This window comes from Pseudophryne corroboree, chromosome 6, assembly GCF_028390025.1.
Source record: "Pseudophryne corroboree isolate aPseCor3 chromosome 6, aPseCor3.hap2, whole genome shotgun sequence".
NCBI classification, from domain to species: domain Eukaryota; kingdom Metazoa; phylum Chordata; class Amphibia; order Anura; family Myobatrachidae; genus Pseudophryne; species Pseudophryne corroboree.
Window position 1 is genome coordinate 71,740,020 of NC_086449.1, and position 72,089 is coordinate 71,812,108.

Consider the following 72,089-nt stretch of genomic DNA (forward strand, 5'->3'; position numbering starts at 1 on the left):
CCTGGAAATTTCTTCCCTGTGTGACTGCTCCCCAACCTCGGAGGCTTGCGTCCGTGGTCACCAGGATCCAATCCTGAATGCCGAATCTGCGGCCCTCGAGAAGGTGAGCACTCTGCAGCCACCATAGGAGCGACACCCTGGCCCTGGGGGACAGGGTGATCAACCGATGCATCTGTAGATGTGATCCGGACCACTTGTCCAACAGATCCCATTGGAAAGTCCTCGCATGGAACCTGCCAAAGGGAATGGCCTCGTATGAGGCCACCATCTTTCCCAGGACTCGAGTGCAATGATGCACGGACACCTGTCTTGCTTTCAAAAGGTTCCTGACCAGAGTCATAAGTTCCTGGGCTTTTTCTATCGGAAGATAAACCCTTTTCTGGGTCGTGTCCAGAATCATGCCCAAGAAAGGCAGACGAGTCGTAGGAACCAACTGCGACTTTGGGATATTGAGAATCCAGCCGTGTTGTTGTAACACTTTCAGTGAAAGAGATATGCTGTTCAGCAACTGCTCTCTTGATCTCGCTTTTATGAGGAGATCGTCCAAGTACGGGATAATTGTGACACCCTGCTTGCGCAGGAGCACCATAATTTCTGCCATTACCTTGGTGAAAATCCTCTGAGCCGTTGAGAGACCAAACGGCAACGTCTGAAATTGGTAATGACAGTCCTGTACCGCAAGTCTTAGGTACGCCTGATGAGGTGGATAAATGGGGACATGAAGGTACGCATCCTTATGTCCAGTGACACCATAAAATCCCCCCCTTCCAGGCTGGCGATGACCGCTCTTAGCGATTCCATCTTGAACTTGAACCTCTTCAAGTATAGGTTCAGAGATTTTAAATTCAATATGGGTCTGACCGAACCGTCCGGTATCGGAACCACAAACATGGTCGAATAATAACCCCTTCCCTGTTGAAGGAGGGGAACCTCGACCACCACCTGCTGAAGATACAATTTTTGTATTGCATTTAACACTATCTCCCTCTCTAGGGGGGAAAACGGTAGGGCCGATTTGAAAAACCGTCGAGGAGGCACCTCTTCGAATTCCAGCTTGTAACCCTGAGACACAATTTCTATTACCCAGGGATCCACCTGGGAGTGAACCCACATGTGGCTGAAATTCCGAAGACGCGCCCCCACTGGCCCCGACTCCGCCAGTGGAGCCCCAGCGTCATGCGGTGGATTTTGCAGAGGCCGGGGAGGACTTCTGTTCCTGGGAACTAGCTGTATTGTGCAGCTTCTTTCCTCTGCCCCTCCCTCTGGCAAGAAAGGACGCACCTCGGACTTTCTTGATTCTTTGTGAACGAAAGGACTGCATTTGATAATGCGGTGCTCTCTTAGGCTGTGAGGGAACATAAGGCAAAAAATTTGACTTTCCAGCCGTAGCTGTGGAGACCAGGTCCGAGAGACCTTCACCGAACAATTCCTCCCCCCTGTAAGGTAAAACCTCCATATGTCGTTTAGAGTCGGCATCACCTGTCCATTGCCGAGTCCACAGGACCCTTCTGGCAGAAATCGACATAGCGTTTATTCTAGAACCCAGCAGACTAATGTCTCTTTGAGCATCTCTCATATAAAGGACAGCGTCTTTAATATGCCCCAGGGTCAATAAAACAGTATCACTATCTAGGGTATCAAACTCCTCTGATAAGGTATCAGTCCATGCCGCTACTGCACTACACATCCAGGCCGACACGATTGCCGGTCTGAGCAAGGTACCTGAATGTGTATAAATGGACTTCAGGGTACCCTCCTGTTTGCGATCAGCAGCATCCTTGAGGGTAGCCGTATCCTGGGACGGCAGGGCTACCTTTTTAGATAAGCGTGTTAAAGCTTTGTCCACCCTAGGGGAGGATTCCCATTGTAACCTGTCCGTTGGCGGGAAAGGATACGCCATAAGAATCCGTTTGGAAATCTGCAGTTTTTTATCTGGAGATTCCCAAGCTTTTTCACATAACTCATTCAGGTCGTGTGAGGGGGGAAAAGTTACCTCAGGTTTCTTTCCCTTATACATATAAACCCTTGTGTCAGGGACAGGGGTTTCCTCTGTGATGTGCAAAACTTCCTTAATTGCTATAATCATATATCGGAGTGATTTAGCCAACTTTGGCTGTAACTGTGCATCATCGTAATCGACACTGGAGTCAGAATCCATGTCGGTATCTGTGTCAATAATTTGGGATAGTGGGCGCTTATGAGACCCCGACGGTCCCTGCGACATAGGATCAGGCAAGGGTTGAGACCGTTCCTGTCCCAATGCATCAGCCTTGTCTAATCTTTTATGCAAGGAATTTACATTATCATTTAAAACCTTCCACATATCCATCCAATCAGGTGTCGGCGCCGTCGGCGGAGACACCACATTCATTTGCTCCCGCTCCTCTCCCACATAGCTTTCCACATCAGACATGTCGACACAAGCGTACCGACACACCACACACACAGGGAATGTCCTTTCTGAAGACAGTTCCCCCACGAGGCCCTTTGGAGAGACAGAGAGTATGCCAGCACACACCCCAGCGCTATATAACCCAGGAATAACACAGTAACTTAATGTTAACCCAGTAGCTGCTGTTTATATTAGAGATGAGCGGGTTCGGTTTCTCTGAAACCGAACCCGCACGAACTTCATGTTTTTTTTACGGGTCCGAGCAGACTCGGATCCTCCCGCCTTGCTCGGTTAACCCGAGCGCGCCCGAACGTCATCATGACGCTGTCGGATTCTCGCGAGACTCGGATTCTATATAAGGAGCCGCGCGTCGCCGCCATTTTCACACGTGCATTGAGATTGATAGGGAGAGGACGTGGCTGGCGTCCTCTCCATTAGAAATTAGATTAGAAGAGAGAGAGAGATTGTGCAGTGAGTCAGACAGAGTTTACCACAGTGACCAGTGCAGTTGTTGTTAGTTAACTTTTATTTATTTTAATATAATATATCCGTTCTCTGCTATATCCGTTCTCTGCCTGAAAAAAAACGATACACAGCAGCAGCCAGTCACACAGTGTGACTCAGTCTGTGTGCACTCAGCTCAGCCCAGTGTGCTGCACATCAATGTATAAAAGGCAAAGCTTATAATAATTGTGGGGGAGACTGGGGAGCACTGCAGGTTGTTATAGCAGGAGCCCCCAGGAGTACATAATATTATATTAATTTAAAATTAAACAGTGCACACTTTTGCTGCAGGAGTGCCACTGCCAGTGTGACTAGTGGTGACCAGTGCCTGACCACCAGTATAGTAGTATATTGTTGTATGTATTGTATACTATCTCTTTATCAACCAGTCTATATTAGCAGCAGACACAGTACAGTGCGGTAGTTCACGGCTGTGGCTACCTCTGTGTCGGCAGTCGGAACTCGGCAGGCAGTCCGTCCATCCATAATTGTATTACAATATATACCACCTAACCGTGGTATTTTTTTTTCTTTCTTTATACCGTCGTCATAGTGTCATACTAGTTGTTACGAGTATACTACTATCTCTTTATCAACCAGTGTACAGTGCGGTAGTTCACGGCTGTGGCTACCTCTGTGTCGGCAGTCGGCAGGCAGTCCGTCCATCCATAATTGTATTATTATTATAATATATACCACCTAACCGTGGTTTTTTTTTCATTCTTTATACCGTCATAGTGTCATACTAGTTGTTACGAGTATACTACTATCTCTTTATCAACCAGTGTACAGTGCGGTAGTTCACGGCTGTGGCTACCTCTGTGTCGGCAGTCGGCAGGCAGTCCGTCCATCCATAATTGTATTATTATTATAATATATACCACCTAACCGTGGTTTTTTTTTCATTCTTTATACCGTCGTCATAGTGTCATACTAGTTGTTACGAGTATACTACTATCTCTTTATCAACCAGTGTACAGTGCGGTAGTTCACGGCTGTGGCTACCTCTGTGTCGGCAGTCGGCAGGCAGTCCGTCCATCCATAATTGTATTATTATTATAATATATACCACCTAACCGTGGTTTTTTTTTCATTCTTTATACCGTCGTCATAGTGTCATACTAGTTGTTACGAGTATACTACTATCTCTTTATCAACCAGTGTACAGTGCGGTAGTTCACGGCTGTGGCTACCTCTGTGTCGGCACTCGGCAGGCAGTCCGTCCATCCATAATTGTATTATTATTATAATATATACCACCTAACTGTGGTATTTTTTTTTCTTTCTTTATACCGTCGTCATAGTGTCATACTAGTTGTTACGAGTATACTACTATCTCTTTATCAACCAGTGTACAGTGCGGTAGTTCACGGCTGTGGCTACCTCTGTGTCGGCAGTCGGCAGGCAGTCCGTCCATCCATAATTGTATTATTATTATAATATATACCACCTAACTGTGGTATTTTTTTTTCTTTCTTTATACCGTCGTCATAGTGTCATACTAGTTGTTACGAGTATACTACTATCTCTTTATCAACCAGTGTACAGTGCGGTAGTTCACGGCTGTGGCTACCTCTGTGTCGGCAGTCGGCAGGCAGTCCGTCCATCCATAATTGTATTATTATTATAATATATACCACCTAACTGTGGTATTTTTTTTTCTTTCTTTATACCGTCGTCATAGTGTCATACTAGTTGTTACGAGTATACTACTATCTCTTTATCAACCAGTGTACAGTGCGGTAGTTCACGGCTGTGGCTACCTCTGTGTCGGCAGTCGGCAGGCAGTCCGTCCATCCATAATTGTATTATTATTATAATATATACCACCTAACCGTGGTTTTTTTATACCACCTAACCGTGGCAGTCCGTCCATAATTGTATACTAGTATCCAATCCATCCATCTCCATTGTTTACCTGAGGTGCCTTTTAGTTCTGCCTATAAAATATGGAGAACAAAAAAGTTGAGGTTCCAAAATTAGGGAAAGATCAAGATCCACTTCCACCTCGTGCTGAAGCTGCTGCCACTAGTCATGGCCGAGACGATGAAATGCCAGCAACGTCGTCTGCCAAGGCCGATGCCCAATGTCATAGTACAGAGCATGTCAAATCCAAAACACCAAATATCAGAAAAAAAAGGACTCCAAAACCTAAAATAAAATTGTCGGAGGAGAAGCGTAAACTTGCCAATATGCCATTTACCACACGGAGTGGCAAGGAACGGCTGAGGCCCTGGCCTATGTTCATGGCTAGTGGTTCAGCTTCACATGAGGATGGAAGCACTCAGCCTCTCGCTAGAAAACTGAAAAGACTCAAGCTGGCAAAAGCACCGCAAAGAACTGTGCGTTCTTTGAAATCCCAAATCCACAAGGAGAGTCCAATTGTGTCGTTTGCGATGCCTGACCTTCCCAACACTGGACGTGAAGAGCATGCGCCTTCCACTATTTGCATGCCCCCTGCAAGTGCTGGAAGGAGCACCCGCAGTCCAGTTCCTGATAGTCAGATTGAAGATGTCAGTGTTGAAGTACACCAGGATGAGGAGGATATGGGTGTTGCTGGCGCTGGGGAGGAAATTGACCAGGAGGATTCTGATGGTGAGGTGGTTTGTTTAAGTCAGGCACCCGGGGAGACACCTGTTGTCCGTGGGAGGAATATGGCCGTTGACATGCCAGGTGAAAATACCAAAAAAATCAGCTCTTCGGTGTGGAGGTATTTCACCAGAAATGCGGACAACAGGTGTCAAGCCGTGTGTTCCCTTTGTCAAGCTGTAATAAGTAGGGGTAAGGACGTTAACCACCTCGGAACATCCTCCCTTATACGTCACCTGCAGCGCATTCATAATAAGTCAGTGACAAGTTCAAAAACTTTGGGTGACAGCGGAAGCAGTCCACTGACCAGTAAATCCCTTCCTCTTGTAACCAAGCTCACGCAAACCACCCCACCAACTCCCTCAGTGTCAATTTCCTCCTTCCCCAGGAATGCCAATAGTCCTGCAGGCCATGTCACTGGCAAGTCTGACGAGTCCTCTCCTGCCTGTGATTCCTCCGATGCATCCTTGCGTGTAACGCCTACTGCTGCTGGCGCTGCTGTTGTTGCCGCTGGGAGTCGATGGTCATCCCAGAGGGGAAGTCGTAAGCCCACTTGTACTACTTCCAGTAAGCAATTGACTGTTCAACAGTCCTTTGCGAGGAAGATGAAATATCACAGCAGTCATCCTACTGCAAAGCGGATAACTGAGTCCTTGACAACTATGTTGGTGTTAGACGTGCGTCCGGTATCCGCCGTTAGTTCACAGGGAACTAGACAATTTATTGAGGCAGTGTGCCCCCGTTACCAAATACCATCTAGGTTCCACTTCTCTAGGCAGGCGATACCGAGAATGTACACGGACGTCAGAAAAAGACTCACCAGTGTCCTAAAAAATGCAGTTGTACCCAATGTCCACTTAACCACGGACATGTGGACAAGTGGAGCAGGGCAGGGTCAGGACTATATGACTGTGACAGCCCACTGGGTAGATGTATGGACTCCCGCCGCAAGAACAGCAGCGGCGGCACCAGTAGCAGCATCTCGCAAACGCCAACTCTTTCCTAGGCAGGCTACGCTTTGTATCACCGCTTTCCAGAATACGCACACAGCTGAAAACCTCTTACGGCAACTGAGGAAGATCATCGCGGAATGGCTTACCCCAATTGGACTCTCCTGTGGATTTGTGGCATCGGACAACGCCAGCAATATTGTGTGTGCATTAAATATGGGCAAATTCCAGCACGTCCCATGTTTTGCACATACCTTGAATTTGGTGGTGCAGAATTTTTTAAAAAACGACAGGGGCGTGCAAGAGATGCTGTCGGTGGCCAGAAAAATTGCGGGACACTTTCGGCGTACAGGCACCACGTACAGAAGACTGGAGCACCACCAAAAACTACTGAACCTGCCCTGCCATCATCTGAAGCAAGAAGTGGTAACGAGGTGGAATTCAACCCTCTATATGCTTCAGAGGTTGGAGGAGCAGCAAAAGGCCATTCAAGCCTATACAATTGAGCACGATATAGGAGATGGAATGCACCTGTCTCAAGTGCAGTGGAGAATGATTTCAACGTTGTGCAAGGTTCTGATGCCCTTTGAACTTGCCACACGTGAAGTCAGTTCAGACACTGCCAGCCTGAGTCAGGTCATTCCCCTCATCAGGCTTTTGCAGAAGAAGCTGGAGGCATTGAAGAAGGAGCTAACACGGAGCGATTCCGCTAGGCATGTGGGACTTGTGGATGCAGCCCTTAATTCGCTTAACAAGGATTCACGGGTGGTCAATCTGTTGAAATCAGAGCACTACATTTTGGCCACCGTGCTCGATCCTAGATTTAAAGCCTACCTTGGATCTCTCTTTCCGGCAGACACAGGTCTGCTGGGGTTGAAAGACCTGCTGGTGACAAAATTGTCAAGTCAAGCGGAACGCGACCTGTCAACATCTCCTCCTTCACATTCTCCCGCAACTGGGGGTGCGAGGAAAAGGCTCAGAATTCCGAGCCCACCCGCTGGCGGTGATGCAGGGCAGTCTGGAGCGACTGCTGATGCTGACATCTGGTCCGGACTGAAGGACCTGACAACGATTACGGACATGTCGTCTACTGTCACTGCATATGATTCTCTCAACATTGATAGAATGGTGGAGGATTATATGAGTGACCGCATCCAAGTAGGCACGTCACACAGTCCGTACTTATACTGGCAGGAAAAAGAGGCAATTTGGAGGCCCTTGCACAAACTGGCTTTATTCTACCTAAGTTGCCCTCCCACAAGTGTGTACTCCGAAAGAGTGTTTAGTGCCGCCGCTCACCTTGTCAGCAATCGGCGTACGAGGTTACATCCAGAAAATGTGGAGAAGATGATGTTCATTAAAATGAATTATAATCAATTCCTCCGCGGAGACATTGACCAGCAGCAATTGCCTCCACAAAGTACACAGGGAGCTGAGATGGTGGATTCCAGTGGGGACGAATTGATAATCTGTGAGGAGGGGGATGTACACGGTGATATATCGGAGGGTGAAGATGAGGTGGACATCTTGCCTCTGTAGAGCCAGTTTGTGCAAGGAGAGATTAATTGCTTCTTTTTTGGGGGGGGTCCAAACCAACCCGTCATATCAGTCACAGTCGTGTGGCAGACCCTGTCACTGAAATGATGGGTTGGTTAAAGTGTGCATGTCCTGTTTTGTTTATACAACATAAGGGTGGGTGGGAGGGCCCAAGGATAATTCCATCTTGCACCTCTTTTTTCTTTTCTTTTTCTTTGCATCATGTGCTGATTGGGGAGGGTTTTTTGGAAGGGACATCCTGCGTGACACTGCAGTGCCACTCCTAGATGGGCCCGGTGTTTGTGTCGGCCACTAGGGTCGCTTATCTTTCTCACACAGTCAGCTACCTCATTGCGCCTCTTTTTTTCTTTGCGTCATGTGCTGTTTGGGGAGGGTTTTTTGGAAGGGACATCCTGCGTGACACTGCAGTGCCACTCCTAGATGGGCCCGGTGTTTGTGTCGGCCACTAGGGTCGCTTATCTTACTCACACAGCGACCTCGGTGCAAATTTTAGGACTAAAAATTATATTGTGAGGTGTGATGTGTTCAGAATAGGCTGAAAATGAGTGTAAATTATGTTTTTTGAGGTTAATAATACTTTGGGATCAAAATTACCCCCAAATTCTATGATTTAAGCTGTTTTTTAGGGTTTTTTGAAAAAAACACCCGAATCCAAAACACACCCGAATCTGACAAAAAAAATTCGGTGAGGTTTTGCCAAAACGCGTTCGAACCCAAAACACGGCCGCGGAACCGAACCCAAAACCAAAACACAAAACCCGAAAAATTTCAGGCGCTCATCTCTAGTTTATATACTTTTTTGCGCCTTATTATGTGCCCCCCCCTCTCTTTTCAACCCTCTTCTACCGTGTATCAGCAGGGGAGAGCCTGGGGAGCTTCCTCTCAGCGTGCTGTGGAGAAAAAATGGCGCTGGTGAGTGATGAGGGAGAAGCCCCGCCCCCTCGGCGGCGGGCTTCTATCCCGTTTAAATTTTATTTCTTTGGCGGGGGCTCCTACATATATATAGTGCCCAGCTGTATATATGTGTTCATTTGCCAGAATGAGGTACCAAATGCTGCCCAGGGCACCCCCCCCTGCGCCCTGCACTCTAACAGTGACCGGAGTATGTGTAGGTGTGTGGAGCAATGGCGCACAGCTGCAGTGCTGTGCGTTACCTCCAGTGAAGATCACGAAGTCTTCTGCCGCCTGTGAAGTCTTCTTGCTTCTCATACTCACCCGGCTTCAGTCTTCCGGCTCTGCGAGGGGGGCGGCGGCACGGACGGCGAGGGTGAGATCCTGCGTACCGATCCCTCTGGAGCTAATGGTGTCCAGTAGCCTAAGAAGCAGGACCTAGCTTCAGAGAGTAAGGCAGCTTCTCTCCCCTCAGTCCCACGATGCAGGGAGTCTGTTGCCAGCAGAGCTCCCTGAAAATAAAAAACCTAACAAAAAAAAAACTTCTATCAGCAAACTCAGGAGAGCTCACTGAAAACCACACAGCTCCTCTGGGCACAGAATCAAACTGAGGTCTGGAGGAGGGGCAGAGAGGGCGGAGCCAGTGCACACCAGGAACTAAATGCTTTCTTAAAGTGCCCATGTCTCCTGCGGAGCCAGTCTCTCCCCATGGTCCTTACGGAGTCCCCAGCATCCTCTAGGACGTTAGAGAAATAAACATTTCCTAAGAGAACTCTGTAGAGCTCCCCTAGCTGTGACCGGCTCCTCTGGGCACATTTTCTAAACCGAGTCTGGTAGGAGGGGCATAGAGGGAGGAGCCAGCCCACACTATTAAACTCTTAAAGTGCCAATGGCTCCTGGTGGACCCGTCTGTATCCAAACAGAGGCAGAGGTCACAGTGTTACTGGCCATGTGAGTGCTGTGTGTGGGTGGGCTGGTTGTGCAATAGTGTTTGGCATATGTGTAAAGGGCATTTTGTGTGTCATGTGTATAAATAATTTAATAATGTGCAGCATATGTGTAAGGGACATTGGCCCTCATTCCGAGTTGTTCGCTCGGAGTTTTTCATCGCATCGCAGTGAGAATTCTCTTAGTGCGCATGCGCAATGTTCGCACTGCGACTGCGCCAAGTAACTTTACTATGAAGAAAGTAAGTTTACTCACGGCATTTTCATCGCTCCGACGTTCGCATTGTGATTGACAGGAAATGGGTGTTACTGGGCGGATGCACGGCGTTTTAGGGGCGTGTGGCTGGAAACGCTACCGTTTCCGGAAAAAACGCAGGAGTGGCCGGAGAAACGGTGGGAGTGCCTGGGCGAACGCTGGGTGTGTTTATGACGTCAGCCAGGAACGAAAAGCACTGAACTGATCGCACAGGCAGAGTAAGTCTGAAGCTACTCAGAAACTGCTAACTCGTTTGTAATCGCAATATTGCGCGTACGTCGGTCGCAATTTTAAGAAGCTAAGATTCACTCCCAGTAGGCGGCGGCTTAGCGTGTGTAACTCTGCTACATTCGCCTTGCGAGCGAACAACTCGGAATGAGGGCCATTATGCGTGTAATTATGTGTATAAGAGCATTAATAATGTGCGACATGTGTAAGGGACATTGGGGGTAATTCTGAGATGATCGCAGCAGCAAGTTTGTTAGCAATTGGGCAAAACCATGTGCACTGCAGGGGAGGCAGATATAACATTTGCAGAGAGCGTTAGATTTGGGTGGGTTATTTTGTTTCTGTGCAGGGTAAATACTGGCTGCTTTATCTTTACACTGCAATTTAGATTTCAGTTTGAACACACCCCACCCAAATCTAACTCTCTCTGCACATGTTATATCTGCCCCCCCCTGCAGTGCACATGGTTTTGCCCAACTGCTAACAAAATTCCTGCTGCGATCAACTCAGAATTAGGCCCATTATGTGTATAAGGGCATTACTAAAGGTTGGCATAATGTGTAAGGCGCATTGTTTATAAGGACATTAATAATGTGTGTCATATGTGTAAGGAGCATTACTGTGTGGTATTATGTGTAGAAACGCATTACTTATATGTGGCATTATGTGTATAAGATTCTCTACTGTGTGCGTAACGTATAGAAAGGGCACTACTGTGTGGTCTTGTGTGAATAAAGAGCAATATGGTGTGATGTAATGTGAATAATGGACACTACCGTGCGGAATAACGATTGTAAGGTAAAGTGGTACTACTGTGTGATGTAACATGAATTAGGGACACTATTGCATGATATAATGTGAATAAAATTGCACTACTGTGTGGCCTAATTTGAATTGGGGGAACTATTGTGTGGCCATGCCCCTTCCTAACAAGAACACGCCCCTTTTTGGGCTGCACACCGAATATGCTCACTGTTCCTATTTAAAATAATAAGAATTTACTTACCGATAATTCTATTTCTCGTAGTCCGTAGTGGATGCTGGGGACTCCGTAAGGACCATGGGGAATAGCGGCTCCGCAGGAGACTGGGCATAGCGGCTCCGCAGGAGACTGGGCACATCTAAAGAAAGCTTTAGGACTATCTGGTGTGCACTGGCTCCTCCCCCTATGACCCTCCTCCAAGCCTCAGTTAGGATACTGTGCCCGGACGAGCGTACACAATAAGGAAGGATTTTGAATCCCGGGTAAGACTCATACCAGCCACACCAATCACACTGTACAACTTGTGATCTGAACCCAGTTAACAGCATGATAACAGAGGAGCCTCTAGAAAAGATGGCTCACTACAGCAATAACCCGATTTTTTTGGTAACAATAACTATGTACCAGTATTGCAGACAATCCGCACTTGGGATGGGCGCCCAGCATCCACTACGGACTACGAGAAATAGAATTATCGGTAAGTAAATTCTTATTTTCTCTAACGTCCTAAGTGGATGCTGGGGACTCCGTAAGGACCATGGGGATTATACCAAAGCTCCCAAACGGGCGGGAGAGTGCGGATGACTCTGCAGCACCAATTGAGAGAACTCCAGGTCCTCCTCAGCCAGGGTATCAATTTTGTAGAATTTTACAAACGTATTTGCTCCTGACCAAGTAGCTGCTCGGCAAAGTTGTAAAGCCGAGACCCCTCGGGCAGCCGCCCAAGATGAGCCCACCTTCCTTGTGGAGTGGGCATTTACAGATTTTTGGCTGTGGCAGGCCTGCCACAGAATGTGCAAGCTGAATTGTACTACAAATCCAACGAGCAATAGTCTGCTTAGAAGCAGGAGCACCCAGCTTGTTGGGTGCATACAGGATAAACAGCGAGTCAGATTTTCTGACTCCAGCCGTCCTGGAAACATATATTTTCAGGGCCCTGACAACGTCTAGCAACTTGGAGTCCTCCAAGTCCCTAGTAGCCGCAGGCACCACAATAGGTTGGTTCAGGTGAAACGCTGAAACCACCTTAGGGAGAAACTGAGGACGAGTCCTCAATTCCGCCCTGTCCGAATGGAAAATCAGATAAGGGCTTTTACAGGATAAAGCCGCCAATTCTGACACGCGCCTGGCCCAGGCCAGGGCCAACAGCATGACCACTTTCCATGTGAGATATTTTAACTCCACAGATTTAAGTGGTTCAAACCAATGTGACTTTTGGAACCCAAAAAACTACATTGAGATCCCAAAGTGCCACTGGAGGCACAAAAGGAGGCTGTATATGCAGTACCCCTTTTACAAACGTCTGAACTTCAGGGACTGAAGCTAGTTCTTTTTGGAAGAAAATTGACAGGGCCGAAATTTGAACCTTAATGGACCCCAATTTCAGGCCCATAGACACTCCTGTTTGCAGGAAATGTAGGAATCGACCCAGTTGAATTTCCTCCGTCGGGCCTTACTGGCCTCGCACCACGCAACATATTTTCGCCAAATGCGGTGATAATGTTTTGCGGTTACATCCTTCCTGGCTTTGATCAGGATAGGGATGACTTCATCCGGAATGCCTTTTTTCCTTCAGGATCCGGCGTTCAACCGCCATGCCGTCAAACGCAGCCGCGGTAAGTCTTGGAACAGACAGGGTCCTTGTTGGAGCAGGTCCCTTCTTAGAGGTAGAGGCCAAGGATCCTCCGTGAGCATCTCTTGAAGTTCCGGTTACCAAGTCCTTCTTGGCCAATCCGGAGCCACGAATATAGTGCTTACTCCTCTCCATCTTATCAATCTCAGTACCTTGGGTATGAGAGGCAGAGGAGGGAACACATACACTGACTGGTACACCCACGGTGTTACCAGAGCGTCTACAGCTATTGCCTGAGGGTCCCTTGACCTGGCGCAATACCTGTCGAGTTTTTCCCAACGGTTTATAATCATGTGGAAGACTTCTGGGTGAAGTCCCCACTCTCCCGGGTGGAGGTCGTGCTGAGGAAGTCTGCTTCCCAGTTGTCCACTCCCGGAATGAATACTGCTGACAGTGCTATCACATGATTTTCCGCCCAGCGAAGAATCCTTGCAGCTTCTGCCATTGCCCTCCTGCTTCTTGTGCCACCCTGTCTGTTTACGTGGGTGACTGCCGTGATGTTGTCCGACTGGATCAACACCGGCTGACCTTGAAGCAGAGGTCTTGCTAAGCTTAGAGCATTGTAAATGGCCCTTAGCTTCAGGATATTTATGTGAAGTGATGTCTCCAGGCTTGACCATAAGCCCTGGATATTCCTTCCCTGTGTGACTGCTCCCCAGCCTCGCAGGCTGGCATCCGTGGTCACCAGGACCCAGTCCTGAATGCCGAATCTGCGGCCCTCTAGAAGATGAGCACTCTGCAACCACCACAGGAGGGACACCCTTGTCCTTGGTGACAGGGTTATCCGCTGATGCATCTGAAGATGCGACCCGGACCATTTGTCCAGCAGGTCCCACTGGAAAGTTCTTGCGTGGAATCTGCCGAATGGGATTGCTTCGTAGGAAGCCACCATTTTACCCAGAACCCTTGTGCATTGATGCACTGAGACTTGGCTCGGTTTTAGGAGGTTCCTGACTAGCTCGGATAACTCCCTGTCTTTCCCCTCCGGGAGAAACACCTTTTTCTGGACTGTGTCCAGGATCATCCCTAGGAACAGAAGACAAGTCGTCGGAACCAGCTGCGATTTTGGAATATTGTGAATCCAATCGTGCTGCCGCAACACTACCTGAGATAGTGCTACACCGACCTCCAACTGTTCCCTGGATCTTACCCTTATTAGGGAATTGTCCAAGTAAGGGATAACTAAAATTCCCTTCCTTTGAAGGAATATCATCATTTCGGCCATTACCTTGGTAAAGACCCGGGGTGCCGTGGACCATCCATACGGCAGCGTCTGAACTGATAGTGACAGTTCTGTACCATAAACCTGAGGTACCCTTGGTGAGAAGGGTAAATTTTGACATGAAGGTAAGCATCCTTGATGTCCCGAGACATCATGTAGTCCCCTTCTTCCAGGTTTGCAATCACTGCTCTGAGTGACTCAATCTTGAATTTGAACCTCTGGATGTAAGTGTTCAAAGATTTTAGATTTAGAATCGGTCTCACCGAGCCGTCCGGCTTCGGTACCACAACAGTGTGGAATAATACCCCGTTCCCTGTTGCAGGAGGGGTACCTTGATTATCACCTGCTGGGAATACAGCTTGTGAATGGCTTCCAAAACTGTCTCCCTGTCAGAAGGAGACATCGGTAAAGCCGACTTTAGGAAAACGGCGAGGGGGAGACGTCTCAAATTCTAATTTGTACCCCTGAGATATCACCTGAAGGATCCAGGGGTCTACTTGCGAGTGAGCCCACTGCGCGCTGAAATTCATTGAGACGGGCCCCCCACCGTGCCTGATTCTGCTTGTAAAGCCCCAGCGTCATACTGAGGGCTTGGCAGAGGCGGGAGAGGGTTTCTGTTCCTGGGAACTGGCTGATTTCTGCAGCCTTTTTCCTCTCCCTCTGTCACGGGGCAGAAATGAGGAACATTTTGCCCGCTTGTCCACGAAAAGACTGCGCCTGATAATACGGCGTCTTCTCATGTTGAGAGGCGACCTGGGGTACAAACGTGGATTTCCCAGCTGTTGCCGTGGCCACCAGGTCTGAAAGACTGACCCCAAATAACTCCTCCCCTTATTAAGGCAATACTTCCAAATGCCGTTTGGAATACGCATCACCTGACCACTGACGTGTCCATAACACTCTACTGGTAGAAATGGACAACGCACTTAGACTTGATGCCAGTCGGCAAATATTCCGCTGTGCATCACGCATATATAGAAATGCATCTTTCAAATGCTCTATAGGCAAAAATATACTGTCCCTATCTAGGGTATCAATATTTTCAGTCAGGGAATCCGACCACGCCAACCCAGCACTGCACATCCAGGCTGAGGCGATTGCTGGTCGCAGTATAACACCAGTATGTGTGTAAATACATTTTAGGATACCCTCCTGCTTTCTATCAGCAGGATCCTTAAGGGCGGCCATCTCAGGAGAGGGTAGAGCCCTTACAAGCGTGTGAGCGCTTTATCCACCCTAGGGGGTGTTTCCCAACGCACCCTAACCTCTGGCGGGAAAGGATATAATGCCAATAACATTTTAGAAATTATCAGTTGTTATCGGGGGGAAACCACGCATCATCACACACCTCATTTAATTTCTCAGATTCAGGAAAACTACAGGTAGTTTTTCCTCACCGAACATAATACCCCTTTTTGGTGGTACTCGTATTATCAGAAATGTGTAAAACATTTTTCATTGCCTCAATCATGTAACGTGTGGCCCTACTGGAAGTCACATTTGTCTCTTCACCGTCGACACTGGAGTCAGTATCCGTGTCGGCGTCTATATCTGCCATCTGAGGTAACGGGCGCTTTAGAGCCCCTGACGGCCTATGAGACGTCTGGACAGGCACAAGCTGAGTAGCCGGCTGTCTCATGTCGACCACTGTCTTTTATACAGAGCTGACACTGTCACGTAATTCCTTCCAACAGTTCATCCACTCAGGTGTCGACCCCCTAGGGGGTGACATCACTATTACAGGCAATCTGCTCCGTCTCCACATCATTTTTCTCCTCATACATGTCGACACAAACGTACCGACATACAGCACACACACAGGGAATGCTCTGATAGAGGACAGGACCCCACTAGCCCTTTGGGGAGACAGAGGGAGAGTTTGCCAGCACACACCAAAGCGCTATATATATACAGGGATAACCTTATATAAGTGTTTTTCCCCTTATAGCTGCTGTATTGTTAATACTGCGCCTAATTAGTGCCCCCCTCTCTTTTTTAACCCTTTCTGTAGTGTAGTGACTGCAGGGGAGAGCCAGGGGAGCTTCCCTCCAACTGAGCTGTGAGGGAAAATGGCGCCAGTGTGCTGAGGAGATAGGCTCCGCCCCTTTTTCGCAGACTTTTCTCCTGCTTTTTTATGGATTCTGGCAGGGGTTAAAATTCATCCATATAGCCCTGGGGGCTATATGTGATGTATTTTCGCCAGCCAAGGTGTTTTTATTGCTGCTCAGGGCGCCCCCCCCCTAGCGCCCTGCACCCTCAGTGACCGAAGTGTGAAGTGTGCTGAGGAGCAATGGCGCACAGCTGCAGTGCTGTGCGCTACCTTGGTGAAGACAGGATGTCTTCTGCCGCCGATTTTCCGGACCTCTTCTGCCTTCTGGCTCTGTAAGCGGGCCGGCGGCGCGGCTCTGGGACCCATCCATGGCTGGGCCTGTGATCGTCCCTCTGGAGCTAATGTCCAGTAGCCTAAGAAGCCCAATCCACTCTGCACGCAGGTGAGTTCGCTTCTTCTCCCCTTAGTCCCTCGATGCAGTGAGCCTGTTGCCAGCAGGTCTCACTGAAAATAAAAAACCTAAACTAAAACTTTCACTAAGAAGCTCAGGAGAGCCCCTAGTGTGCACCCTTCTCGTCCGGGCACAGAGATCTAACTGAGGCTTGGAGGAGGGTCATAGGGGGAGGAGCCAGTGCACACCAGATAGTCCTAAAGCTTTCTTTAGATGTGCCCAGTCTCCTGCGGAGCCGCTATGCCCAGTCTCCTGCGGAGCCGCTATTCCCCATGGTCCTTACGGAGTCCCCAGCATCCACTTAGGACGTTAGAGAAATAGGGGGTAGGAACACCAAAATGAGGACTGATATGGGTGAGCAGTGATGGTGCTGGGAAAGGGGTGCAGGGTCAGAGGCGGAACTAGTGACAGTGCTAGGGGGCACCAGCCAAAATCTTGCCTAGGGCATCATTTTGATTAGGGCCAGCTCTGGAGACAGCTACACAGAGGGACAGGGCATGAGAAGAGTAAGGATATTGAGCTACATGGAGAGACGGGACAGGACAGGAAAAGAGTAAGCAGAGATGGCTACACAGAGGGACAGGGCAGGAGAAGAGTAAGCAGAGGTGGCTACACAGAGGGACAGGACAGGAAAAGAGTAAGGAGAGATGGCTACACAGAGGGACAGGACAGGAAAAGAGTAAGGAGAGATGGCTACACAGGGGTACAGGGTGGCAGGAGTGTAAAGAGAGACTACAACACTGAGGGTCAGGACAGGAGAAGAGTAAAGCCCAGTACACACTGAGTCCCCACTGACGCAGATATTGGCTGCGGCGGGGTGCCAGCATCGGCAAGTGCATACACACTTGCCAATGCCAGCATTGAAGGGAGCGATGGCAGGGGGTGGGGTGGGGACAACGGCCATGCTGCATCTGCAGCACGGCTGTCGTTAATGAGGACCTCCCTCATCTCTACATGTTCAGACAAGGGAGGGGGTCGTTAACGATGCGTGGGAACGCGCATCGTTAATGACATTGAGTGTACACACTGGAGGAGTTTGTGAACTATCTCACTCAGATTGGTCCTAGTTAGCGAGATCTTTTACTTTCTCGTCTAATGTGTATAAGGCTTAAGGATATAAGATTACACAGAGACAGGGTAACAGAAGAGTAAGTAAGGATAGACAGCTACATAGAGGGACAGGGCTGGAAAAGAGTAAGGATAAAAGGTTACACAGAGGAACTGGGCGGCAGAAAAGTAAGTGTGTACACACGGTGAGATTTTGACTATACGAGTCAAAATCGCAAGGAAAGTTAGTGCATATCGCAAGGTGAAAGCCACCTTGCGATCCCGATAGCCCATATCGCACACGAAAAAGTCGAAATCTCAGTGTGTACACACCTTAAGGATAGAAGATTACACAGACAGGGACAGGGCAGCAGAAGAGGAAGGAGCTATGTGGTATATTGGTTTTCACAAGTGTTGATCACTGTGCCGTAGACACTTACTATATACAGTTAGGGCCACCACAGTTGATTTGAAAGTAACAATGGAGATGCAATTGAAGTGCAGGCTTTCAGCTTTAATGCAAGCGGTTTCAACCATTTCTATACACAGTGCTGCTTTCAGAGGCTCAAATATAATTTGACATTAACATAGTCATAAATAAAATTTTCATTTTTAATACTTTGTGGAGAATCTTTTGCAATGACTGCCTGATATCTGGACCCCATGGACAGCACCAAATGCTGGGTTTCCTCCTGTGTTATGCTTTGCCCGGCCTATACTACAGATGTGTTCAGTTGTTGTTGTTGTTTGTTCATGAGTCATTCTACCTTTAGAATTGTCTTCAGCAAGTGAAGTGAAATGCATGCTTGATCAGGCCGAGATCTGGTGATGGACTCAGCCATTGCAGAATATTCCACTTCATTGCTGGGCTGCTTTCGCAGTATGTTTAGGGTCATTGTCCATCTGTACTTTAAACAAGGGTGGATTCGGATGGAAAATCAGCCCGGGAAATTGACGAGGGGGAGGGGTTTGTTAAGGGGGGCGGGATCCCTCCTCATAGGACCTTACTGTACGTAATTGCGGCCTTCCTTGCGTCTTTTTCTGCAGTTGTATCAGAGACCAGGGGCAGATTGGGAACTTAAGTGGCACTAAAATTTTGTAGAAGTGGCCTGACATGGGCAGCACAAGAGGTATAACATACTATGTAGCCATGACAGCATCACTGGATGGCAGAGTTGCTGTACTGCAGAGATGGAACAGAATGAATGGGGACAATGCAGTATACTCCCTGTCATGTGGGGGGGTGTTGCCACATGACAACACACAAAGCAGGCCCCACAGACAGTCTACCAGGAATCTATCTGGTGATCCCTAAGGCCAATCTGCCCCCGACTGTAAAGCACCAGCCAATCACCTTTGCTAAATATGGCTGAATCTGGACAGACAGTATAGCGCTATACACTTCAGAATTCATCTGGCTGCTTCTGTCACATCACCAACACTAGTGACCCAGTTCCATTGGAAGCCATGCCATCACCATAACTTCATTGTGTTTTACAGGTGATGTGGTATGCTTCGGTTCATGAGACATTCCAAGCCTTCTCCATACTTTTTTCTCCCCATCACTCTGGTACGGGTTGATCTTAGTTTCATCTGACCAAAGAATGCTGTTCCAGAACAGGGCTGGCTTTTTCAGATGTTTATTTTGGCAAAGTCTAAATTTGACCTTTCTATTCTCAGGTTTATGAATGGTTTTCACCTTGTACAGAACACTCTGTATTTGCTCTTGTGAAATCTCTTTATGGTAGACTTAGATAGTGATACGCCTAACTCCTGGAGATTGTTCTTTACTCTGAATGTTTTTAAGTGTTTTTTTTCTCTTCATAATGGAAAGGATCCTGCGATCATCTACCACTTTTGTCTTCCGTGGATCTCCAGGCCCATTTGTGTTGCAGAGCTCATCCGTACATTCCTTTTCTTCTTAGAACACAGGTTCTCAAACTCGGTCCTCAGGACCCCACACGGTTCATGAGTTGCAAGTCACCTGTAGATTTTTTAAATGTGACAGTTGGTGATGCACAGTGCAGCTGCTGGGTGACCTGGAAAATGTGAACTGTGTGGGGTCTTGAGGACAGAGTTTGAGAACCACTGTCTTAGAATATACAAAACTGTTTGGCCACTCCCAAGGTTCCCACGATTTCTCTGATGGATTGTTTTTGTTGTGGATTCACAGCAACAGTTTCCAAATGCAAATGCCACACTTGGAAATCAACTCCAGGCACACTGATGGGATATAGTGGTACCATAGGGAGTACAGGCAATTTAAAGCCTGGCAGTCCTGGCTATAACTCCTCCCCCTTGTACCTGGCAGCCCCGAGCCATATCTCCTCCCCCTTGTGTCTGACGGGCCCGGCCTTAACTCCTCCCTTTTCTTTCTACCTGGCAGCCCTAGCTATAGTTCCTCCCACTTAGGGCTTGCAGCCCTTGCTGCAACTCCTCCCCTTGTGCCTTGCAGAAAGTCTTAGTTATCCCTAACCAAGCCCCACAGAACAGGATAAAGAGGGAACACATGGGTAGAGGAAAAAAAATGACAAAAGCAGCTTTCTTTCAAAGCTGGCATGCTGGAAGTTACCATATGAAGCCTGTACAGTCTTGGTGAACATATTAAAAAGATGGCCAGGTCAAAGTACATTCACTTCTGGGCCACCACTGTACACCAGCGTTCCCGCATCCCCCAAATTACTCCAGATCTCTAATATGGCAAATTTCCAGGGGAAAGAGAAAGGGTTTCGACTGCTGTTCAGAATGTGAATAATTCAGACAGGGCAGCAGCCAACTGCATCCGGGCACTGCCCACACTACAAACAGCTGCTAAGAATGAGATGCTGGCGCAGAGAACCACATTCTGATCAGACTGTAACACAAAGAACGCAGGAGATAATTAAAAACAAATTTTTCATTTTTAATAGTCATCGCTCCTCGAATAAGAAAACAAATACCATTTAAATACTGTAACACTCGGAAGGTTTGTTTTTTCTCAAACCAAAAACAAAAATACGAAATCTCACATACCCGTGACACAACTGAGCGCCATTCACAGGTCCCCAGACAGCGGCTTCCACTGAGCCCCCTGTGATGACACGTTTACCCCCAGAGCCTCTACAGGTGGAGGTCCGATGGGTGTTGTGTGCAGGGCTCGTATTTACAGTCACTACGGCAGCACCCGGGGTCATTCCTTTAGGTAGAAGTGCATTTTGTCATGTATGGTCTTGCGGTCGGGATTAAGTCTCTTCAGAATCTGGGCTAGCACATTTACAGTCTGCTCACTGCTAAGACCCGTCTTCTTGGTCTGGAACTTCTTCAGCAGGTCCTTGGTTGTCATGGGCTTGCGGGTCAGGTACCGTCGTACGGCCTCCTCGGTCAGCTGTATGTCCCTGGGAGGGGGAGGGGAGGCAATAGATATAAACATTACTTCTTCCTTAGCCTCTTAATGACCAAAACTGAAGTTCTGTGGTTGGGAATTACCAGCATCCTGGACATGAAAGCTTACTCTGAGGAAGGACAACATACCTAGTCTGAGTGACATGGACATATCAAGATTCAAGATAACATCTACAGTAAGTGGGGTCTGCTGTTGCTTTATCACATCTGGCCCACCACCTCTCCCCTTCTACCTGATTACAGAGCCACTTACCCGCTGCACGGTGTAGATTTGCCAGACTGTGGCTGCGGGGTAGATTTTCCCGATGCGTTCTGAGGCCCAGAATCCATTTTCAAACGTTTTGCAGCCGGAGTGTGAGAGACAGCTCCACGTTTACCTGAGAGACAGAAGAACAGTAGCCATACAGACGTGCATAGAGATGGAAACATAGCTGAAGAGGGCTACCAGCAGCTACAGGCCTTACGGTCACACCTTATCCACCAGTCTCACCTTGCTCCAGTTTGCTGGCAGCTGCTTTGAGAGTGTTAGAGGTGTTACCCGAATCAGGGGAGGGAGTCCCGGGCCGGCTGTTACCACGGGAGCTGCTATTGGAGCCCCCTTTCTTATCCTTCTTTGGAGGGGTCTTCTTTTTCTAGAAGGAGAAACAGATCATAACTAGAGGCTACAGTAGATGTAGGCATAATTGTGTTCTGCTGGTTTCCCTGCTTACCTGCATGAAGAGAGCAGAGGAAGCCTCTCCGTCTATGTCACTGTCCTCAGATGTATCCGACTCATCGCTGCTGTCTGGAGGAAGAGACAGAGACCGTTAGTGGGGAAACATGAATGAATGGGCCATTGTTGGTTAATAATAAACGGGTCTCACCTCTCTTCTTCTTCCGCTCCTGAGGCGTGGGGGCTTTCTTCTCCTCTTCCTCTTCTTCCTCCTCTACCTTCTCCTCTTCACTTTCCTCACTGCTCTCGCTGCCTTCGTCAATTCCTGCAGGGTTTCACATATTGTTACCTATCCCATTAGACATGCCTGTGACTAATGGTTCATTCTCAGGTGTAGGGGGAGAAACAGCGAGTCCAATGCATCCAATGGAACAATGGTATTAATGTTTTTGTCCATTAGTTACCTTTAGGATGCTCCTCCTCCTTTGTGGGCTTTGGCTTCTCAGGATGTTCATCGTCTGAGCTATAGAGAAAGAAAAAGTAACAATGAGCAAACAGATGTCCCAGATCTCATGCATCGCACCAAACCCTTTATCCACAGTGGCCTGTTACCTGCTCTCATCAGACATATAATCCACTTCTTGTCCCTCAAAGTCGCCATCATCACTGTCCTCCAGGGGCTCGTCCTCAGATTTCTTCCCCTTCTTCTTCTTGCCCGCAGCAGACTTCTTTTGGGCTTTAGGCCCGCCCTCACCTTGTGTCAGGAAACATTAAAAGGAGGATGTCACTCTTCCTGCCCAGACCTACACCCTCTGATCACCTCACGCAGTCATAGACGCTAACAGTTTCTACTAGAACGGCACTGTACATATATTACCCTACTACACTAAAGACACCCTAACACTTATTATACCTAGTTACTTCACAGTCAGAGTGGAAAGTAACATTATTTATGATGTTCTGTGCATTATGAAGGGAGACTTTTCTGGAGCGATGTGTACCCGGATGATATGGCGGCCAGTGGGCCGCCATATTGTATCTGCGGTACACATCAGAACAATGTAATAAAGGGCGGAACGATACCTCGTTCCGTCCTTTGTTACACTGCACGGCACCGCATGTGATATAGTCCGCTTGGCCGTGCAGCACGGCTGACTGGGAGACATTGCCAACGACTGCGGACGCGCGCAGATTGGCTGCACACAGTATATGTTCCGGCCAATATGTTGTTACGATTCAGCAGGAAATGACGTATCAAGCAGATATCGCTCCTGTGGGTAACCAGCTTAGCAGCTAAACTTTTCACAACCTACAGAAAGTGTACAGGAGTTGAGAGTGCCTTTAATATATGGGATAATGGGGTGTGATACTTGTTACAGTCACATGACTGACACCAGCACACCAGCCAGGCTGGCGGCTAGGGATAACTCCTGCCCCTCTAGTGTCTATCCCTAACAGTCAACCCAATACCTTCGATATGACGGTGGTCGGTGTTCTGGCGTCGGGAATCAGAGTGGTGTTGGAATTCAGGCATCGGTCATCTGACCGCCAGTATGCACCCCCTACTGTAAACTTTAAGTCATGGAGGTGTTAAATAACCATAAGAAAGTCTGAAGCCTAGGTGAATCTCCTAGGTGACTTATATAAGAAATAACGCACCCCCAATAATAAATGATTATAATACAGTTTTCCTAAAGTCAACAATAACCAAGTAGTAGACACAAGCGTCACTGTTCCGGACACTGAAATTTCCTCATATAAATGTACCCCACCATATAATCCTGGAACTGCCCACCCCCTCATTTCCCATCGCTCACCATCCTCTCCACTCCCCTCGCTCTCACTAGTACTCAATTCAAGATCATCCTCAAGGTCATGGATTTTCAGGTCATTTTTTTTCTTCTTCTTCTTGCCCTTCCCGCCCTTGTCCTGCTTGCCCCCATCCTCGTCATCATCATCATCTCCCCCCTGGTCCTTAAGGCGACGCTGTTGCATTATAGTGAAATGGTTAAGGATCTTGTTTCGTCTGTAAATGATGCAAAGTGAAACGTAAACGTTGTACTGGACAAAGGAAAGCAAAACCTAAAATTGTACAACAACGATTAAAAATAGGATTTTAATTACCTACCGGTAAATCCTTTTCTCATAGTCCGTAGAGGATGCTGGGGTCCATATTAGTACCATGGGGTATAGATGGGTCCACCAGGAGCCATTGGCACTTTAAGACTGAAAGTGTGGGCTGGCTCCTCCCTCTATGCCCCTCCTACCAGACTCAGTCTAGAAACTGTGCCCGAGGAGACTGACAACTTCGCGAGAAGGATTTTACACAGATCGTGGCGCGATTCACACCAGCTCACACATACAAGGCAAACCAAGCTAACCAGCTTGGGGGGGAAAAAAAAAAAAAAAAAAAAAACCTCAGCAACGGCTGAACATCATTACCAAACCTAGTAACAAAAAACAGTACTCAACCCAGAACAAAGCAGTACTGAACAAAGTAACCATTGCAGGATCACGAAGTGCTTCGCGGGCGCCCAGCATCCTCTACGGACTACGACAAAAGGATTTACCGCTAGGTAATTAAAATCCTATTTTCTCTTACATCCTAGAGGATGCTGGGGTCCATATTAGTACCATGGGGGATGTACAAAAGCTCCCAGAACGGGAGGGAGAGTGCGGAGGCTCCTGCAGAACTGATTGACCAAACTTCAGGTCCTCAGAGGACAAAAGTATCGAACTTGTAGAACTCAGCAAACGTGTTCAACCCAGACCAAGTAGCCGCTCTGCAAAGTTGTAAAGCCGAGACACCCCCCGGGCAGCCGCCCAGGAAGAACCCATCTTACGAGTAGAGTGGGCCTTAACAGATTTAGGACACGGCAAGCCTGCCGTAGAATATGCATGCTGGATAGTGAGCCTGATCCAGCGAGAGATCGTCTGCTTAGAAGCAGGACACCCAAATTTCTTGGGATCATACAGTCCGATTTCCTGTGACGAGCAGTTTTCTTCACATAGATTTTCAGAGCCCTTACAACATCCAAGTACTTTGACGGAATTGAGGAGTCAGTAGCCACTGGCACCATAATAGGTTGGTTGATATGAAATGCCGACACAACCTTCAGAAGGAACTGATGACGTGTCCGGAGCTCAGCTCTATCTTCATGGAATATCAAGTAGGGGCTTTTATAAGACAAAGCCCCCAACTCCGAAACATGTCTAGCAGAAGCAAAAGGCAACCAAGTCACAACCTTCCACGTGAGAAACTTGACCTCAACCTCCTGGAGAGGCTCGAACCAATCTGATTGAAGGAACTGTAACACCACGTTAAGATCCCAAGGTGCCGTAGGAAACACAAAGGAAGGCTGGATGTGCAGAACCCCTTTTAAGAAAGTCTGAACCTCAGGGAGGGAAGCGAACTGTTTTTGGAAGAAAATGGATAAGGCCGAAATCTGGACCTTCACGGATCCCAAACGCAGGCCAATATCCACACCTGCTTGCAGGAAGAGGAGAAACCGTCCTAGTTGAAACGCCACCATAGGATACTTCTTGGATTCACACCAAGATACATACTTTATCTTGACCTTTAATAGGATTAACTGAGACTGGCCAGTCGGACTTAATTCCCTGCTGTATTGTTCTCTGTATTGTATTGCAGTTGAGAACAATAGATGAAGGGTTTATGCTAATAAGTCATGTTGAGACTAGGCGCAGAAAACTAGTCAAGATGACTGTGGACCCATCTGTACTTTTTCCAATTGCAATGGTAATGCTTAGACGTTACTCCTTTCCTAGCCTGAATCAGGGTAGGAATAACTTTGTTCGGAATGTCCTTCCGAGCTAATATCTGGTGTTCAACCTCCATGCCGTCAAAACGTAGCCACGGTAAGTCTTGATAAGCGAACGACCCCTGTTGCAGAAGGTCCTCCCGGAGAGGGAGGGGCCTCGAATCTTCCAGTAGTAGTTCCAGAAGATCCGCGTACCAAGCTCTTCTTGGCCAGTCCAGAGCAATGAGGATTGCCTGAACCCTTGTTCTCTTTATGAGCTTTAGAATCCCTGGAATGACAGGAAGTGGAGGAAACACGTACACTGACTGGAACACCCATGGAGTTACCAGGGCGTCCACCGCCACTGCTTGCAGGTCTCTGGACCTGGAACAGTACCTCCAAAGCTTCTTACTGAGATGGAAGGCCATCATGTCTATTTGAGGTACACCCCAAAGAGTTGTCACCTCCGTGAACACCCCCGGATGGAGGCCCCACTCTCCCTGATGGAGATCGTGTCTGCTGAGGAAGTCCGCTTCCCAGTTGTCCACTCCCGGAATGAAGATTGCTGACAGCGCCAACGCGTGCCTCTCTGCCCAGAGGAGGATTCTTTTTACCTCTGACATCGCAGCTCTGCTCTTCGTTCTGCCCTGTCGGTTTATGTAGGCCACCGTCGTTATTGTCCAACTGCACCTGAATGGCCAGATCTTGTAGAAGATGTGCCACTTGTAGAAGACCGTTGTACACGGCCCTTAGTTCCAGAATGTTGATTGGAAGAATGAATTCCAGCCTTGACCATTTTCCTTGGAAGGTTTCCCCTTGGGTGATTGCGCCCCAACCTCTGAGACTTGCATCCGTGGTTAGAAGGATCCAGTCCTGAATCCCAAACCTGCGGCCCTCTAGAAGGTGTGGCAAGTGTAGCCATCACAGGAAGGAAATCCTGGCTTGTGGTGACAGACGTATCATCTGGTGCATATGCAGATGAGATCCCAACCACTTGTCCAGGAGATCCAGTTGGAAGGACTGTGCATGAAATCTTCCGTACTGAAGAGCCTCGTAGGAGGCAACCATCTTCCCCAGAAGGCAAATGCACTGATGAACCGATACCCGGGTAGGCTTCAAGACATCCCGGACCATACTTTGGATCACGAACGCTTTTTCTACCGATAGAAATACCCTCTTCACTTCCGTGTCGAGGATAATCCGTAGGAAAGACAATCTCCTTGTCAGCTCCAAATGAGATTTTGGAAGATTCAGGATCCATCCATGGTCCCTGAGCAGTTGAGTCGCGAGAGCAATGGATTACAACAACCTCTCCCTGGAAGATGCCTTTATCAGCAGATTGTCTAAGTAAGGAATTATATTCACCCCCTGCCTGCGGAGGAGAATCATCATCTCTGCCATTACCTTGGTGAACACCCTCGGTGCTGTGGAGAGGCCGAACGGCAGCGCCTTGAACAGATAGTGACAGTCCAACAGCGCAAATCTGAGATAATACTGGTGTGGCGGCCAAATTGGGATATGGTGGTACGTATCCTTGATGTCCAAGGACACCAGACACTCTCCCTCCTCCAGCCCTGAGCTCATCGCTCTCAGAGACTCCATTTTGAACTTGAATTCGCTTAGATAAGGGTTTAGCGATTTCAGGTTCAAAATCGGCCTGACATTTGGTTTCGGTACCACAAACAGGTTTGAATAGTAACCTTTGTTTACCAGAGGAGATGGAACAAGATCAATTACATGTGACCTTTCCAATTTGTGAATGGCGTCCTGAAGGATAGCCCTGTCTGTCAGGCATCCCAAAGCTGGCAGGCCTGATTTGAAGAGCCTGTGGGGTGGGAGCTCCTGAAACTCCCATCTGTACCCCTGGGACACAATATCCAGTACCCAGGGATCCGGACCGGATGACACCCAGACGTGACTGAAACGTCTGAGCCTCTCTCCCACCTGCCCATTCTCCAGGCAGGGAGGTCCACCGTCATGCTGAGGATTTTGAGGAAACAGAGGCAGGTTTCTGGTCTTGGGAACCTGCAGGTGCAGGTTTTTTGGATTTTGCTTGCCCACCTCTGAAGAAAGTGGTAGGAGCCTAGGACTTTTTAGCTTTGGCAGACCGAAAGGACTGCACAGAGGACGTACACAAAGGTTTCTTCGTCGTCCGAGAGGCTGGGGGAAGAAAGGTTGACTTACCAGCGGTTGCCGTGGAGATCCACGCATCCAATACCTCCCCAAATAGAGCCTGACCTGTGAAGGGTAGGTTCTCCCCACTTCTCCAGGATTCCACGTCTGCAGACCATTGGCGTAGCCAGAAACCCCTGCGTGCTGAAGCAGCCATGGACGATGTCCTTGCAGTCAGATTACCCAGGTCCTTCATGGCTTCCACCATGAAACCCGCAGAATCCTGTATGTTACATAAAAACAAATCAATGTCACTTCTATCCATAGAATCAAAGTCCTCTAAGTAATGTGCCTGACCACTTTACTATGGCTTTAGAAATCCATGCACAGGCAATAGTGGGCCTTAACGCCACTCCTGAAGCAGTGTATATAGATTTGAGTGTAGTTTCAATTTTGCGGTCAGCCGGTTCTTTCAAAGCGGTAGACCCAGGGACAGGTAAAACCACCTTTTTAGACAGTCTAGATACAGAGGTTTCTACTACAGGGGGGTTTTCCTACTTTTTCCTATCATTCTCAGGGAAAGGAAAAGCCACTAGAACCATCTTTGGGATCTGGAATTTTTTTCTCTGGATTTTCGCAGGATTTTTCAAATAAGGCATTTAATTCCTTAGACTCCGGGAAGGTCAGGGAGGCCTTCTTATTGTCTGTAAAGTAAGCCTCCTCTACCTGTTCCGGAGGTTTGTCAGTAATGCTTAACACATCCCTAATGGCCTCAATCATGAGTTGCACCCCTCTTGCCAGGAAAGCCACCCCCCCTTCCCCCGCATATCCGCATCACCCTCTGCCGTGTCAGAGTCGGTGTCTGTGTCGACCTGCATAAACTGAGCAAGTGCACGTGTCTTGGATACACCAGGGGATTTTGAGATATTGGGGACAGAACCAGACAAAACCTCCACAGATTGTTTTAAAATCTGTGATTCAGTCTCAATGTGCAATCCTAGTGGAAATCTGGGATATCATTCCCTTAATAGAAGCCACCCACTGGGGCTAGGATTCAGAAGGATGAGACAAAATATTACATTCCCGAGTACATGGAATGGATTCCTCTGGAGAAGATAAATATTCTGCCGCACAAGTTAATCTCACCTCATCGCTACAGCAACCCTGATAATCTCATTCACATCTCTACCACAAACTCATACCCCCTATCCTGTGCCCTCTGGAATGGCAGATCTGTTTGTAACAAACTGGTCCCCACTCATTACCTTTTCATTTCCAACTCTCTACACCTACATGCCATTACTGAAACTTGGATTACGCCCTCTGACACTACTTCTGCTGCTCTCTCTCTGCTGGGGGCCTCGCATTCACACACACACCCCCCGACCTGGGGGTTGCCATGGGGGGGGTGTTGGGGTCCTTTTACCTTCTAGTTACTCCTACCAACTCATACCACCAGGACCATCTCTTACATTCTCTACATTTGAGGTCCATACTATACGCCTCTTCCAACCAGTCCATTTTACAGTAGCTGTCATTTACCGCCCCCCTGGCACTGCTTCCAAACTCATCGACAACTTTGCTTCCTGGCTTCCTCACTTCCTCTCTTCTGACATTCCCTCCATTATCCTAGGCGATTTCAACATCCCTATTGACATCCCCACACAATCCCCTGCCTCTAAACTCCTTAACCTCAACTTCACTTGGTCTCTCCCAGTGGACCTCCTCACCCTCCCATATGAATGGGAGCTCACTGGATCTGGTCTTCACTCACCACTGTGATATTTCTGATTTTTCCAACTCACCATTTCCCCTCTCTGACCACCACCTGCTCTCCTTTAACCCCTCTCTCTCGACTTCTCCATCTCTACCTACTAAGGCTACCATCACTAAGCCTAACATTGAGGCTATTGACACCACATTCCTTTCCTCCCTGTTTGACTCACTTCTCTCTCTCTCTCTCATGCCCTGAACAAGCCACTTCCACACACAATGCAACCCTTACTTCTGCTCTTGACTCTGTTGCTCCACCAACCACTATTCACCCTCGCAAATTAACACCTCAATCCTGGCACACCAAATGCACCAGATATCTGCAAAAATGCTCACGTACTGCTGAGCAACACTGGAGGAAATCACGCTCTAAGGCAGACTTCCTCCATTTCAAACTTATGCTCTCATCCTTCAGTGCTGCCCTCTCTCTTGCTAAACAATCATACTTCAAGAACCTCATCTCCTCCCAGTCTTCCAACCCCCGGCGCCTCTTTGCCACTCTCTCCTCTGCCCACCTCCACCTTGTCTCCCTTCCTCACTCTCTGCTCTTGACTTTGCCACTTACTTCACATCCAAAATTTACTCCATACGTCAGGACATCACATCACATCACACCAGACCATCAGTAACCAGCCTTCTCCCATCCCTTACCAACCTTCCCCATCCCTCGCACCTACTCTGACATATTTCTCCCATGCATCTGGAGAGGAAGTCATGTCCCTCATTCGTTCCTGTCCCCTCACCACCTCCCCACTTGACCCTATCCCCTGCCGCCTCCTCCGCTACCTCTTTCCTTCTTAAAAAACCTACCCTTGATCCAAACACTCTCTCCAACTACCGACCCATCTCTCTCCTCCCTTTTGCCTCCAAACTCCTTGAGCGTATTGTCTACAACCACCTTACTTCCTTTCTTTTTTTCTTTCCTCACACTCACTGCTTGACCCATTCCAGTCTGGCTTCCGTCCTCTCCACCTGCCCTTACAAAAGTATGCAATGACCACCATGCTGCTAAATCTAAGGGACACTACTCTCTACTTATTCTACTGGATCTCTCTGCTGCTTTTGACACTGTGGACCATCCTCTCCTACTGCAAATCCTTCACTCCATTGGTCTGCGTGACACTGCCCTCTCTTGGCTGTCTTCCTACCTTTCTGACCGTTCATTCTCTGTCTCCACCTCCCCCTCACTTCCACTAACTGTAGAGGTACCCAAGGTTCTGTCCTTGGTCCTCTTCTCTCTCTATACGTCCTCACCAGGTAAGCTCATTAGTTCTTTTGGTTTCCAATATCATCTCTATGCCACCCAAATCTATCTTTCCTCTCCAGACCTCTCCCCTGCTCTCCTCACTCGTATCTCCAATTGTCTCTCTGCTACCTCTTCCTGGATGTCCCAGTGCTTTCTTAAACTTAACATGTCTAAGACTGAGCTGATCATCTTCCCTCCCTGCCGCATAACCTCACCTCCTACAATCTCATTATCTATTGATGGCACTACTATCTCCTCTACCCCCCAAGTGCGCTGTCTTGGAGTAATCCTCGACTCCTCCCTCTCCTTCAAACCACACATTCAGCACCTCTCACAAACCTGCCATTTTCATCTAAAAAATATTTCCAGGATCAGACCCTTTCTGACCCAGGATGCTACCCAGGATGCTACTAAGACTCTTATCCACTCACTGGTCATCTCCAGACTGGATTACTGTAATCTCCTCCTGACTGGTATTCCTGACAAACACCTCTCTCCACTCCAATCTATCCTCAACACTGCTGCCCGGCTTTTTCCTCACCAAACGCACTACGTCCACCTCTCCTCTCTTACTAGACCTTCCCCTTCCCTTTCAGAATCCATTTCAAGCTTCTCGCACTCGCTTACAAAGCCCTCCCCCACTCCTCTCGCATCTACATCTCTGACCTTATCTCTCTTTACACTCCCACCCGTCCTCTTCGCTCTGCTAATGCACGCAGACTCTCCTGCCTACTGATTACTTCCTCCCACTCCTATCTCCAAGATTTTTCACGTGCTGCACCACTTCTCTGGAATTCCCTACCTCTCCCCCTCAGACTCTCCACCTCTCTACAAAACTTCAAACGGGCTCTCAAGACCCACTTCTTCACCAAACCCAGCCAAATCTCATCCTAACCCTCTGATCTACGCTCTCTATGTACCCCATCTGTCTCACTCCAGTCTGTCTACCCCTCTACTTTAGAATGTAAGCTCTCACGAGCAGGGCCCTCTTCCCTCATGTGCTTATCCTTTCTTACTTTAATAATCTTCAACTGCACCAAATCCAGCAGTCTTCTGCCACCTGATACTTATTCCAGTGTCATCTGCTGATGTAGCTATGTTTATTTACCCTGTACTTGTCCTATATTGTCTTCAACTGTAAGTTGCTGTTTTCCTGTTTGATTATTTGTGTATGTACTTTGTAATTGGGCGCTGCGGAACCCTTGTGGCGCCATATAAATAAAGGATAATAATAACAAGACACAGAGTCCCTGGACATGGTTATGTGAGAATTTGCATACACACACACACACAGGAAAAATGTCAGACACAGTTTTCCCCAAGTACCTTCAGAGAAACACAGAGATTGGAGCCAGCACACACAGCGCCCCAGTATGCAGTGATAGAGTAACTGCCTGGCGCTGACTGTGTCCCCTTAATAGATTACACAGTAAATTACAGTCTTCGCCCCCCCCCTTCTTCTTCAACCCCCGGGTACAGCACAGGATAGCTGGGCACGTGTGGAGGGTCAGCGCTCCCTGTCAGCGTCTCTCAGTGATGAACTGCAGGAAGAAAATGGCGCTGGTGAGCTGCTGGGTCCGCTCTGAGAAGCTCTGCCCCCAAACATGGCGAGTCTTCCCGCACTTTACTGGATTATACTGGGCTGAGGTATTATAAACTAGCAGCAGAACTAATGCCCCCGATAGTAGAAATGACCAGTTTTGAGGGTATTTGCGCTGGCTCAGGGAGCATCTCACAGCGCCGCACCTGATGTACCGCTGAGCCTTCCGGAGCACAGTGTCAGTACTGCGCTCACACCCTGTTGCCGCCATACACACCGGCTCCCCACTTGTCGGGTCACCGGTGTCACATTCACCACCGTGATCTTCTGGCTCTGTTAAGGGGTGGCGGCAAGCTGCGGGAGTGAGCAGTCGCCTCGGGGGCTAACGATCATCACCCTCAGGAGCTTAATGTCCTGTCAGCGGAGATAGTGGTCATTAACCTCTGAGGGGGGGAGTAGCGTCCAACCCTAAGTCCCACGAAGCAGGGAGGCTGTTGCCAGCAGCCTCCCTGTGCCTAACATCTTAAAAAAACAAACAATAAAACCAGAAGAGCTCTAGAAGCTCCCCTAGCTGTGACCGGCTCCACCGGGCACATTTTCTAAACTGAGTCTGGTAGGAGGGGCATAGAGGGAGGAGCCAGCCCACACTATCAAAGTCTTAAAGTGCCCATGGCTCCTGGTGGACCCTTCTATACCCCATGGTACTAATATGGACCCCAACATCTTCTAGGACATAAGATAAATAAAAGTTTAACACATAAGTTAAATCAATAGCCTGTAGGTACGGTGCTCCCACTCTCAGGCTTGTAACGGATTGCTCACCTCTCCCATTCCTGCTCAGCCTCCTCGGCAGTCAAAGTGCGGTGCTTGGCCACAGGGGTGAAGTTGTACCAGTTGGAGACTGGAAATGCCTCAAAGGCACCATCTGGGCACTGAGTGAAGATGAAGTAGGAGGCGTTCTCCGTCACTCCGCCTTTCTTCACTCCTTTATACCTGTTGGATGACAAGTCGCTTAGACAGCCGTCCATGGATGTAGGGACTGCTTATCCCCCGTCTCCCCTATATAACTCACTTGCGTCCAGCTTTGCCATTGACCCTTAGCACCCAGGGTTGGTCTTCAAGCTTAAACTCCTTCAGAATGATGCCATACTTTTTCCTCCTGGCTTCCTCTCTCTGTTTGCGATTAAACTCACTCCCAGCCCCAGAGTCCGGTGTTTCCTCATCCTGAAACATCTTCTTAGCGCTCAGGTCCCGTTCCATCCGAGCCTGGCAGGGAGACGGATCATAGGAGGATACTTAAGATATAAATAAATAATAATAATAATAATAATAAACGTTACCTGAAAGACAAAATTAGGGATGCATTAGGTGACCACCAATAAAACACAGTCGTGCAGCTCAACCAACCCAGAACAAGGCCAGATGGAGGGGGGGAGTGTGTGTGTGTGTGTGTGTGTGTGTGTGTGTGGGGGGGGGGGGGGGGGGGGGGGTGTCTCCTGCCAGGGACAGTCACCAAAGCCACAAAGAGCACCCTGTGTTTTATTTTAAATTACATTTTTAACCAGCTTAAATAATGGGAAGGGGGGGGGAAATATTTAGGCTTCACAAACAGAATATTGGCAGAATCACAGCCTGATCTCGGTGTAAATGTTTTCCCTATGACAGGCTAAAAATAAATGAATGGAAATTTCTAAATAAAAGTCATATGGATAAAGGGAATTTTCCTCCCTCTTCTGAGGTATTGTATTTGAGCAAAGTAGTCCTGTCTTCTCCGGATTAATCCACACATCAATGAATGAAATATTAGATATATCTTCCCCGGCATTCCAGACATTCCCAGAGAAGACAGAGGATTCCGTGCTCTGTGATAGTAATTCACATACTCTGTCTGCCTTTGGGAGGATGGGGGGGGGGGGGGGGTCTTTTTATGGTGCCCTGTAGAAAACGTAGCTGAGGAGATGTCCTTACCGTTTCTCTACCTATATATTAGATTAGGGAGTGAACGTACAAAGGTATTCTGTGAATATATACCTACGATAGTGCTAGGATGTATGCTTACAGATCTTAGTATCGGTTGTTTGCCTTCTCTTCCCCAGTATGCCTTTATGTCCTCCCAGACAATGCGAGATGCAATGACCCTCTCCCAATACAGTAACTTGTGGAAGTAGGGTAATGGGTACGGGTACATGTGACATCACTAGGGGCTGTATATGTAGGGGTGTGTTCAGGAACAAGGCAGTTCGTAGAGAACACCAAGTCTGGTATATACACCTCTCTGTGCTAGACTAGATTCTAAGCACAAAAGATTGCTGAGGGTGGTATCCCTTTCAATTAGAGATGGGTAACCCAAGACTCTCCAGGTATTGAGGTTCTACAAGTCTGAGCCTGCTGGTACTTGTTGTACCACAACGGCAGACTATGAACTTGCTGCAAATGAATTTCAGCACTGGTCACGATTCGGCCATACCGCGAGCACACTGGACGCCTGCGTAGCAGCTGTCTGCTTCCCCAGAACCATCAGTGTAACCTTATAGTAACATCAGCACAGCCAGTTACGATAAACTGAGAAATGCCTCCGTGCACAGCCACATCACAGCCGCCCTCTGCACGTCTGCCCGGCAGCTGTAGCTGTCCTCAGCGCTACTTCCCACTATACGGGTGATCTGTATGGGATATCTGTCATACGTAACAGTACTTTCCTGATTTCAAAGCCTCACTGAAACAAGTTAGGGAGACCTAGACAGCAGCACAGAGTTCTGGGAAAATTAATTTACATGGCATCATTTTTGGGTCACTACTTTAGTACTGATCTAGAAATATATTTTAGATCAAGAGTGGCTTGTTTTCCTATTATCCCTATAGGGCTTTACATTATAAGCAGACAAGAAACTAAGAAGGTGAAAAAAAAAAAAAAACCCTGCCCCTGTGATGCTCTGCACTGGGAGCTGTCATGAAAGATGCTTTATGTGCATCAAGGTATAAAACAATTAGTATGGAGGGAGGGCATACATACAAACATACCTGGTTCCACGTTGAGAAATCCACTTTATCTGCGGCATTGAAAGCCATGAGATTATATCTTTTACTTGGGTTCCTGTATTAAAGAGGGAGATGGAATAATTAATTATACATAGTATTACGGACGGACGGTTAGGAGAAGCTGGCCTGACGTAAACATTAAAGGTAAGGATTTAAGTTTTTGCCGACAGGTTGTATGCAGAGGGAGATTACAATCCTTCCATTGACACCGACCCTGCCCCCTAGTGGAGAAGCTACGTACTGGTGCTGAGACTGATAAGATTAGCAGAGACTCTTTCCTTACTGAAAGTGAATAAACCTGTACGCACGCTTACTGATTAGTGTATGTTTCTTGCCAGTGCTACAGGCAACACACAACGATACTGAAACGCTCCGTACATAGCACACTACGCAGCAGGGATGCTTTGAGGGGTCTTAATGAATGAGTGTCTTACACTTTGTCATGCTCATGTGTTTGAGTCCATAAGGGATAACCTGGGGCCCCTACTAATCTGTGGCCTGGAAAAGTCAGACACCTGTCCCCTTCACGCCTCCTGACACAAACAGCGTATATTGTCAATGTCTCACATCCCAATCACATGAATGACAAGTCAACGGAGAAGGGGCATTGCCAAGCCCGTCACCTGTATGACAAAGACCAACTGCAGCCCTGATGTTACACACACTTGGGGAGCCCAATACACCAGGTAAGGAAGACTCGGTGTTATTGTCTGGGTTCCCTTTATATGCTGAATTTCCATAGGGTGGTATCAAAGAATTAGTAGTACTTTGTAAGGGATGCGGTCAGGATCCCAGCAGTTGGGATGCGGTCAGGATCCCAGCAGTTGGGATCCAGCAGACAGTAAGGTTACCGACGGCCAGAATCCCGATGGTCAGAACAGGGGTTAGCTTAAGACCAGGGCTAGCCAACCCCGGTCCTCGAGAGCTACCAACAGTTACCATTTTCCAGGTCTCCTCACAGAATCACAAGTTAAGCTATTAGCTCAACCTGTGGATCTTTTAAAATGTGTCAGTGAGTAATGACTGCACCTGTGCACCTACTAGGTGAGCAGGAAAACGTGAACTGTTGGTAGCTCTCGAGGACCAGGGTTGGCTACCACTGCTTTAGACACTAGCGGTTGAGGAGGGAGGGGGTTAGGTAGAGTTAGGCTACTGGAGGGGGCAATTAGGGTTGAAATCCTGACCACCAGGTTTTCAAAACCAACTCCTTTGTAAATGACCGTATTATTAATTAGGGAATAGGAGATGGTTTGATACATCTCCACCATTGTCTGGGAGAGTCCCGGGACTGGTAGATGATACTATAGGAATATTTACTCACCTGGGAACCCGTACAACATACTCTGTGACAGACTGACTGCTGGACCCCTGCAAACATAAGAGTGAGGACATATCACTAGACAGAAGTATGTGTGGCTAAGAGGAGACACCATATCACCATATAGAAGGACGTGTGGCTATGAGGAGATACCATATCACCATACAGAAGGACGTGTGGCTATGAGGAGACACCATACAGAAGGACGTGTGACTATGAGGAGACACCATATCACCATACAGAAGGACGTGTGACTATGAGGAGACACCATATCACCATACAGAAGGACATGTGGCTATGAGATGAGGGCATATCACCACAGAGAAGGATGTGTGACTATGAGGAGACACCATATTACCATACAGAAGGATGTGTAGCTATGAGGAGACACCATATAACCACAGAAAAGGATGTGTGACTATGAGGAGACACCATATCACCATACAGAAGGACGTGTGGCTAGGAGACGAGGACATATCACTATTCAGAAGGACGTGTGGATAGGTGGGGAGGACATATCACCATACAGAAGGATGTGTGGCTATGAGGAGACACCATATCACCACAGAGAAGGACGTGTGGCTATGAGGAGAGGACAGATCACTATTGAGAAGAACGTGTAGATAGGAGGGGAGGACATATCACTATTGAGAAGAACATGTGGATAGGAGGGGAGGACATATCACCATACAGAAGGACGTGTGGACATGAGGCGAGGACATAAGACCAGACAGAAGGACATGTGGATAGGAGGCAGGACCTTTCACCATATAGAAGGCTGTGGGGAAGTAAACAAGGGGAAGGGGAAAGGGAATGGCTCACATAGGGAAATCCTGCACACTGAGTGGACACTTACCAGGGACGTCATGATTGGTAATAGCAGTCAGGCTATTCTGAAAGAAATGGAAGTTAAATTTAATTAACAAAGAATCAATTTAGCAGCCAGGACGGGGAGACTGAGTGACACTTCGACGGGGTGGAGATAGAGAAGGGCTGGGGGTCAGACAGGCACTCACACAGGGTGGGGATGGAGAAGAGGGTGGGGATGGAGAAGGGCCAGGGGTAAGACAGCCACTCACACTGCGTGAGGATGGAGAAGGGCCGGGGGTCAGACAGCCACTCACACAGGGTGGGGATGGAGAAGGGCCGGGGGTCAGACAGCCACTCACACAGGGTGGGGATGGAGAAGGGCCGGGGGTCAGACAGCCACTCACACAGGGTGGGGATGGAGAAGGGCCGGGGGTCAGACAGGCACTCACACAGGGTGGGGATGGAGAAGGGCCGGGGGTCAGACAGGCACTCACACAGGGTGGGGATGGAGAAGGGCCGGGGGTCAGACAGGCACTCACACAGGGTGGGGATGGAGAAGGGCCGGGGGTCAGACAGGCACTCACACAGGGTGGGGATGGAGAGGACCCGGGGGTCAGACAGGCACTCACACAGGGTGGGGATGGAGAGGACCCGGGGGTCAGACAGGCACTCACGCAGGGTGGGGATGGAGAGGACCCGGGGGTCAGACAGGCACCCACACAGGGTGGGGATGGAGAAGGGCCGGGGGTCAGAGAGGCACTCACACAGGGTGGTGATGGAGAGGACCTGGGGGTCAGACAGGCACTCACACATTGTGGGTATGGATATGGGCCGAGGGTCAGACAGGCACCCTCACAGGGTGGGGAAGGAGAAGGGCCGGGGGTCAGACAGGCACTCACACAGGGTGGGGATGGAGAAGGGCCGGGGGTCAGACAGGCACACACACAGGGTGGGGAGAACGAAATGGCTCAGGGAGAACAGGAGCCGGGATGAGCGATGGGAGCCACATGACTCCGGGATGAGTGAGGGGAGCCAGGTGATACATTATACTGACACGCTCAGCTTGCTCCTTACCAGCACACTGCTCTCTTTCCTTCTGTTATGACCGCTTACTTCCGGGTTAAACGTCGCCAACACCCGGAAGTCTGGCACGCTCAAGTAGAAGCCATCTTTGTTCCTGGAGTTCAAATTATTAAGCAGCCCTCTTGGTCCCTGGCATGATTCCAGTAACTTTGTCACAGTATAAACTACTGTTTATAAGCGATAGAAGAGTATGAAATTGGTTGGGGACATTACTTTACTAATTACAAGAAACTGAATGTGTCTCAGAGCACTTGTAATACAGATAGGGATAACAAGGTAATACAGATAAGTAACAATAATTGGAGCTGATGAAGATGTGGATCAGGGGGTGTAAGCGCGCTTACTGAAGTTGCGGCGATAGGGTCACACTGTACACCTCATTAATGAGGCCAGGGTAACAGGAGGGTGCGCTGGAAGGCTTTGTAGCAGGAAAAGGCCGCCGGTGATGGCAGAAGGCGAGAGCCATGGAACTTGGTTTTTGGGCTGTAAATAACTTGCCTTGTAACCGCCTATAGGGGGTCATTCCGAGATGTTCGCTCGCAAGCTGCTTTTAGCAGCTTTGCACACGCTAAGCCGCCGCCTACTGGGAGTGAATCTTAGCTTATCAAAATTGCGAACGAAAGATTAGCAGAATTGCGAATAGAAACTTCTTAGCAGTTTCTGAGTAGCTCCAGACTTACTCGGCATCTGCGATCAGTTCAGTGCTTGTCGTTCCTGGTTTGACGTCACAAACACACCCAGCGTTCGCCCAGACACTCCTCCGTTTCTCCAGCCACTACCGCGTTTTCCCCAGAAACGGTAGCGTTTTTTCACACAGACCCATAAAACGGCCAGTTTCCGCCCAGAAACACCCACTTCCTGTCAATCACATTACGATCACCAGAACAAAGAAAAAACCTCGTAATGCCGTGAGTAAAAAACCTAACTGCATAGCAAATTTACTTGGCGCAGTCGCACTGCGGACATTGCGCATGCGCATTAGCGACTAATCGCTCCGTTGCGAGAAAAAAATAACGAGCGAACAACTCGGAATGACCCCCATAGTTTCCTAGAGAGGCAGCTGCTAAAAGCAATTTTCCGCAAGGTTTAGGAATTATCCACATATTGCTTTTCTAGTCCCTTGTAACTTATGTAGCGCACTGACGATGGCTCCCTCACCTTTCATGGGCGGGATAAAATATATGTGCATCAAATGTTACTATAGGTGGGAGGCAGTCAATTGACCGCCTGTCGGGATCCCGGTGGTCAGGATACAGACGCCGGAATCCCGACACCAGCTGTTGGAGTTCTGACTGCCGGCTGGTTACCCCTCTTGGGTGGTGGTCCACGCCACCACCTGGAGGGGAATAGAAACTTGTGGCGACCAAAGGTCGCCAGCGGGCCCAAAGCGTGGCGAGTGCAGCGAGCCCACGAGGGAACACGCTGCGCTCGCCGCCGTGGTCCCGGCTGTCAGGCTCCCGGCTTTTGTCTCCTGACCGCTGGGGTCTCGTACTGATCCCCTATAGTTAACCCAAACTACCTAGGTTATATTTTGTATTTTCCCAATGAGTGTGTAGAGCGCCCAAGATGACTGCCTCCTTATATAGATTATTTTGTGCATATCTAAAGTTCCTTGAGTACCTGCGGAAAAAATCATTGTTGAAAAATTATTATTATTATTATTATTATTATTATTATTATTATAGTACAGATGCCAATGGCATGTCACCACATTGCTTATCCACAGTTCCAATCCCACTTTCTGCATTAGGAAATGCATGGATGCAAACACTCTGTGCGACAATTTGCAGATTTGCATTCTGCGCTGGGGATGCCATCTGAAAACTGGTAAATGTCACGTGACAATCCTGCCATGTGTTTTGAGCCGCAGTCCACATTACATCACACATATTCATTTTGTTCTCTAACAATTCTGCTTGTTGGATTCTCATATATGTAGAGTGTAAGGGATTATTAGTAGATCCACCTATAGGAGAGAACGAGGAGGAGGGCACTTATCGGAGGTCTGTCTGGCAATTACAGTGCATCCGGAAAGTATTCACAGCACTTCACTTTTTCCACATTTTGTTAGGTTACAGCCTTATTCCAAAATGGAATACATTCATTTTTTCCCTCAAAATTCGACACACAATACCCTTTAATGACAATGTGAAAAAAACGAGTTTTATGGTAAGAACTTACCTTTGTTAAAACTCTTTCTGCGAGGTACACTGGGCTCCACAAGGATAGACATTGGGGTGTAGAGTAGGATCTTGATCCGAGGCACCAACAGGCTCAAAAGCTTTGACTGTTCCCAAGATGCATAGCGCCGCCTCCTCTATAACCCCGCCTCCCTGCACAGGAGCTCAGTTTTTAGTTAACCAGCCCAATGCAGTAGCAGGAAAAGAGACGACAACAGTTAGTAGCCACAAACACTACATTCTCACGACAGGAGAAGTGTCAGCGGCTAATGCCATACCAACACAAAGAAGCTAAGTGCGTCAGGGTGGGTGCCTTGTGGAGCCCAGTGTACCTCGCAGAAAGAGTTTTAACAAAGGTAAGTTCTTACCATAAAACTCGTTTTCTGCTGCGGGGTACACTGGGTTCCACAAGGATAGACATTGGGGATGTCCTAAAGCATTTCCTTATGGGAGGGGAAGAACTATAGCGGGCACAAGAACCCGGCGTCCAAAGGAAGCATCCTGGGAAGCGGCAGTATCGAAGGCATAGAACCTTATGAACGTGTTCACTGAGGACCACGTAGCCGCCTTGCACAATTGTTCAAGGGTCGCACCACGGCGGGCCGCCCAAGAAGGTCCAACAGACCGAGTAGAATGGGTCATAATGTGAGCAGGAGCTGACAGACCAGCCTTCACATAAGCATGTGCAATCACCATTCTAATCCATCTGGCCAAAGTCTGCTTGTGAGCAGGCCAACCACGTTTGTGAAAACCAAACAGAACAAAGAGAGAATCAGATTTCCTAATAGAAGCAGTTCTCTTTACATAGATACGGAGAGCCCTTACCACATCCAAAGACCGCTCATTGGGAGACAAGTCAGGAGAGACCAGGGCCGGAACCACAATTTCCTGATTAAGGTGGAATGAAGATACCACCTTAGGTAAAAATCCGGGATGAGTTCGAAGAACCGCCCTGTCACGGTGAAAAATCAGATATGGGGAACTACAGGACAAGGCACCCAAATCCGACACTCTTCTAGCGGAGGCAATAGCCAGCAAAAACACCACCTTAAGGGAAAGCCACTTAAGGTCAGCTGAGCCCAGAGGTTCAAACGGAAACTCTTGCAACGCCTCCAACACCACCGACAAGTCCCAAGGAGCCACAGGCGGGACATAAGGAGGTTGGATACGTAACACACCCTGAGTAAAGGTATGAACATCAGGCAAGGTCGCAATTTTTCTATGAAACCACACCAACAAGGCAGAAATATGAACCTTGAGGGAGGCCAGACGCAGGCCTAAATCTAGGCCCTGCTGAAGAAAAGCCAAAAGTTTGACTGTACTAAACTTGGAAGCGTCATAATTGTTATATGCGCACCAAACAAAGTAAGAATGCCAGACCCTATGGTAAATCCGAGCAGAAGCCGGTTTCCGGGCCCGCAACATAGTTTTAATGACCGCCTCAGAAAAACCTTTAGCCCTCAAGACGGAAGCTTCAAGAGCCACGCCGTCAAAGACAGCCGTGCCAGGTCCTGGTAGACGCAGGGGCCCTGAACGAGGAGATCTGGGCGTTGTGGTAGTAGAATCACAGTGGCGCACCCAGGGGGGGTTTCCAAGCACCCAGAAACCCCCCCTCCACAAATTTTTTTCTTTTCTTTCTGCATGAGTATTATTAATGGCTGTCTAGCGTCCTCTGCGGCCTGCTGTCTACCTGGTGGCACTTGTAAGTGCTTAATAAAAGTTTACTTTATTTTAATTATAGTACATATATATCCATGTGCATACATATATACACAGGTATATACATACATACATACATACATATAAACACACACACACACATGATATATATACATGTGTGTGTGTATATATACGTGTACTGTATGTATATATATATATATGTATATATGTATGCATGTTTAATATGCTATGTATATGTGTATGTGTGTGTGTGTGTGTGTATATATATATATATATATAGGTGGCAGATGATGCAGCAGTGTGGTAGTCAGGTTTTAAGACTCTGTGATAGTGTAGGACCTGTATGAAGGTGGGGTACCTTGAATCGGTATACAGGCTTCCGTGCATTGGCCAATCCACCAACTAAACCCCCATCATTTATTTATTGAATTGTTGAGGATAAGTGAGTTTACTTTGGTGAGTGCTGGGTTCTCTGTTTGTATTTATTAGAGCGATGTGGTCATGGGCTACATGCACCCCGCCCTGTGAGTGGTAAGTACAGCTGTGTACCCCGCTTCTGTGGTGGAGAGTGCAGTGTTACATGCACCCCACCCTGTGAGTGGTAAGTGCATAGCTGTGCCCCGCTTCTGGTGCGGTGAGTGCTGTGGTTTTTACTCTGTGTGTATATGAAGGGGTTAATCTATGGTTAGCTCTTATTAACCGTGGCCACTAGCTTTCTCATGCACCCCTGTGTGGACTTTATTATCCTGAACCTGTCTCAGCTGTTTTTTTTAGCAATCATCTTTGAGCCAGTGCAATAGGTGACTAGTGTGCCTTTAAAAGCCATAAAGTCTGTGGCAGGTACACATTACATCTAGCAGGCAGATGATGCAGCAGTGTGGTAGTCAGGTTTTAAGACTCTGTGATAGTGTAGGACCTGTATGAAGGTGGGGTACCTTGAATCGGTATACAGGCTTCCGTGCATTGGCCAATCCACCAACTAAACCCCCATCATTTATTTATTGAATTGTTGAGGATAAGTGAGTTTACTTTGGTGAGTGCTGGGTTCTCTGTTTGTATTTATTAGAGCGATGTGGTCATGGGCTACATGCACCCCGCCCTGTGAGTGGTAAGTACAGCTGTGTACCCCGCTTCTGTGGTGGAGAGTGCAGTGTTACATGCACCCCACCCTGTGAGTGGTAAGTGCATAGCTGTGCCCCGCTTCTGGTGCGGTGAGTGCTGTGGTTTTTACTCTGTGTGTATATGAAGGGGTTAATCTATGGTTAGCTCTTATTAACCGTGGCCACTAGCTTTCTCATGCACCCCTGTGTGGACTTTATTATCCTGAACCTGTCTCAGCTGTTTTTTAGCAATCATCTTTGAGCCAGTGCAATAGGTGACTAGTGTGCCTTTAAAAGCCATAAAGTCTGTGGCAGGTACACATTACATCTAGCAGGCAGATGATGCAGCAGTGTGGTAGTCAGGTTTTAAGACTCTGTGATAGTGTAGGACCTGTATGAAGGTGGGGTACCTTGAATCGGTATACAGGCTTCCGTGCATTGGCCAATCCACCAACTAAACCCCCATCATTTATTTATTGAATTGTTGAGGATAAGTGAGTTTACTTTGGTGAGTGCTGGGTTCTCTGTTTGTATTTATTAGAGCGATGTGGTCATGGGCTACATGCACCCCGCCCTGTGAGTGGTAAGTACAGCTGTGTACCCCGCTTCTGTGGTGGAGAGTGCAGTGTTACATGCACCCCACCCTGTGAGTGGTAAGTGCATAGCTGTGCCCCGCTTCTGGTGCGGTGAGTGCTGTGGTTTTTACTCTGTGTGTATATGAAGGGGTTAATCTATGGTTAGCTCTTATTAACCGTGGCCACTAGCTTTCTCATGCACCCCTGTGTGGACTTTATTATCCTGAACCTGTCTCAGCTGTTTTTTAGCAATCATCTTTGAGCCAGTGCAATAGGTGACTAGTGTGCCTTTAAAAGCCATAAAGTCTGTGGCAGGTACACATTACATCTAGCAGGCAGATGATGCAGCAGTGTGGTAGTCAGGTTTTAAGACTCTGTGATAGTGTAGGACCTGTATGAAGGTGGGGTACCTTGAATCGGTATACAGGCTTCCGTGCATTGGCCAATCCACCAACTAAACCCCCATCATTTATTTATTGAATTGTTGAGGATAAGTGAGTTTACTTTGGTGAGTGCTGGGTTCTCTGTTTGTATTTATTAGAGCGATGTGGTCATGGGCTACATGCACCCCGCCCTGTGAGTGGTAAGTACAGCTGTGTACCCCGCTTCTGTGGTGGAGAGTGCAGTGTTACATGCACCCCACCCTGTGAGTGGTAAGTGCATAGCTGTGCCCCGCTTCTGGTGCGGTGAGTGCTGTGGTTTTTACTCTGTGTGTATATGAAGGGGTTAATCTATGGTTAGCTCTTATTAACCGTGGCCACTAGCTTTCTCATGCACCCCTGTGTGGACTTTATTATCCTGAACCTGTCTCAGCTGTTTTTTAGCAATCATCTTTGAGCCAGTGCAATAGGTGACTAGTGTGCCTTTAAAAGCCATAAAGTCTGTGGCAGGTACACATTACATCTAGCAGGCAGATGATGCAGCAGTGTGGTAGTCAGGTTTTAAGACTCTGTGATAGTGTAGGACCTGTATGAAGGTGGGGTACCTTGAATCGGTATACAGGCTTCCGTGCATTGGCCAATCCACCAACTAAACCCCCATCATTTATTTATTGAATTGTTGAGGATAAGTGAGTTTACTTTGGTGAGTGCTGGGTTCTCTGTTTGTATTTATTAGAGCGATGTGGTCATGGGCTACATGCACCCTGCCCTGTGAGTGGTAAGTACAGCTGTGTACCCCGCTTCTGTAGTGGAGAGTGCAGTGTTACATGCACCCCACCCTGTGAGTGGTAAGTGCATAGCTGTGCCCCGCTTCTGGTGCGGTGAGTGCTGTGGTTTTTACTCTGTGTGTATATGAAGGGGTTAATCTATGGTTAGCTCTTATTAACCGTGGCCACTAGCTTTCTCATGCACCCCTGTGTGGACTTTATTATCCTGAACCTGTCTCAGCTGTTTTTTAGCAATCATCTTTGAGCCAGTGCAATAGGTGACTAGTGTGCCTTTAAAAGCCATAAAGTCTGTGGCAGGTACACATTACATCTAGCAGGCAGATGATGCAGCAGTGTGGTAGTCAGGTTTTAAGACTCTGTGATAGTGTAGGACCTGTATGAAGGTGGGGTACCTTGAATCGGTATACAGGCTTCCGTGCATTGTCCAATCCACCAACTAAACCCCCATCATTTATTTATTGAATTGTTGAGGATAAGTGAGTTTACTTTGGTGAGTGCTGGGTTCTCTGTTTGTATTTATTAGAGCGATGTGGTCATGGGCTACATGCACCCCGCCCTGTGAGTGGTAAGTACAGCTGTGTACCCCGCTTCTGTGGTGGAGAGTGCAGTGTTACATGCACCCCACCCTGTGAGTGGTAAGTGCATAGCTGTGCCCCGCTTCTGGTGCGGTGAGTGCTGTGGTTTTTACTCTGTGTGTATATGAAGGGGTTAATCTATGGTTAGCTCTTATTAACCGTGGCCACTAGCTTTCTCATGCACCCCTGTGTGGACTTTATTATCCTGAACCTGTCTCAGCTGTTTTTTAGCAATCATCTTTGAGCCAGTGCAATAGGTGACTAGTGTGCCTTTAAAAGCCATAAAGTCTGTGGCAGGTACACATTACATCTAGCAGGCAGATGATGCAGCAGTGTGGTAGTCAGGTTTTAAGTAGAGATGAGCGGGTTCGGTTCCTCGGAATCCGAACCCGCCCGAACTTCATGTTTTTTTACACGGGTCCGAGCGACTCGGATCTTCCCGCCTTGCTCGGTTAACCCGAGCGCGCCCGAACGTCATCATGACGCTGTCGGATTCTCGCGAGGCTCGGATTCTATCGCGAGACTCGGATTCTATATAAGGAGCCGCGCGTCGCCGCCATTTTCACTCGTGCATTGAGATTGATAGGGAGAGGACGTGTCTGGCGTCCTCTCCATTAGAATAGAGATAGATTAGATAGAGAGAGAGAGATTGTGCAGAGTCGCAGACAGAGTTAGTTTACCACAGTCAGTGACCAGTGCAGTTGCTAGTTAACTTTTATTTAATATAATATATCCGTTCACTTCTCTCTGCTATATCCGTTCTCTGCCTGAAAAAAAAAACGATACACAGCACAGTCAGTCACACAGTGTGACTCAGTCTGTGTGCACTCAGCTCAGCCCAGTGTGCTGCACAGTCATCAATGTATAAATTAAAAGCTTATAATTAATTGTGGGGGAGACTGGGGAGCACTGCAGGTTGTTAGCAGGAGCACAATTATATTAATTAACAGTGCACACTTTTGCTGCAGGAGTGGTGACCAGTGCCTGACCACCAGTATAGTATTGTTGTATACTACTAATATCTCTTTAAATATCAACCAGTCTATATTAGCAGCAGACACAGTACAGTGCGGTAGTTCACGGCTGTGGCTACCTCTGTGTCGGCACACGGCAGGCAGTCCGTCCGACCAGAATTGTATTATTTATTATTATATACCTACCACCTAACCGTGGTTTTTTTTTCATTCTTTATACCGTCATAGTGTCATCCTAATTGTTACGAGTATACTACTATCTCTTTATCAACCAGTGTACAGTGCGGTAGTTCACGGCTGTGGCTACCTCTGTGTCGGCACACGGCAGGCAGTCCGTCCGACCAGAATTGTATTATTTATTATTATATACCTACCACCTAACCGTGGTTTTTTTTTCATTCTTTATACCGTCATAGTGTCATCCTAATTGTTACGAGTATACTACTATCTCTTTATCAACCAGTGTACAGTGCGGTAGTTCACGGCTGTGGCTACCTCTGTGTCGGCACACGGCAGGCAGTCCGTCCGACCAGAATTGTATTATTTATTATTATATACCTACCACCTAACCGTGGTTTTTTTTTTCATTCTTTATACCGTCATAGTGTCATCCTAATTGTTACGAGTATACTACTATCTCTTTATCAACCAGTGTACAGTGCGGTAGTTCACGGCTGTGGCTACCTCTGTGTCGGCACACGGCAGGCAGTCCGTCCGACCAGAATTGTATTATTTATTATTATATACCTACCACCTAACCGTGGTTTTTTTTTTCATTCTTTATACCGTCATAGTGTCATCCTAATTGTTACGAGTATACTACTATCTCTTTATCAACCAGTGTACAGTGCGGTAGTTCACGGCTGTGGCTACCTCTGTGTCGGCACACGGCAGGCAGTCCGTCCGACCAGAATTGTATTATTTATTATTATATACCTACCACCTAACCGTGGTTTTTTTTTCATTCTTTATACCGTCATAGTGTCATCCTAATTGTTACGAGTATACTACTATCTCTTTATCAACCAGTGTACAGTGCGGTAGTTCACGGCTGTGGCTACCTCTGTGTCGGCACACGGCAGGCAGTCCGTCCGACCAGAATTGTATTATTTATTATTATATACCTACCACCTAACCGTGGTTTTTTTTTCATTCTTTATACCGTCATAGTGTCATCCTAATTGTTACGAGTATACTACTATCTCTTTATCAACCAGTGTACAGTGCGGTAGTTCACGGCTGTGGCTACCTCTGTGTCGGCACACGGCAGGCAGTCCGTCCGACCAGAATTGTATTATTTATTATTATATACCTACCACCTAACCGTGGTTTTTTTTTCATTCTTTATACCGTCATAGTGTCATCCTAATTGTTACGAGTATACTACTATCTCTTTATCAACCAGTGTACAGTGCGGTAGTTCACGGCTGTGGCTACCTCTGTGTCGGCACACGGCAGGCAGTCCGTCCGACCAGAATTGTATTATTTATTATTATATACCTACCACCTAACCGTGGTTTTTTTTTTCATTCTTTATACCGTCATAGTGTCATCCTAATTGTTACGAGTATACTACTATCTCTTTATCAACCAGTGTACAGTGCGGTAGTTCACGGCTGTGGCTACCTCTGTGTCGGCACACGGCAGGCAGTCCGTCCGACCAGAATTGTATTATTTATTATTATATACCTACCACCTAACCGTGGTTTTTTTTTCATTCTTTATACCGTCATAGTGTCATCCTAATTGTTACGAGTATACTACTATCTCTTTATCAACCAGTGTACAGTGCGGTAGTTCACGGCTGTGGCTACCTCTGTGTCGGCAGTCGGCAGGCAGTCCGTCCATCCATAATTGTATTATTATTATAATATATACCACCTAACCGTGGTTTTTTTATACCACCTAACCGTGGCAGTCCGTCCATAATTGTATACTAGTATCCAATCCATCCATCTCCATTGTTTACCTGAGGTGCCTTTTAGTTCTGCCTATAAAATATGGAGAACAAAAAAGTTGAGGTTCCAAAATTAGGGAAAGATCAAGATCCACTTCCACCTCGTGCTGAAGCTGCTGCCACTAGTCATGGCCGAGACGATGAAATGCCAGCAACGTCGTCTGCCAAGGCCGATGCCCAATGTCATAGTACAGAGCATGTCAAATCCAAAACACCAAATATCAGAAAAAAAAGGACTCCAAAACCTAAAATAAAATTGTCGGAGGAGAAGCGTAAACTTGCCAATATGCCATTTACCACACGGAGTGGCAAGGAACGGCTGAGGCCCTGGCCTATGTTCATGGCTAGTGGTTCAGCTTCACATGAGGATGGAAGCACTCAGCCTCTCGCTAGAAAACTGAAAAGACTCAAGCTGGCAAAAGCACCGCAAAGAACTGTGCGTTCTTTGAAATCCCAAATCCACAAGGAGAGTCCAATTGTGTCGTTTGCGATGCCTGACCTTCCCAACACTGGACGTGAAGAGCATGCGCCTTCCACTATTTGCATGCCCCCTGCAAGTGCTGGAAGGAGCACCCGCAGTCCAGTTCCTGATAGTCAGATTGAAGATGTCAGTGTTGAAGTACACCAGGATGAGGAGGATATGGGTGTTGCTGGCGCTGGGGAGGAAATTGACCAGGAGGATTCTGATGGTGAGGTGGTTTGTTTAAGTCAGGCACCCGGGGAGACACCTGTTGTCCGTGGGAGGAATATGGCCGTTGACATGCCAGGTGAAAATACCAAAAAAATCAGCTCTTCGGTGTGGAGGTATTTCACCACAAATGCGGACAACAGGTGTCAAGCCGTGTGTTCCCTTTGTCAAGCTGTAATAAGTAGGGGTAAGGACGTTAACCACCTCGGAACATCCTCCCTTATACGTCACCTGCAGCGCATTCATAATAAGTCAGTGACAAGTTCAAAAACTTTGGGTGACAGCGGAAGCAGTCCACTGACCAGTAAATCCCTTCCTCTTGTAACCAAGCTCACGCAAACCACCCCACCAACTCCCTCAGTGTCAATTTCCTCCTTCCCCAGGAATGCCAATAGTCCTGCAGGCCATGTCACTGGCAAGTCTGACGAGTCCTCTCCTGCCTGGGATTCCTCCGATGCATCCTTGCGTGTAACGCCTACTGCTGCTGGCGCTGCTGTTGTTGCCGCTGGGAGTCGATGGTCATCCCAGAGGGGAAGTCGTAAGCCCACTTGTACTACTTCCAGTAAGCAATTGACTGTTCAACAGTCCTTTGCGAGGAAGATGAAATATCACAGCAGTCATCCTACTGCAAAGCGGATAACTGAGGCCTTGGCATCCTGGGTGGTGAGAAACGTGGTTCCGGTATCCATCATTACTGCAGAGCCAACTAGAGACTTGTTGGAGGTACTGTGTCCCCGGTACCAAATACCATCTAGGTTCCATTTCTCTAGGCAGGCGATACCGAAAATGTACACAGACCTCAGAAAAAGAGTCACCAGTGTCCTAAAAAATGCAGCTGTACCCAATGTCCACTTAACCACGGACATGTGGACAAGTGGAGCAGGGCAGGGTCAGGACTATATGACTGTGACAGCCCACTGGGTAGATGTATGGACTCCCGCCGCAAGAACAGCAGCGGCGGCACCAGTAGCAGCATCTCGCAAACGCCAACTCTTTCCTAGGCAGGCTACGCTTTGTATCACCGCTTTCCAGAATACGCACACAGCTGAAAACCTCTTACGGCAACTGAGGAAGATCATCGCGGAATGGCTTACCCCAATTGGACTCTCCTGTGGATTTGTGGCATCGGACAACGCCAGCAATATTGTGTGTGCATTAAATCTGGGCCAATTCCAGCACGTCCCATGTTTTGCACATACCTTGAATTTGGTGGTGCAGAATTTTTTAAAAAACGACAGGGCCGTGCAAGAGATGCTGTCGGTGGCCAGAAGAATTGCGGGACACTTTCGGCGTACAGGCACCACGTACAGAAAACTGGAGCACCACCAAAAACTACTGAACCTGCCCTGCCATCATCTGAAGCAAGAAGTGGTAACGAGGTGGAATTCAACCCTCTATATGCTTCAGAGGTTGGAGGAGCAGCAAAAGGCCATTCAAGCCTATACAATTGAGCACGATATAGTAGGTGGAATGCACCTGTCTCAAGTGCAGTGGAGAATGATTTCAACGTTGTGCAAGGTTCTGATGCCCTTTGAACTTGCCACACGTGAAGTCAGTTCAGACACTGCCAGCCTGAGTCAGGTCATTCCCCTCATCAGGCTTTTGCAGAAGAAGCTGGAGGCATTGAAGGAGGAGCTAACACGGAGCGATTCCGCTAGGCATGTGGGACTTGTGGATGCAGCCCTTAATTCGCTTAACAAGGATTCACGGGTGGTCAATCTGTTGAAATCAGAGCACTACATTTTGGCCACCGTGCTCGATCCTAGATTTAAAGCCTACCTTGGATCTCTCTTTCCGGCAGACACAGGTCTGCTGGGGTTGAAAGACCTGCTGGTGACAAAATTGTCAAGTCAAGCGGAACGCGACCTGTCAACATCTCCTCCTTCACATTCTCCCGCAACTGGGGGTGCGAGGAAAAGGCTCAGAATTCCGAGCCCACCCGCTGGCGGTGATGCAGGGCAGTCTGGAGCGACTGCTGATGCTGACATCTGGTCCGGACTGAAGGACCTGACAACGATTACGGACATGTCGTCTACTGTCACTGCATATGATTCTCTCAACATTGATAGAATGGTGGAGGATTATATGAGTGACCGCATCCAAGTAGGCACGTCACACAGTCCGTACTTATACTGGCAGGAAAAAGAGGCAATTTGGAGGCCCTTGCACAAACTGGCTTTATTCTACCTAAGTTGCCCTCCCACAAGTGTGTACTCCGAAAGAGTGTTTAGTGCCGCCGCTCACCTTGTCAGCAATCGGCGTACGAGGTTACATCCAGAAAATGTGGAGAAGATGATGTTCATTAAAATGAATTATAATCAATTCCTCCGCGGAGACATTGACCAGCAGCAATTGCCTCCACAAAGTACACAGGGAGCTGAGATGGTGGATTCCAGTGGGGACGAATTGATAATCTGTGAGGAGGGGGATGTACACGGTGATATATCGGAGGGTGAAGATGAGGTGGACATCTTGCCTCTGTAGAGCCAGTTTGTGCAAGGAGAGATTAATTGCTTCTTTTTTGGGGGGGGTCCAAACCAACCCGTCATATCAGTCACAGTCGTGTGGCAGACCCTGTCACTGAAATGATGGGTTGGTTAAAGTGTGCATGTCCTGTTTTGTTTATACAACATAAGGGTGGGTGGGAGGGCCCAAGGATAATTCCATCTTGCACCTCTTTTTTCTTTTCTTTTTCTTTGCATCATGTGCTGATTGGGGTGGGTTTTTTGGAAGGGACACCCTGCGTGACACTGCAGTGCCACTCCTAGATGGGCCCGGTGTTTGTGTCGGCCACTAGGGTCGCTAATCTTACTCACACAGCTACCTCATTGCGCCTCTTTTTTTCTTTGCGTCATGTGCTGTTTGGGGAGGGTTTTTTGGAAGGGACATCCTGCGTGACACTGCAGTGCCACTCCTAGATGTGCCCGGTGTTTGTGTCGGCCACTAGGGTCGCTAATCTTACTCACACAGTCAGCTACCTCATTGCGCCTCTTTTTTTCTTTGCGTCATGTGCTGTTTGGGGAGGGTTTTTTGGAAGGGCCATCCTGCGTGACACTGCAGTGCCACTCCTAGATGGGCCCGGTGTTTGTGTCGGCCACTAGGGTCGCTAATCTTACTCACACAGCTACCTCATTGCGCCTCTTTTTTTCTTTGCGTCATGTGCTGTTTGGGGAGGGTTTTTTGGAAGGGACATCCTGCGTGACACTGCAGTGCCACTCCTAGATGGGCCCGGTGTTTGTGTCGGCCACTAGGGTCGCTTATCTTACTCACACAGCGACCTCGGTGCAAATTTTAGGACTAAAAATAATATTGTGAGGTGTGAGGTATTCAGAATAGACTGAAAATGAGTGTAAATTATGGTTTTTGAGGTTAATAATACTTTGGGATCAAAATGACCCCCAAATTCTATGATTTAAGCTGTTTTTTAGTGTTTTTTGAAAAAAACACCCGAATCCAAAACACACCCGAATCCGACAAAAAAAATTCGGTGAGGTTTTGCCAAAACGCGTTCGAACCCAAAACACGGCCGCGGAACCGAACCCAAAACCAAAACACAAAACCCGAAAAATTTCAGGCGCTCATCTCTAGTTTTAAGACTCTGTGATAGTGTAGGACCTGTATGAAGGTGGGGTACCTTGAATCGGTATACAGGCTTCCGTGCATTGGCCAATCCACCAACTAAACCCCCATCATTTATTTATTGAATTGTTGAGGATAAGTGAGTTTACTTTGGTGAGTGCTGGGTTCTCTGTTTGTATTTATTAGAGCGATGTGGTCATGGGCTACATGCACCCCGCCCTGTGAGTGGTAAGTACAGCTGTGTACCCCGCTTCTGTGGTGGAGAGTGCAGTGTTACATGCACCCCACCCTGTGAGTGGTAAGTGCATAGCTGTGCCCCGCTTCTGGTGCGGTGAGTGCTGTGGTTTTTACTCTGTGTGTATATGAAGGGGTTAATCTATGGTTAGCTCTTATTAACCGTGGCCACTAGCTTTCTCATGCACCCCTGTGTGGACTTTATTATCCTGAACCTGTCTCAGCTGTTTTTTAGCAATCATCTTTGAGCCAGTGCAATAGGTGACTAGTGTGCCTTTAAAAGCCATAAAGTCTGTGGCAGGTACACATTACATCTAGCAGGCAGATGATGCAGCAGTGTGGTAGTCAGGTTTTAAGACTCTGTGATAGTGTAGGACCTGTATGAAGGTGGGGTACCTTGAATCGGTATACAGGCTTCCGTGCATTGGCCAATCCACCAACTAAACCCCCATCATTTATTTATTGAATTGTTGAGGATAAGTGAGTTTACTTTGGTGAGTGCTGGGTTCTCTGTTTGTATTTATTAGAGCGATGTGGTCATGGGCTACATGCACCCCGCCCTGTGAGTGGTAAGTACAGCTGTGTACCCCGCTTCTGTGGTGGAGAGTGCAGTGTTACATGCACCCCACCCTGTGAGTGGTAAGTGCATAGCTGTGCCCCGCTTCTGGTGCGGTGAGTGCTGTGGTTTTTACTCTGTGTGTATATGAAGGGGTTAATCTATGGTTAGCTCTTATTAACCGTGGCCACTAGCTTTCTCATGCACCCCTGTGTGGACTTTATTATCCTGAACCTGTCTCAGCTGTTTTTTAGCAATCATCTTTGAGCCAGTGCAATAGGTGACTAGTGTGCCTTTAAAAGCCATAAAGTCTGTGGCAGGTACACATTACATCTAGCAGGCAGATGATGCAGCAGTGTGGTAGTCAGGTTTTAAGACTCTGTGATAGTGTAGGACCTGTATGAAGGTGGGGTACCTTGAATCGGTATACAGGCTTCCGTGCATTGGCCAATCCACCAACTAAACCCCCATCATTTATTTATTGAATTGTTGAGGATAAGTGAGTTTACTTTGGTGAGTGCTGGGTTCTCTGTTTGTATTTATTAGAGCGATGTGGTCATGGGCTACATGCACCCCGCCCTGTGAGTGGTAAGTACAGCTGTGTACCCCGCTTCTGTGGTGGAGAGTGCAGTGTTACATGCACCCCACCCTGTGAGTGGTAAGTGCATAGCTGTGCCCCGCTTCTGGTGCGGTGAGTGCTGTGGTTTTTACTCTGTGTGTATATATAGGTGTGTGTGTGTGTGTGTATGTGTATATATATATATATATATATATATATATATATATAGGTGTGTGTGTGTGTGTATGTATGTATATATATATATATATATATATATATATATATAGGTGTATATAGTCCTAATGTGGCAGAAGGCGGCACTCTCAGGACTGCAATAATAGCAACAACGGAAGAGACAGGCAAACTACTCCATAGATCTTTAGATCAACGTTTCGATTTATCAGAAAACCGTCATCAGGATCATATAACAGACATAACATACAAGACATACTTACATAACCTCGTATCCCCCCGTCGGGAAGCCGCCGGCGCCGCGCCATCTCCCGGGTCAATGACGTCACCACACGTGCGCCGCGCGCCCACCGGCGCGCCCAGATGACAGCCCGGCATCATGGCAACCCGGCACAACATAACAAAACCCCTGTGAATACATACGTGAAAAACATAAGTAACAAGCTGACACATAGTTACAGGTTAATACAAAGACATAGTATCAATCACTCCACCGATGCTGAACTATCCATAGGTGTTTGGCCAGATAAGGTGTCACTAGTGCAATCATCGCACCTAATTACAGTATAGATCTGTACTTCAAAGAGCGATCATGTTACAAAAAACAACCCAAGGGTAACATCTCATTTAGACCGCGAGGGGAGACCGTATCCAGACGGTGAATCCACCGCGATTCTTTCTGTAACAATACCCTGTGGCGATCACCCCCCCGCATTCTCTTGGGTGCTTGATCAATAATTTTATATCGCAGGGTACTTAGCCTATGATTGCAGGCTTTGAAGTGCCGAGCAACTGGCTGATTGTGTATCCCAGTGTTTTCTAACGCCTGTCTAATCGCGGACCTGTGCAGGGCCATCCGTTCTTTAAATTGCCTTGAGGTCTTCCCCATATAGAGGAGACCACAAGGACAACGAATAATATAAACAACAAACGTGCTGGAGCACGTCAAGACCTGTCGGATGGCACACCTGGCTCCCGTATGTGGGTGCAGAAAAGAACTCCCCGTCTCCATGAAGCTACACGTGGTGCACCCAGTGCACCTATAACAGCCGGGTTTTTTGGTCAAAAAATTGTTCGGAACCAAATCCTGAAAGGAAGAAATGTCATTCTTCACCAACCAATCTTTAAGATTGCGATCCCTAGCAAAGCTAGGCATCACAGTAGCATTCCGGAGACACGGCAGGTCCTTATCCGTAGTCACAATGGGCCACAATCTTTTAGCACATTTAACAATCTCTCTACTGGAGGAGTGAAACTTCTGGACAAAAGGGACAACCTCTCCGCCCCCCTTCTTACCCAGACTCTTCATTAACGTCTTGGCCCTGGGAATTTTGAGCACTTTCTCCTTCGCTTCAATCAAGGCCTCATATTTGTACCCCCTCAACATGAATTGACGTACCATGAGGTCAATCTCTTTCTCAGTTTCTAGAGGATCATCGGAAATCCGATGAACTCTCAGAAACTGAGAGTAAGGTAACCCCTTCTTGGTCGCACTAGGGTGCTGACTAGCAAAATGCAACATAGTATTTCTCTCAGTAATTTTCTTATGTAATCCTGTATGGATCTGACCCTCATGCAGGGAAATACATACATCTAAATAGTTAACACTGACATCACTGATCTCATAGGTCAATTCTGGTATCTCGAGAATTGACCTGAAACATTAAATCAATGAAGTCCTGCTTGGGACCAGTCCAGATCAGCAGCAAATCGTCTATATACCTCACGAAGAACAGAATTTTCTCTGCAACAAATGGATCAACAAAGAAGGCATCACGTTCCAGGTCGAACATATAGCAGTTGGCAAACGCGGGGGCCACACATGACCCCATCGCGCATCCCTGCCGCTGTACGTACCACCCCTTGTCGAATAAAAAATAATTACGTTTCAACGTAAGTTCCAGTAATACTAGAAAGAAAGATACATCCGGGCCATTGTATAGAGGACTCGTGGACAGCAGCCTCCTTGCTGCTTCTAACCCTTCCTGGTGGGGTATGTTCGTGTACAAGCTTACTATGTCCAGCGTACATAGAAAGCTACCCACTGGTACCTCTTTAATCGCCTGTAGCTTCAAAATCAACGCAGTCGTATCCTTCAAGTAGGTGGACTGAACCTGGATCACGGGCTGGTGATAGTTATCCAAATATATGGAGACTTTATAGTAGATAGAGTCTCTGGCGGCGATGATCGGCCGACCAGGCGGCTCTGTCGGGTGCTTGTGCACTTTAGGCAGCGTATATAATACTGGCGCCACAGGATGTTCCTCAAATAAAGCAAACTGAGTGCCTTTAGTGATAATTCCATCCCTGACTGCTGTTTCCAAAATATTACCCAATTCTTGGTTGTACATCATAGTCGGATCAACACTCAGTTTAGCATAGACAGCTGTATCCCCCAGCTGCCGGTAGATTTATTTTCTGTATTGTGCCAGATCTTGTACAACAATTCCGCCCCCCTTATCGGCAGGGCGGATGATGATGGACTGGTCCTTGCTAAGAACTTTCAATGCTTCCATCTCACTTTTAGATAAATTGGGTCTAAAATGTCCATCCCGTCTGTTGATCTCCTGAACCTGCTGATCCAGTGTTCTGTTGAAGCACTTGAGTGAAACATTCATACTAAGTGGATAAAATTTGGATTTACTGCGAATAGCTGAACCGGTCTCAGCCGCGATGGGTGTCGCCATGTTAGAAGGTGTATGTGTATATATATATATATATATATATAGGTGTGTATATATATATATATATATATATATATGTATATACGGTGTGTATATATATATATATATATATATATATATATATATATATATATATATATACACACACACACACACTAGTTTTACGGACCCAGCATATACTGGGTCAGCTCAGTCCCCACCCCCGTGATTGGCTCCACCCAGTTCTGGAAACCCCCCCCATGCAAATCCTGCGTTTGCCACTGAATCGGACGCTCTGACGATAGGCCTTGCAGGTCTGAGAACCAATGCCGTCTGGGCCACGCTGGAGCTATGAGAAGCAGGATTCCTCCTTCTTGCTTGAACTTCCGAATTACCCTGGGCAGGAGTGACACCGGAGGGAACACATACGGCAGCCGAAAGTTCCATAGCACCACCAGCGCATCCACGAATGCTGCTTGAGGATCCCTTGTCCTTGCTCCGAAGACCGGAACCTTGTGATTGTGTCGAGACGCCATCAGATCCACGTCTGGAAGGCCCCACCTTTCCACTATGAGTTGAAACACTTCTGGATGGAGGCACCACTCTCCGGCGTGTACGTCCTGACGACTGAGAAAGTCCGCTTCCCAATTCAGGACTCCCAGAATGATTATTGCCGATATGGCCAGTAGATGGCGTTCCACCCATTGAAGAATCCGTGAGACTTCCTTCATTGCCCAGCGGCTGCGAGTGCCACCTTGATGATTTATGTAAGCCACTGTGGTGGCGTTGTCCGACTGTACTTGAACAGGATGGTTCTGTATTAAATGCTGGGCCAGGTTCAGTGAGTTGAAGACCGTCCGCAATTCCAGAATGTTGATCGGGAGGAGAAACTCCTCCTTGGTCCACCGCCCCTGAAGGGAGTGTTGCTCCAACACCGTGCCCCAACCCCTTAGACTGGCATCTGTCTTCAACAGGACCCAGTCGGATATCCAGAAGGGACGGCCCCTGCACAATCGTTGGTCCTGGAGCCACCAGTACAGCGACAGACGGACCTCCGGAGTCAAGGAGATCATGTGAGACCTGATCCGATGAGGCAGGCCGTCCCACTTGGCCAGAATCAGCTTCTGGAGGGGGCGAGAATGGAATTGCGCATACTCCACCATGTCGAATGCTGACACCATGAGGCCCAGCACCTGCATCGCCGAATGTATCGACACTTGCGGATGAGAGAGGAAGCAACGAATCCTGTCCTGAAGCTTCAGGACTTTCTCCTGAGACAAGAACAACCGCTGGTTGTGAGTGTCCAATAGCACTCCCAGGTGCACCATGCTCTGAGCAGGGACCAGGGAGGATTTCTTCCAGTTGATGAGCCACCCGTGGGCTTGCAGAAACCGGACAGTCAGATCCAAGTGATGTAGGAAAATTTCTGGGGAATTTGCCAGGATCAACAAGTCGTCCAGATACGGTAGGATCCTGACCCCTTGACGGCGGAGTTCCGCCGTCATCACTGCCATAACTATGGTGAAGACTCGCGGAGCCATGGTCAAACCAAAAGGTTACGCCCGAAACTGGTAATGGAGGTTGCCAACCGCAAACCTCAGGTATTGCTGATGCGACGCTGATATAGGAATATGCAGGTAAGCATCCTGTATATCCAGGGAGACCATATAATCCCCAAGTTCCAAGGCCAGAACAATAGAGCGAAGGGTTTCCATACGGAATTTGGAGATTCTCACAAACTTGTTCAATGCCTTGAGGTTGAGAATGGGCCGGGAGGACCCATTCGGTTTCGGGACTAGAAACAGCGGAGAATAATATCACTGGCCCCTCTGAGCAAGAGGCACCTGTACTACCACTCCTGTGTCCAGGAGGGTCTGTACCACCGAATGTAGAGTCTTTGCCTTCACCTGATCCGAAGGGACGTCTGTCAGGCAAAATCGGCAAGGGGGACGGGTTTTGAAGGCTATGGCGTAACCTCGAGTGACGACTTCCCGTACCCAGGCATCTGAAGTGGTCTTCAACCATTCCTGGGTATACCCTAGAAGCCGGTCCCCCAGGGGGAGGCCCGCCCCGTCATGAGGTAGTCATATCGGTCTTGGAAGCTGGCTGACGGGCAGCCCAGGCTCTTTTGGGCTTCGGCTTACCAGATTTGGAAGTGTGGGCCTTTTGTGGTACGCCTGACCTTTTGCTTTACCGGAAGGATGAAAGGGACGAAAGGAAGTACTTTTAGCCTTCAGGACAGAAGGAGCGGTACTTGGCAGACAGGCAGTTTCGGCAGTAGCCAAATCAGCAACTATCTTATTTAAGTCCTCCCCAAACAGAATATCCCCCTTAAAAGGGAATACCTCCAGGGTTTTTCTAGAATCCAAATCCACGGACCAGGATCTCAGCCACAATATCCGGCGTGCCAGGACTGATGTAGTAGAAGCCTTGGCCGCTAGAATACCGGCATCAGAAGCCGCCTCTATAATATAGTGAGAAGCTGTGACAATATATGACAACCACTGTCTAGCATGGTCAGAAGAGATTTCAGCTTCCAACTCTAGGGCCCACGCTTCAATAGCTTCTGCAGCCCATGTCGCTGCAATAGTGGGCCTTTGCGCAGCACCCGTGAGGGTGTAAATCGCTTTCAGACAACCCTCCACACGTTTATCCGTAGGCTCTTTCAGAGACGTGATGGTAGTGACCAGTAGAGCTGAGGAAACCACCATCCTTGCCACATGTGAGTCCACTGGAGGAGGCATCTCCCAATTTTTTGACAGCTCTGGCGCGAGGGGATAGCGAGTCAGCATCTTCTTGTGAGGCACAAACTTCTTCCCTGGATTTTCCCAGGATTCCTGACGTATATCCACCAGGTGATCAGAATGAGGTAAAACTTGTTTAACCACCCTCTGACGCTTGAACCTATCTGGTTTCTTAGGAGGGACGGATGGCTGGGGATCATCCGTAATCTGTAGAATCAACTTAATAGCCTCCAAAAGATCAGGAACATCCACTTGTGAACTACCCTCCCCATCAGCAGTATCTGTGTCAGAATCTGTGGGGTCAGTGTAAGCGCCATCTTTATCAGACGAGGTGTCAGTGACAGCAGTGGATTGTGAAGAGGTAATAGCTCGCTTAGAGGACCCCTTGGTCTTAGGTGAGCGAGGGGCAGACTTTTTAGTAGTCAAAGACTGGTTCAATTTCTTCAATTGAGCAGACAAGTTATCTGCCCACGGTGGGTCAGCCGCAGGGACCACATACGGTTGAACCAGCATAGGAGGTCCCATAGGGGGCGTTAGTTTAGTAACTAGCGTATTCAGAAGTGTGGAGAAATCAGCCCACGGTGGGTCAGTATGTGCCTCCGTTGCCACAGTCCCACTGGGGGGCAAAGAGCCCCCAGAACCAAAACCCACAGCTGCTATATTATCCTCATAGGGATCTGTGGCATCAGCAACACCGGTAGTGTGTTCAGCCCCAGGCCCGTTACCCTCAGAAGCAGACATGATATAACTTGCAATATCAGGTAACACAGTACAATTATCAGCAGCACAATGGGGGTCATTCCGAATTGTTCGCTCTGTATTTTTTTCTCGCAACGGAGCGATTAGTCGCTAATGCGCATGCGCAATGTCCGCAGTGCGACTGCGCCAAGTAAATTTGCTATGCAGTTAGGTATTTTACTCACGGCATTACAAGGTTTTTTCTTCGTTCTGGTGATCGTAATGTGATTGACAGGAAGTGGGTGTTTCTGGGCGGAAACAGGCCGTTTTATGGGTGTGTGCGAAAAAACGCTACAGTTTCTGGGAAAAACGCGGGAGTGGCTGGAGAAACGGAGGAGTGTCTGGGTGAACGCTGGGTGTGTTTGTGACGTCAAACCAGGAACGACAAACACTGAACTGATCGCAGATGCCGAGTAAGTGTGGAGCTACTCAGAAACTGCTAAGAAGTGTCTATTCGCTATTTTGCTAATCTTTTGTTCGCAATTTTGATAAGCTAAGATTCACTCCCAGTAGGCGGCGGCTTAGCGTGTGCAAATCTGCTAAAAGCAGCTTGTGAGCGAACAACTCGGAATGACCCCCAATACCTCTTGCCCAAACCCCTGCGCTGTGTAGTCAGCACAAGCAGGGATATAGGAGAGATACAGTATGGTGACTAAAATCACAGAGAAAAATACAATTACAGTATATCTTGTGAATATCCTATATTACAGTATTATAAACCTGACGCACCAAGCCCCCTCGGGTTATAGAATATAGGGATAGCAAGTTGAGTGAGAGACACGAAATTAAATTCACCCAGCAAGCTAATGCATACACATATAGCCAGTTAGTCACAGTTGTACAATGCAGAGGTTATTACAAACAATAATACTGCACTGGACTAGCTTATATATAGCTATGTAGTCAATAGATATAACACTGCACAGTTAAAAACTGGATGTATATCACAGGGCACTTGTACCAGAGAACCCTGACTAAATGCACTTTTTCTTAACTAACACTGTCTAAATGACATGTAGAATACTTAAGTGTCTTGTAAAGGCACAGCACTGACTATCAGGCGGCTTTACAAAGGAGGATTTGCCCAAGCAGTCCCAGGAACAGTGTAGCTGAGAGAAATGGCACCCAAACACTGACAGGGAGTGAGGGAGAGACAGATATGCAGCTCCAGGGCGGGAACATTTACTGTAAATGGCGCCCTTGGCCTGGGGGAGGGGCTCCAGGTCTAAGCCTTATCCCCTCTGCTGGCAAAACCACCTGGTACTGCGGGCTACTTGTAAAAAGGTTTAGAGAAAAAACCTGACCTGCACCCATGCCCTGGTGATCTAGTGGGATTGCCTGTATACCACAGTGTCCACCGCCAGCGCGCACGGCCCGCCTCCCACCGACCACGCCGGATCGCGATACAGCACGGGTCCCGCGAGCGGGACCCACTCACCACTCGATCCCGGAGAGCCCCAGCCATGTGTGCCTGACAGGAAGAAAACCGGAGCCTCCCGCTGTAGTTACCTGGCAACCAGGGCGCGGGAGTGTACAGCGCCACTGGGGAGAGATGGAGCTGCAGCAGTGAATGTCTCCTGACATCTACACACTGCTGCAGCCCTTGAAGTCTTCTTAAAAAGCTTCTTTAGGGCTGCTAGGAGCAGCCCCTCTGTTAAGTGCCTGCTATCTGCGGCACCAACTACAAAACTGAGCTCCTGTGCAGTGAGGCGGGGTTATAGAGGAGGCGGCGCTATGCATCTTGGGAACAGTCAAAGCTTTTGAGCCTGTTGGTGCTTCGGATCAAGATCCTACTCTACACCCCAATGTCTATCCTTGTGGAGCCCAGTGGAGCCCGCAGGAGAAAAGTGTTTTTGAGATTTTTGCTAATTTATTAAAAATAAAAAACTAAGAAATCACATGTACATAAGTATTCACAGCCTTTGCTCAGTACTTTGTTGATTCATCTTTGGCAGCAATTACAGCCTCATGTCTTTTTGAATATGATGCCGCAAGCTTGGCACACACATCTTTGGGCAGTTTCGCCCATTCCTCTTTGCAGCACCTCTCAAGCTTCATCAGGTTGGATGGGAAGTGTCGATGCACAGCCATTTTCAGGTCTCTCCAGAGATGTTCAATCGGATTCAAGTCTGGGCTCTGGCTGGGCTACTTAATGACATTCACAGAGTTGTCCTGAAGCCACTCCTTTGATATTTTGGCTGTGTGCTTAGAGTCCTGCTGAAAGATGAACCATCGCCCCAGTCTGAGGTCAAGAGAGCTCTGGAGCAGGTTTTCATACATGGATGTCTTTGTACATTGCTGCATTCATCTTTCCCTCTATCCTGACAAGTCTTCTAGTTCCTGCTGCTGAAAAACATCCCCACAGCATGATGCTGCCACCACCATGCTTCACTGGGATGGTATAGGCCTGGTGATGAGCGGTGCCTGGTTTCCTCCAAACATAACACCTGGCATTCACGCCAAAGAGTTCAATCTTTGTCTCATCAGACCAGAGTATTTTGTTTCTCATGATTTGAGAGTCCTTCAGGTACATTTTGGCAAACTCCAGGCGGGCTGCCATGTACTTTTTTGCTAAAGAGTGGCTTCCGTCTGGCCACTCTACCATACAGGCCTGATTGGTGGATTGCTGCAGAGATGGTTGTCCTTCTGGAAGGTTCTCCTCTCTTCCCAGAGGAATGCTGTAGCTCTGACAGAGTGACCATCGGGTTCTTGGTCACCTTCCTGACTAAGGCCCTTCTCCCCCGATCGCTCAGTTTAGACGGCCGGCCAGCTCTAGGAAGAGTCCTGGTGGTTCCGAACTTTTTCCATTTACGGATAATTGAGGCCACTGTGCTCATTGGGACCTTCAAACCAGCAGATATTTTTCTGTACCCTTCCCCAGATTTGTGCCTCGAGACAATCCTGTCTCTCTCGGAGGTCTAAGGACAGTTCCTTTGACTTCATGCTTGGCTTGTGCTCAGACATGCACTGTCAAGTGTGGGACCTTATATAGACAAGTGTGTGCCTTTCCAAATCATGTCCAATCAACTAAATACACCACAGGTGGACTCCAATTAAGCTGTGGAAACATCTCAAGGCTGATCAGTGGAAACAGGATGCACCTGAGCTCAATTTTAAGCTTCATGGCAAAAAAACTTATCTCATGTTGTCATTATGGGCTATTGTGTGCATCACCAGAAGCATCTTTCTTTTAAGGGTCTGCAAACTGAAATGAGCATCTTAAAATAGTGCAGTACAAATATTATTAGGCCTCTTCCATATTTGTGTTATTACATATGAAAATGCCTTTATCTGGTAGTTAAACCTCATTCCATATGCATTACCCTACATATCATTATCTGGATCTGATGCATCTAGGAGCCACGCATTCCTCTAACATGTTTCCAACCAGGGCTCCCCAGACACATCCATGAGTCAAAGCAGAAGATATTATTTCACACAGTGACGTAAGCGGGCTGTAATCTTGTGTAAATGTTATCAGAGTCACTGTGTAAAGCTTACAGTTTTTCATGTTGTCTGGGTGTGGGGGCATAAATCTTATGGGCGGCCCTGGATCAGTCAGAGTTATTGGACACATCTTGTACTTTTGAATGATATTTATACAGTGGGATTTTTGCATGGATTACTATATAGACACATAGAATTTGACAGCAGATAAGGTACTCTTGGCTCATCTAGTCTGCTCCTTTTATCCTTGTGGTAACTCAACTCTATTTGTGACTTAAGTCTCTTTAAGGATATCCTTATGTCTATCCCATGCATGTTTAAATTGCTCTACTGTCTTAGCCTCTACCACATCTAATGGGAAGCTATTCCACCTGTCCACTACCCTTTCTGTAAAGTCAGTTTTCCTCAAATTTCCCCTCAACCTCCCTCCCTCCAGTTTCATTGCATGTCCTCGTGTTCTAATACTACCTTTCCTTTGACGAATGTCTCCCTTCTGTACCGATAGAAACTTTTACATACACCAAGGGTTATAACATGTCCTCCCTTTCCCTTCTCTGCTCCAAACTATACATAATAAGATATTTTAGTCTATCAGTGTAAGTTTTGTGATGTAGGCCATACACCATTTTAGTTGCTCTTCTTTGTATAGTTTCTAATGATAACCAAGTGTATGATTTTGCGTTTTTTTTTGTTACATTAAACTGTAGTTTAGACGGTCTTACGCATTCCTCTAGTTTACCTAGATCCTCAATCATTTGTTTTACCCCTCCTGGTGTGTCTACCCTGTTGCATACCTTTGTATCATCTGCAAAAAGGCATGCTTTCCCTTTAATGCCATTTACAATGTCACCAACAAAGATATTAAAAAGCACTGGTCCAAGTACAGATCCCTGGGGCACACCGCTTGTAACTGTTCCCTCCTGAGACTACCATCAATTTACTACAATCCTCTGGGGCAGATGTATTAAGCCTGGAGAAGGGAGAAAACAGTGATAAGTGGAAGGTGATAACGTATCAGCTACTAATTGTCAATTTACATATTGGAGCTGATTGGCTGGTGTGTTATCACCTTGCACTTATCACTGCTTATCACTTCTCCAGGCTTAATACGTCTGCCCCTCTGTTTCTTATCCTGCAACCAAGATCTTATCCATTCAACCAAACTCAAGCTTTCCAGTTTATTTAGAAGCCTGTGATGTTAGGCTATGTCTAAAACCTTACTAAAGTCTAGGTAAGCTACATCTACTGCCTCCCTTCATCTATTACTTTAGTCACCCAGCCAAAAAAAGTAAATAAGATTTATTTGACATGATCTCCCCCCAGTATATCCATGCTATTTGGGAACATGTAAATTGCTGGATTTGAGATACTGCATACCTCTTTCTTGTAAGAGTATTTCCATTATTTTCCCTACTACTGATGTAAGGCTCACTGGTCTGTAGTTGTTTGCCTCTTCTTTGCTTCCACTTTTGTGCACTGGTACTACATTTGCTCTTTTCCAGTCCTCTGGAATTACTCCTGTAGCCAGTGACTGGTTGAATAATTCTGTTAATGGTGCTACCAGCAACCCTTTAAGCTCTTTTAGCATCTTTGGATGTATAACATTCTGGCCCCACTGATTTATCCACTTTCAGTTTTGAAAGTTCTGTGAGGACCTTCTCCTCTGTAAATGTACTTTAATCTACCTCCTTGTAACTTGACTGTGGCCCCTTCCCAGTGTTAATTTTGTCAAGGATTTTCAATTTAGTTTTAGTCTTAGTCACTTTCTTAAAATTTGACTAAATTAAAACTCACATTTTAGTCTTTTTTCTTTTTTCATCTTAGTCAAGATTTAGTCAGTGGATCTCAGTTAACATTTTAGGCTAATTTTAGTCAATGTTTTAGTCATAACTTTTTAATGAAGAACATTTCTCAATTATTCCCTTGAGTACTTTGTATACCTTTCACTATGTGTTTAGTAATCTAGGTAACAAACAAGTGCAACACAATGATATTTCCTTCACAGCAGGTAGTTTATTTTCTGCAAATATCAATTCAAGAATACAATTGTTCTTTAATTAAAAATGTTAAAACCTTACCCTACTTAAGTATTGTAAGTAGTGGGGCGTGGCCACGGCGGTGAGCGGGTAGGTAGCAGGTTGGTGGAGCTCCCTGGACGGATTAATCCTGAACCCATCCTGGGGCTCCTTCTGAGGCTCAAACTCGGCCTGTACTTGCACTCTGTCTGTGGGGAGGCGGCGGGCATTGTCTGCGGACCCCTGCCGGAGCTCCAAGCCTGCGCCAGCGGCCGCCCGACTATTAAGCCTAGGCCGCCAGAGGATCCCCGGGCTCAATTTGCACTGCCGCGGGCGCGCGCGTGCGCACGGACCCGCGGCGATCGCCGGGATTTGGCTTCCCCTGTACCTGGGGTGAGCGGCGCCCCTCACCTGTGCCCCCTGGTTAATTCTCCCAGCCACTTCTGCCCCCCTGGAGCCAGGAATTAAGCTCCTTGTACAGGGAGGGGAGAGACTGTAAAATCCGGCGGCCATCTTGGCTGCAGCTTTCTTCACATATCCTGCCTGTGTGACTCTATACACTCGTGGGGATTGCAGGGCTGAGGGATTTCCTCTGGGCAAGGACTGTCCTGTCTACTTTCTTGTTGGATGCCCTGGAGTGCTGCCGACATTGTACCTCCTCCCCTCTGCTGTGCTTTCTGACACTGAATACAGGGACCTTGAATGCTGTCTGTGCCTTGCCACCATGGTGAGGGGTGGCCAGAGTGCGGCGGCGGCTAAATTGGAGAAGTTTGCCCATCAACCAGCTGCTCAGCCGACTCCCCCGGCTGGGGTCGACCCGGGCGCGGACGTGCAGCCACCTCCTCCTTCCATTCAGCAGGTCCTAGAGGCCATAGCAGCCAGTGAACAGCGCCTGTCGGATAAAATGGAGAAGGTGCAGTGTGATCTATCCTTATTACGCCAGGATGTTCAGCGGGGGTCGGAGAGAGTGGGAGAAACGGAGACGCGGGTCTCTAATTTGGAAAACCTCAGCGGCCCCCTCCAACGATCTGTTTCTGCGGTTACACAGCAAGTCTCTACACTGCAAACTAAACTCCTGGATATGGGGGGATGACTTTGCAGTAACAACGTGAGGTTCGTGGGCTTGCCTGAGAAGGAGGAGGGGGCACATCCTGAGGACTTCCTGGAATCCTGGCTGACGGAAGTGTATGGCGCTGAATCCTTTACATCCCAGTTTGCAGTGGAGCGGGCGCATCGGGTACCGTTCCGGCCTCTGCCCCCAGGCGCCCCGCCACGAACATTTGTAGCCAAGTTCCTACACTATAAAGACCGAGACTCTGTTCTACGCCTGGGTCGCAGGAAGGGCCCCCTGATTCGAAATGGAGTCCGGGTGTCAGCATTTCCGGATTTCGCTGCGGATGTCCAAAAAGACCGGGCCCAGTTTCTGCCTGTCAAGCGGCGACTTCGCAACCTGAATCTCCCCTATTCGATGCTGTTCCCCTCTCGGCTGCGTGTGGTGGCGGACGGGGAAACTAAGTTCTTCAACTCTCCGAGGGAGGCGGCGGCCTGGCTGGACAGATATGCTCCAGGTGCCCGCCAGCTGGCTCCGGACTGACGCCCAGCTACCTGTCTTCATGGGCCTACAATACGCAAGTATACGTCCAGGGAGCTTCCCCTGGTCATGGTTGTTCTGGACATTGTTGAGCAGTGACTTTACATACAGTATTAGGGGTTTTCTTTCCCTCTGGGTCTGTTTGCTGCGTATAGCGCTGTCGTAGGCCTCTTGGACTACCAGGGTTGGTGTTTTGTTAGGGATATGTGTATGCCACAGTTCGGGGAGGTATACGGGGAGGGGGGATGTTGCGGGGATGCTGTTTATTTCTCTGATATGTTTTTATTTCTGTTTTGTATTGTTTTTTGTTTTTCATATGATGGCTTATTTTTATGCGAGGTGAGGTTGTGCTGTTTAAGGGGTCTTGGTTTCCGGGGTAGCGCTCTGCAGGGGCGGGAAGGAGCCCAGACAATGCTGCTGCTTGGGTTTTCATGGGGCGCTGTGTCTCAGATTATGCATGGTACGACATGTCTGCTTTAAAGATTTTGGCATGAAATGTCCGGGGCATTAATAATAAAGTAAAGCGGTCCCTGGTATTCAAAATGATTAAGAAATATGGCCCGGACGCAGTGGTGGGATTCAAATAAATTAACAACAGGTTCTATGTCCTAATGACCATTTGAAGTATACCGAAAGGTAGTTTAATAATTCATGCATTTAATACTCAAATAACACCCATTATGCGTTATGCCACACACTGTAACGCCAATTACATATTATGATACACACAGTTATGGCCTGACACCATTTTATGCCCACACACAATAATGCCACTTACATTGCTAGGGGTCTCCTGTACGTTGCCAGGGGTTTCATGCGCGTTGCTAGGGGTCTCCTGTGCATTGCCAGGGGTTTCATGCGCGTTGCTAGGGGTCTCCTGTGCGTTGCCAGGGGTTTCATACGTGTTGCTAGGGGTCTCCTGTGCATTGCCAGGGGTTTCATGCGCGTTGCTAGGGGTCTCCTGTGCATTGCCAGGGGTTTCATACGTGTTGCTAGGGGGTCTCCTGTGCGTTGCCAGGGGTTTCATGCGCGTTGCTAGGGGTCTCCTGTGCGTTGCCAGGGCTTTCCTGTGTATTGCCAGGTATCTCCTGGCCGCTGCATCAGTAAAGTAGGGAGGGTGGGTGTGGGCATCAGTGGTTACTGCTAGCCCCCGCAGTAGACTGAGACACGCTGGGGGCTGTGGAAGCACTTCTGTACCATAGTAGTGTAAAAATACCCACCCTCTTAAAATGCCCGCCGCCGAGGAAACAGGCGCTAGAGGTCAAATGTGACCTCTAGCGTCTGTCTCCTCCTTGGCGGCGGCCTTTTTTTTTTTTTTTTTTTTTTTATTGCTATGGTACAGAAGCGCTTCTGCAGCCCCCAGCGCATCTCAATCTACTGCGGGGGCAGCGGAGGCAAGCTCTACTGGGGTAACGGAATCGGCACCTATGCTGGTGGCGCTCATTAGCAAACGGTTCTCAGAACCATACCTAACATTAGGTATCGGTTCTGAAGAACCGGTGCGAACCGGCTGAATCCCACCACTGCCCGGACGTTATCTGTTTGAGCGAAACTCATTTAGAGGGAAATAGGCTGTTGTCGCTCCGTAGGCCTTGGGTGGGCTGGGCGTGTCATTCCTCTCACTCCTCCTCTTCCAGGGGAGTGTCGGTAATGATACGGAGAACTGTACCGTTTGAATTGATCACGGTAAATACTGATCCATATGGCATGTTCGTTTTTATGGAATGTAAGATGAACTCCCGTGCTTTGCTCATTCTGTCTGTTTATATCCCCCCTCCGTTTTCGTATGATGTCCTGCAGAGAGCTGCCTCGTTTATTGCTGCATCCCCCCATATTCCTGTTATATGTCTGGGGGATTTTAATAATGTGCTGGATGTCTCTCTGGATAGATGGAGGTCCTCTCGAGATCCGGGGGCGGGAGGTGGCCCGTCAACTTCTCACTCTAAGTTTGCGGATGTTATAGATAGTATGCAGTGGGTGGATGTTTGGAGGGTTCGGCACCCTACACTTAGGCAGTACTCATGTTTCTCTGGTACGCATGGCACATTCTCCAGAATCGATCTGGCCCTGGTCTCGCCCGAGCTTCTACCTAGTGTAACGGATGTTCATTATGAGGCGCGAGGGGTGTCTGACCACTCGCCCCTGTTGTTGTCTCTTGATGTGGAGTGGGACAGTCTTACTGGAGGTTGCATCCATCCTGGTTGATTCAGTTAGGAGAATGCCCGGATTTACAGTCCAGGTGGGAGGTTTTTTTTGCGGATAATGTGAGCTCAGCCCCGGTACATGTTGTCTGGGACACATTCAAAGCATATCTGCGTGGTACGCTGATTGGTAAAATTGCTACCCGCAAGTTGGAGTACAGAGCGACGGAGCGGCAGCTAGAGTATGACTATAGGGATTTAGAGACCAGATATTTGGCGGAGGGCACCTCCGCACTAAAGGTACGGTGGATGTTAGCTAAGGAGGCTTGGCTGGCTTACCTCTCAGACAAAAATGCACGATCCCTTTTGTTCAGGGCAGCCAATATATATATGCAGGCAGACAGGCCAGGTAGTCTATTAGCTCATTTGGTGCACTATGACCGTCCTGGGAATACGATAGTGCAGATGTCTGGCCCCGACGGCTCCATAGTGAGCAATACCCCTGACATGGTACAGCTGTTCCTTTCGTACTTTAGGGAGATCTATGACTCTCAGATGACATGCTCCGAGGGGGACTTAGATTTATACTTGTCTAATATACCCCTTTCAAAGCTTCCCCCTGAGGCTAGGGATTCTCTAGACGCGCCCTTGACTTTAGAAGAAGTGACTGCGGCGATAGGAATGTGTCCCGGTGGTAAGTCTCCGGGAAGTGATGGTATTCCCACCGAGCTGTACAAACAGTATGTGCAGTTCTTTGGCCCAAAACTGCTTGAGATGTACACGGATATATTTGCCACCAACCAACTTCCTCCCTCAATGTCCGAGGCCGTTATTATAGTACTGCGAAAGCCTGGCAAGGACCCCAAACTGATGGAGTCTTATAGACCAATCTCCCTTATCCCTACCGATGCCAAGATCCTGGCAAAAATCCTTGCGGTTCGGCTCAACCTGGTTATCCAAACTGTAATACATCAGGATCAATCTGGCTTCATGCCGGGGAAATCCACGTCCATCAATTTGCGCAGACTCTATACTGTATTACAGGCTCCACATGATTTCCCCTCGGACACGGTTATAGTTTCGCTGGATGCGGCTAAGGCCTTCGACAGTGTTGAATGGTCCTATTTGTGGGGAGTCATGAAATATATGGGCTTTGGTCCTAATTTCATACAATGGATCAAACTACTTTATCAGAATCCACGTGCCAGGATCTTGGTCAACGGCTATATATCCTCCTCCTTCACCTTGACTAGGGGCACCAGACAGGGATGCCCCCTTCCCCCGCCTTATTTGCCATAGCCATCGAACCCTTGGCTTGTCTGGTTAGGTCGCACTCAGACATTGGGGGAGTTGTTACGGGCCCCTGCACTGATAAAATAGCCTATATGTGGATGACCTGTTGCTGTTCTTACATGACTATGCCGTGGATATGCCTGTAGTGCTGCAGGTCATAGAGACCTTTGGCGGCTTCTTAGGTCTCCGTATAAACTGGTCCAAATCATTTATAATGCCCATCATGGGCTCTCCTCCCCAGGTCCCAAAGATACCCCTGCCGCTGTGCTGGACAAGCCAGTTTAAATACCTGGGGATCCAGGTTACTAATGACCCCTCGGACTTTATACCCTTGAACCTTGACCCTCTTGTACACATGATTGTACGCAAGTCAAGGGCCTGGTGTAAACTCCCGCTGACAATGACGGGTAGGGTTAGCCTTATTAAAATGATAGTTTTGCCCAAGCTACTGTATGTTTTTTTCACAATCCCCTGTGTACGTATTCCCGGCCTTCTTTAAGAAATTAAACAGTATATTGACATAACTGATATGGGCCAATAAAAGGCCCAGAATAAAGTTGACCACCCTTACTAGACAAAAGGCAGACGGGGGCTTGGCCTTGCCTCACTTCCAACTGTACTACTATGCGGCCCAGCTAGCTCACATTGGCATTTGGTTACGGGGTGGAGAGGAGGCTGATTTATGTCGGGCGTTTCTAAGGTGCTATTACCCGGACCTTTCCCCGGCGCAGATTCTTGTGGGAGGGAGCGCTTCCCGACTGTCTCCTCCTATTATTTTTCAGGCCATGAAGATTTGGCTGGCCTTGACAGGTATGTTTGGATATGATGGTATGGACCCGGATACTCCTCTTTGGCACTCCGCATCGCTTCATGAGATGGGGTCCTTGGAGGGTGTGGGGGTGTGGGCCCCATACTCGGTGACTTCCATATCCCAGCTGTATAGCGATGGTGTTCTGAAATCCTTTCAGCACTTAAAAGAGGAGTTTGGTCTCCCGAACTCTTACTTTTACAGATATCTACAGCTCC

At 48.0% G+C, this 72,089-nt stretch overlaps 1 protein-coding gene across 4 annotated transcripts; it reads right to left on the reverse strand.

Moving 5' to 3' along the window:
- Nucleotides 1-20,580: 20,580 nt before the first annotated feature.
- On the reverse strand, nucleotides 20,581-38,466 carry GTF2F1 (general transcription factor IIF subunit 1). 4 transcript variants are annotated; one of them, XM_063931139.1, is made up of 14 exons: nucleotides 38,406-38,466; nucleotides 37,378-37,414; nucleotides 36,525-36,571; nucleotides 35,186-35,258; nucleotides 33,237-33,430; nucleotides 32,987-33,157; nucleotides 23,550-23,758; nucleotides 22,345-22,486; nucleotides 22,197-22,255; nucleotides 21,944-22,057; nucleotides 21,791-21,864; nucleotides 21,571-21,712; nucleotides 21,334-21,457; nucleotides 20,581-21,073 (listed from the first exon to the last, which is right to left on the reverse strand). In XM_063931139.1, the coding sequence occupies exons 2-14, from the start codon at nucleotides 37,387-37,389 to the stop codon at nucleotides 20,869-20,871; spliced, it is 1,566 nt and encodes a 521-aa protein (XP_063787209.1). In that variant the 5' UTR covers nucleotides 37,390-37,414; nucleotides 38,406-38,466; the 3' UTR covers nucleotides 20,581-20,868. The 4 variants fall into 4 exon arrangements, with proteins under 4 accessions (XP_063787209.1, XP_063787210.1, XP_063787211.1 ...); XM_063931140.1 differs by having other exon boundaries at nucleotides 37,378-37,409; nucleotides 38,386-38,409; XM_063931141.1 differs by lacking the exon at nucleotides 38,406-38,466 and adding an exon at nucleotides 37,538-37,558 and having other exon boundaries at nucleotides 37,378-37,409.
- Nucleotides 38,467-72,089: the final 33,623 nt, after the last annotated feature.

What these genes read in the sequence shown, in the direction of transcription:
- GTF2F1 (XM_063931138.1), bottom strand. Translation starts at nt 36,595, where the DNA reads ATGTCCTCACTCTTATGTTTGCAGGGGTCCAGCAGTCAGTCTGTCACA. An exon ending in TATATGTCTGATGAGAGCAG is followed by an intron (nt 22,256 to 22,344) that starts GTAACAGGCCAC and finishes CTTTCTCTATAG; the next exon opens with CTCAGACGATGAACATCCTG. An exon ending in TGCCAGCAAACTGGAGCAAG is followed by an intron (nt 21,458 to 21,570) that starts GTGAGACTGGTG and finishes TCTGTCTCTCAG; the next exon opens with GTAAACGTGGAGCTGTCTCT.